Source organism: Eucalyptus grandis, chromosome 11, assembly GCF_016545825.1.
Source record: "Eucalyptus grandis isolate ANBG69807.140 chromosome 11, ASM1654582v1, whole genome shotgun sequence".
Taxonomy (NCBI): Eukaryota; Viridiplantae; Streptophyta; class Magnoliopsida; order Myrtales; family Myrtaceae; genus Eucalyptus; species Eucalyptus grandis.
In genome coordinates this window covers 6,527,734-6,596,151 of record NC_052622.1, presented here as the reverse complement: position 1 = coordinate 6,596,151, position 68,418 = coordinate 6,527,734, and the positions used below count along the sequence as shown (strand labels likewise).

The 68,418-nt window shown below is 39.0% G+C and overlaps 7 protein-coding genes and 1 non-coding gene across 12 annotated transcripts in view; 5 read left to right on the top strand and 3 right to left on the bottom strand.

The window, feature by feature from the left end:
• Positions 1–3,731: 3,731 nt before the first annotated feature.
• Positions 3,732–5,838, bottom strand: LOC104424642 (ubiquitin carboxyl-terminal hydrolase 12-like). Of its 3 annotated transcripts, XM_018865248.2 has the most exons (7): positions 5,741–5,838; positions 5,405–5,534; positions 4,830–4,999; positions 4,648–4,735; positions 4,462–4,524; positions 4,202–4,362; positions 3,732–3,939 (listed from the first exon to the last, which is right to left on the bottom strand). In XM_018865248.2, exons 1-7 carry the CDS (start codon positions 5,775–5,777, stop codon positions 3,791–3,793), a joined length of 798 nt encoding a protein of 265 aa, XP_018720793.2. In that variant the 5' UTR covers positions 5,778–5,838; the 3' UTR covers positions 3,732–3,790. The 3 variants fall into 3 exon arrangements, with proteins under 3 accessions (XP_018720793.2, XP_010035415.2, XP_018720794.2); XM_010037113.3 differs by having other exon boundaries at positions 4,462–4,735; XM_018865249.2 differs by lacking the exon at positions 5,405–5,534 and having other exon boundaries at positions 4,462–4,735; positions 5,741–5,827.
• A 3,827-nt stretch (positions 5,839–9,665) lies between these two features.
• LOC104424640 (BTB/POZ and MATH domain-containing protein 3) lies at positions 9,666–16,149 on the bottom strand. 2 transcript variants are annotated; one of them, XM_039305717.1, is made up of 6 exons: positions 16,070–16,149; positions 15,743–15,872; positions 10,692–10,861; positions 10,324–10,597; positions 10,058–10,221; positions 9,666–9,900 (listed from the first exon to the last, which is right to left on the bottom strand). In XM_039305717.1, the coding sequence occupies exons 1-6, from the start codon at positions 16,104–16,106 to the stop codon at positions 9,752–9,754; spliced, it is 924 nt and encodes a 307-aa protein (XP_039161651.1). In that variant the 5' UTR covers positions 16,107–16,149; the 3' UTR covers positions 9,666–9,751. The 2 variants fall into 2 exon arrangements, with proteins under 2 accessions (XP_039161651.1, XP_010035412.2); XM_010037110.3 differs by lacking the exons at positions 15,743–15,872; positions 16,070–16,149 and adding exons at positions 11,230–11,359; positions 11,575–11,665.
• Positions 16,150–20,042: 3,893 nt separating this feature from the next.
• Positions 20,043–24,867, top strand: LOC104424638 (E3 ubiquitin-protein ligase ZNF598). Its single transcript, XM_010037108.3, has 7 exons — positions 20,043–20,464; positions 21,409–21,711; positions 21,831–22,039; positions 22,127–22,175; positions 22,277–22,366; positions 22,533–22,595; positions 22,787–24,867. Exons 1-7 carry the CDS (start codon positions 20,297–20,299, stop codon positions 24,365–24,367), a joined length of 2,463 nt encoding a protein of 820 aa, XP_010035410.2. The 5' UTR covers positions 20,043–20,296; the 3' UTR covers positions 24,368–24,867.
• A 2,893-nt stretch (positions 24,868–27,760) lies between these two features.
• LOC104424637 (autophagy-related protein 8i) lies at positions 27,761–29,467 on the bottom strand. The gene is made up of 5 exons (XM_010037106.3): positions 29,349–29,467; positions 29,178–29,233; positions 28,870–28,922; positions 28,144–28,262; positions 27,761–28,052 (listed from the first exon to the last, which is right to left on the bottom strand). Exons 1-5 carry the CDS (start codon positions 29,377–29,379, stop codon positions 27,952–27,954), a joined length of 360 nt encoding a protein of 119 aa, XP_010035408.1. The 5' UTR covers positions 29,380–29,467; the 3' UTR covers positions 27,761–27,951.
• Positions 29,468–29,574: 107 nt separating this feature from the next.
• On the top strand, positions 29,575–29,647 carry TRNAF-GAA. Its single transcript has one exon. It is a non-coding gene; the product is annotated as a tRNA-Phe (tRNA).
• Positions 29,648–29,779: 132 nt separating this feature from the next.
• Positions 29,780–41,281, top strand: LOC104424636 (WD repeat-containing protein 6). 2 transcript variants are annotated; one of them, XM_039305418.1, is made up of 20 exons: positions 29,780–30,058; positions 30,135–30,451; positions 30,569–30,686; positions 30,950–31,035; positions 31,417–31,637; positions 31,730–31,841; positions 32,603–32,685; positions 33,092–33,301; positions 34,088–34,447; positions 35,084–35,255; positions 35,769–35,960; positions 36,077–36,286; positions 36,413–36,505; positions 37,346–37,542; positions 38,421–38,990; positions 39,077–39,157; positions 39,251–39,336; positions 39,519–40,214; positions 40,736–40,889; positions 40,982–41,281. In XM_039305418.1, exons 1-20 carry the CDS (start codon positions 29,893–29,895, stop codon positions 41,058–41,060), a joined length of 4,203 nt encoding a protein of 1,400 aa, XP_039161352.1. In that variant the 5' UTR covers positions 29,780–29,892; the 3' UTR covers positions 41,061–41,281. The 2 variants fall into 2 exon arrangements, with proteins under 2 accessions (XP_039161352.1, XP_039161351.1); XM_039305417.1 differs by lacking the exon at positions 29,780–30,058 and having other exon boundaries at positions 30,329–30,451; positions 30,563–30,688; positions 30,953–31,035.
• A 9,156-nt stretch (positions 41,282–50,437) lies between these two features.
• Positions 50,438–53,037, top strand: LOC104424635 (S-adenosylmethionine synthase 1). The gene is made up of 2 exons (XM_010037104.3): positions 50,438–50,586; positions 51,491–53,037. The coding sequence occupies exon 2, from the start codon at positions 51,500–51,502 to the stop codon at positions 52,679–52,681; it is 1,182 nt and encodes a 393-aa protein (XP_010035406.1). The 5' UTR covers positions 50,438–50,586; positions 51,491–51,499; the 3' UTR covers positions 52,682–53,037.
• An 11,418-nt stretch (positions 53,038–64,455) lies between these two features.
• The window catches only part of LOC104427089 (pleiotropic drug resistance protein 3), a 6,335-nt gene continuing 2,372 nt past the window's right edge, over positions 64,456–68,418 (top strand). Inside the window, exons 1-14 of the mRNA XM_039305759.1 lie at positions 64,456–64,563; positions 64,703–64,862; positions 64,947–65,023; positions 65,117–65,173; positions 65,265–65,355; positions 65,461–65,762; positions 65,846–66,127; positions 66,223–66,536; positions 66,608–66,768; positions 66,847–66,950; positions 67,045–67,201; positions 67,568–67,638; positions 67,728–68,060; positions 68,372–68,418. The exon at positions 68,372–68,418 is cut by the window's right edge and continues 244 nt beyond it. Of these exons, the coding sequence (XP_039161693.1) occupies positions 64,480–64,563; positions 64,703–64,862; positions 64,947–65,023; positions 65,117–65,173; positions 65,265–65,355; positions 65,461–65,762; positions 65,846–66,127; positions 66,223–66,536; positions 66,608–66,768; positions 66,847–66,950; positions 67,045–67,201; positions 67,568–67,638; positions 67,728–68,060; positions 68,372–68,418 (2,240 nt within the window). The 5' untranslated portion in view covers positions 64,456–64,479. The remainder of the gene's footprint in view (positions 64,564–64,702; positions 64,863–64,946; positions 65,024–65,116; positions 65,174–65,264; positions 65,356–65,460; positions 65,763–65,845; positions 66,128–66,222; positions 66,537–66,607; positions 66,769–66,846; positions 66,951–67,044; positions 67,202–67,567; positions 67,639–67,727; positions 68,061–68,371) is intronic.

Below are 68,418 nucleotides of genomic sequence, written 5' to 3'. Positions count from 1 at the left end.
GATTAGCTGTATTCATCTCAAACTCGAGAATAATGGTGGCAAACCAAATAAATCAGATTAAATACTGGGTATATAGTGTGCTTATGCCACGACGAGAAAGAGGGATAAGAATTATAACATGTTCATAATAATGACATTGCAGTTATCTTTCCATTCATTTAGATATAATCAAGCTTAGCTAAAGATTTTGTGCTCGCCATTCATTTTAGATCGGCAGTTACCTCCTGTCGACTGATGCGTCTTGCCAGCTTTGCCTTTTAGCCGAATGGTATAAGTGGCTTTGACTTTCTGATCACCTGAATCTACTGAACAAAGATACTTCGACATATTTTTGTCCCTGTTATGCTCGTCACCCCTTGGACATAGATGCAACTTCCTGAACATAAGGAGAAACGCAACCAATCATTGATACGAAATCAAGAAAAAGGAATATGCAAAAGCAAAAAACAAAAAAACAAAAACAAAACAAAACAAAACAAAACAAAATAAAAGCTACGGGGCAATATAAGAGCTACCACTCGTGACTCCCCGCAGTGAATACTTCAGAGTAGCAATCATTCACCAAAGTAGAGAACTTTGATATCTTCCATTCGTGACTAACAGACTTTGGACTCGCTTTTAGTGTCAAGCATTCACCCAGACCTAAACTTTTTTCGACAAAGACCTCCACTCTAAACACACAATTGTAATCAACAAGGTAGCCATTTGGTGGATTGATGAAAGCTTTGAGTGGCATAAATCTTGGAATACCCCATTTGGACTTCATTGCGTGAAACCTCCAGTTTTTCCCGGCAATATACGAAGCAAGAGTTCTCCAAGCTACCAAAGGGTTGATCACTTTTTCTTTAACAAATTTAGGGAACAAAAGTACCATCTTTTGCCAAGCATTCATCACGAATTTGATCAAACACAAAGAACCTAACAGTTGCATTTATCTCCCAGCCAACTTTCAGAGGATTGGCCTCAGAAACAGCCAGATATGGGAACATGTGATCCTCTCCCTTCCTGCTCCTGTCTCCATTAGGATACAGAATCAATTGCCTACACAATGACAAGACATCAGACTCAAGAAACATATACCATGAAGAGTTTCTGTTGTTAGCTGAATAACGACAGATTTGCCCATGAAAGATCTTCAATTTTCAGACCTTTGAACAGACTTTCTATCCTCACCGAACACTACTGGAGCCTTTGTTTCCTTTAATGAAGGACCGCATCCCTATGCATAATTAGCTATTTACCAATAGTCGGAAGAAGCAACCCACCTTAACCACATCTTTACTTGGATACTCACATTCACCAGATTCATCTGAGCCTCCTAAAATGTCGATTCAATCAGAAAGAACATTGCAACCTAAAAGACATCCTTAAGCCTTTTTTATGACGATATATATACCGCAATCTTGTCTGTCAATGTTGAGAAACAATAAAACCTAGAAGACAGCGAGCATGGAGTAACCCGAATATTTGTGCTTGCAAAGAGAGATCATAGATATACCACTTCTGGTCACCGACTTCGAACTCGTTTGTCTCATACATGGTGATGTCATTCGTTGATGATAGAGAGAAATACTCGAACTTGAACGCATAATGCGCTGGCGGGATCTTTCTAGTCTCCGTAGTTCTCTCTGCTCAGTTAAAACCCCCCAGAATCACCAACAGGGAAACAACAACAAACCCAGAAAGGGAAAAAGAGATCAACTGAAGAAGATCAATAGACACATCGTCACGCCATAAAATTGCACAAGTTCATTTTCATTTCTTGCTTTTGGGAGAAACTCAAAGAGGAAAATGGTACCTTCACGCTCGTTGCCCGCTTCAGCAGCATTTGAATCCTTTGCTTCTCTCGTTCTCTTCGGCATTATATGATTCTTCAAGTGGCTACACTACAGATGATGCTTGATGACTGTGATGGTCTCTAGTGGTGTGAGAGAAATGGAAGAAAAAAGACTGCCTTTTTTTTCCCCCCAAAATTAAGTCGCTTCGTTCCGAGAAAATCACTGTTGAGGGGGCAGAGAGGTAGGAGCTGAAACTGTAGTTTGGATCGATTCATATTCGAAGTTCTTTTCTTTTCTCCGTGCGGATTCTTGATTGTCTTTAAGTCGCACAGTGTCTCTCAACCGGCATAAATGTATAACATATATTATATATTTAGAAAAACTAAATGCAAAACTACGTACCCTCATCAGTTGGGTCGTCCATTTCACTATTTTAAAAAAATGAAAAAGTATTATCACATAAAACTTCAAATTGATATTTTTATCATAAAATTAACCCAAATTAATTTTTTATCGAGTAGAGCTTGTTGTTGTGAGAATTCTTAATTCATGAACTATCAAGAGTGATTTAGGTCATCATAAACACAAATCTTAAATCGGTACACCAGTAACAAATTTATATTTTCATTAGTTTTCGTTAAATTGTACCTTCAAGTTACTGAGTTGAATACAGATGTACCGATTTAAGATTTTACCATCCGTTTATCATAAATGTATCAATTCGTAATTTTTCGTGATATCAATCCAATTTAACGGTTGAATGAAAGATAAATTTATTACAAATATACTAACTTAGGGTTTTTGGTGATCAAAAAATTAATTTGGAGTAAATTTATTATACATATATTAGTTTGAAGTTTTTCGTGATATTAATTTAATAAAAAATTCATTTTATTGTTTTAATTTTTCTTTTTTACTCTATTTCTGGGATTTCAAATTTTGATAATTCTTGATGGTTTTTGGCCAGCGGCGTTATGCATTCGATGGAAGAAGAAATATCTAAAGAGGTTTCTTCTTCTTCTTTTTCCAAGAAGCAGTCGCTTCATTTTTGGGAAAAGAAATGTAGTGATGAAATTAGGAAGAGAAGGGTTGTGGCGATCCAAATTCCTTTTCCTTTCATGTGCTTACGCGACAATGCATTGATACCACTTCTTGACTGGAAAAATATAATGAAAATTACTGTACCAATGTAAACTTTATGTGTTGCGTTTGGGCTTATGTTTTTTTGCACCATGATCTTGAGATGTCGCAATAGTTTATAGATTTACTATTCATAATAAGATATTATTGCCCCATGGACACTTGTTAAACATCCAAAATATAGAAAAAAATTTCATTACCAAAGCACCAACTTTCTCATGTCATTCACAATCACTACATTAGAAAATGAAAATATCTCATTACTAGTTATGATTAATCAGTACCCTCAAGACACTCGTTATCAAGATCATTTTTATAACTCGTCACATGCAATCTAATCAATTTTACTTTTTATTTAACATTACAAGAAATTCAAGTCTCTCAACTACACGCATTTGCTAATTTGATTGGCTCTTCATTAAGTTTTAGAGTTGGAATACATGCAAGGATTTGGAATTATGCCCTTACAATTCGGAAGGATGCTTGTGAAAATTTTTGCCTTGTTGGGTTCAAAAAAAATTCCTTGGACAACGATCTGTCATCCGCGAATTTTTTCAAAAGTCAATCGTTTTGTCTCTTGGATTCTCGTTGTTTCACTGAATAACGAGTCCCTCTGACTCGTCTTAGACGGCTTGTTTCGGTCGGGCTTGATTCTACTTGGTATACAAAGAACATTTACCCCCATTAATCCTTGTATTCTTTGATAAGCTGATGACATCTCACGATTTAAATGGATCGAGTTGTTAACACATGCACTTTCAGCTCTACAAAAATCTGACCAGAAGCAGAGATGCCTGTGGAGAACTTATCGCATGATCACATCCAATCCATGTATTATTGTTTATAAACTCATCTAGTTACATATATTGCTGTCATGGCAATTTGCTAGTTGTGCCGAGCACCTTGACTTTGGTCTCAATGACCCATGAATGATCCGTTTGGCATTTCGGGACTGTTTTCAATGGCATGAAAGACGGCCAACCCCATTCGCTTGCGGAGCTACTGAACCAACTGGTAGCATCTGCAAAGCAGCAAAGACAGGAGAGAAGAACATTGAAGGCGGGAAATATGAGGGATTTGAGCAGTTTCTAACTATACGGACTACATGAAGAAATCGAATCTGGTCCTCACTAACAGGTGCAATTTAAATCGTCATGTACAGTGGTGAGAAAGTAGGTCATCGTGTGATTGACTTTGGAATTACTCTGGACTTTCAGTTTGGGCTACTAATTACACTGGCCTTGAAGTGTAGCGCTCATCCACTTAAGAGGACAGACAGTTACCTTTTGACTGCACCTCTTTGCATTGGCGTTTTAAACGAATGCCGTATTCCACGTTCACTTTCTGACCAGAAGCCAATTTGTCCGAATCAACTAAAGAGAGAAACACCGAAAGGTTTTCACCCCTGCAAGCCGAATCACCCCTTGGGTATAGCAACACCTTCCTGCGAAGAGATTGAAAAATAGATATAATAGATAGGACAAATAGTAAATCAACAAAAACAAATGTTATCACTGAAAGGAAGTTTGTAAATAGGAGCAACCATTTATAGTCTCCAGAAGTGAATGCATCAGAGTATAAACATGTATCCCCCAAGCTTGACAACCTACATATGCTCCATTCATGAGTACACGGTGTGCTCTCCTTTAGCGTCAGACATTCGGCAACGCCCGAATTCTTGATAATGAAAACCTCCACACCAAAGACACAAGCGTCGTCTACAAGGTACCCTTTGGATTTGTCGGTGAAAGTTTCCAATGGCATGTATCTCGGAATTCCCCATTCGGCTTTCAATGCGTGCACCCTCATGACTCTTCCTTCAAATTCACAAGCGAAGATTCGTCGATTCGATGTTAGCATTTAAAAAGGTGACGAATACCATGTTTTTTGCTGTCGTTACTAAGCTTTTACCTTGTTCAGTGAAATATTTATTGTGGAATTGATCACGCAAAGAGAACCTGACAGCCACGTGAATTGGCCCACCGTGTTGGGGGGGACTCATCCCCAAAACCGCCAGATACACAGAGATGTGATCTTTTCCTTCTTGGCTCTTGTCTCCTTGGGGATAGATGATCAGTTTCCTGCATGATGAAGATGCTTCCGTGAATTCGAGCACGGGATGTACATGTAAAGTTTCCAGCTATGAATTGACGCTAATTATTATTAGAATTTGTGAAGTGCTACAGCTTCTGATTGCTGAATCAACGTGAATTTTCAAAACAATCTCTTCATCCTAAAAAAGATTACTTTATTCTGTATGAATTTTCAAAACTACACAGGGTTCAAACTTCAAACATCGGATTCTTAAGTAATAATAAAAATTGTATGCCTGTAAAGTATTTAAACCATCTTCTGGAAGAAAGGCCTAAATTCGGACCAAAGCCTGTATAAGGAACAGTCTCTTCAAAGATTAATTGACTGCTTGGCTAGCTATGACGAATCTGAATGTGAGTGCGGGGAGGAGACTAGAGAGAAGAGAAATGAACCATTTATAGCCTCCCACTTCGAACTCGTCCGATTCATGCTTCTCTATGTTGTTCTTTGCGAACGAAGAGAAAGACTTAATCGTGAGCACATAATCTGCCGGTGCAACATCTCTAATCTCCTTTGTCACTACTGCATCGACCAAAACCAGAAAAAGAACCAATCAACCCACGAGCTCTAATAGTCTCTTCAAGCCCGAGTGCAAATTATATCCAAGACTTAAGTTATTCATGTAGCAATTGAAAATTTCTATGTACACGGACGTTCTTTTTACCAGAGATAAGAGAAAAACTCCCGCAACACATGAGCTATATGGGGTTAGATTTGAGGGGACGTACCAGGGTTGGCTTCATTGCATGTCTCGAGAGAAGTCATTCTTAATGTTGGAGGTTCGCAACCTTGACCCGTGGCCTTGAGGGTTGATTGAATGATGGTTGTATAGTCAATCAATGAAGATTATTTATAATGACAGCTTTTGTTCTTGGTTTTTAAGGTGCAGTTGCTTCATTCTCTTGCTTTTTGCAGGTTGCTTTATTCTGAAATTGTACCATTTGGGAGCCTCATAAGGGCAAGGAGAAGAACGGTCGATTATATCCAAATTCTTTGCTTTTCCATCTTTCTCAATTCTTCTCTAGATTCTCTTATTCTTCCCTGGCCAGACAAACATAGAAGGATTTCGGGAAAAGTACCAAAAAAGTTCTAAACCTATTGCATTAGTATTCAGTCCTAAACTTTTAAATTGAACCAATTCAGTCCTAAACCTTTTAATATTAGTACCAATCCAGTCCATCCGGCCAATTTTGGCCGGCCGGCGCTGACGTGGCAATTTTTATGATTTTTTCGAATTTTTTTATGATTTTTTCCTTTTTCTTTTCTTTTCTTTTATGCTTTCTTCTTCATGGTAGCCGGCGAGCCTCGGTGAGGCTCGCCGGTCACTGGGCGAGGGCCGCAAAGCCCTCGCCCGGCCTCTCCCAGAGCCGTCGGCGAGGTGGCTTCGCTCGGATCTGGGCGAGGCCAGCCTCGCCCGCGGTTGGCGAGGCCATGGCGGCCATCGCCAGGGCGGAGGCGAGGGCCGCGAAGCCCTCGACAGCCGCCGGCGAGGGTCGCGACCCTCGCTCGGCCTCGCCCGGCCTTGCCATTGAGTTCCCGGTGCCTCCTCCGCTATCGACCCCGGAGCTTCTCAACCTCGTCACCGCCGCCCTCACCTCCACGAGATCCCAATTCAAGGCCCCGGGTCCCCCACCTCGCGACTCATGCCGCCGCTCCTCCGCCCGATCTTCGCCTCCGAAACCCTAGCCCGCCGCCCCAACACCCTCCTCTCCTTCTTCCGAGGCTAGCCTCGCTCGTGGCCCTGGGCGAGGCCGAGCGAGGGTCGCGACCCTCGCCGGCGACTAGCGAGGGCTTCATGCCCTCGCCTCCGCCCCGGCGATGGCCGCCATGGCCTCGCCGGCGCGGGTGGCCGGCCTCGCCCGGATCCGGCGAAGCCGCCTCTTGGGAGAGGCCGGGCGAGGGCCGCGACCCTTGCCGGCGGCAGGCGAGGGTTTCGCGGCCCTCACCCAGTGGCCAGCGAGCCTCACCGGAGGCTCGCCGGTAACCACGAAGAAGAAAGCAGAAAAAAAAAAAAAAAAAAAAAAAGAAAAAAAATTAATAAAAATTAATAAAAAAATTCGAAAAAATCATAAAAATTGCCACGTCAGCGTCCGGCCACCGGCTGACATCCACGTCAGCGCCGGCCGGCCAAAATTGGCCGGATGGACTGAATTTGTACAAATATTAAAAGGTTTAGGACTGAATTGGTCCAATTGAAAAATTTAGGACTGAATTGGTACCAATGCAATAGGTTTATGACTTTTTTGGTACTTTTCCCGAAGGATTTCCAACCAAGATAGGATTTGAGAGGCTAAAATATAAAATTCATGAGTTTTTTTATATTATATATATTGTTTCACGATTGAAATAATAAAGTCAGATATATTCATATCATATTATATGTATTGTTTGGTATAAATGTCTATATGAATCATAATTTTTTATATGGAGATGATAAAATTCTCTTGCGACCCTCTTGTGTACTTTTTTTTTTTTCTTTTTTATTTATTTATTCCCCTTCCATTATTCTCTAATAAAACTTTATTAATTAGAAAATTATACTAATATACCTAAAATACTAAAACACCTAAAATATGTAATAAACATATATTTACATATTGAATTTATATTATAAGATAGAATTAAATTAGAATATATAAATAAAAATAAGATTAAATTAAAAACTAAATTTATATTTTTTGTTATTTTGAATTTCTTATATTAGAAATCGAATATTATATATAATGAAATATAATTTTAATTTTTTAATTTAAACAATTTATTATCTAAGAATAAATTCTATTATTATGGATAATAGAAATCACTTTCACCTTTATCTCACTTTCTTCACGGGATAATTTTATCCAGTCTATATTTCATTTATATCCGACTTTATCCTATATTGAGTAAGCACTAATCGTATGATAAGATAAATTTTATTATATCTTGAATTTTATCATGATCACCAAACGCAGGGTTTTAGTTTGTGTCTTTCAATATTTATTTGATTAAATGGCAAATATATACGAGTAAAGTTTGATGTATGCATTCAGGGAAATTCTATGGTCCAATATAGAAAAGCAAGGCAACGGTCCCATTCAATCTTAGCCGATAAATTAAGAGAGAATTAATTTCAACGGACTAGTGATTTTTAGGAAAAAAAAATGGGAACTCATTCACATTAAAGGAAAACGATCAATTATAAGATCGTTGATTTCACTATCGATTAAAGAAAATTATGATATATGAGGATGATTATTCATTGACGGTGCCCCAAAATTTAATCACGAGACTAGGGAAAAAAATTTAAGCTACTTGTTATGCTTTTTACTATCAATTTCTATGATCTACTGCTGTAATTTCCCTTCTTATTTTCCATGGCAATTTTTTCCACTAACGTTTTTGTCAATCCAACCCAATGAGCAATCAACCCTTTTCTTCGTACCGTGATCAGCAAGAGCGAACTCAAATTCAATAACAATAATAATACTTTTCATATTTCATACCTATATTAAAGATGGAGATAAACAAACTAACCCCGGGAAATAAACCTGACATAAAACCATTGAGATATATATATATATATATATATATATATATATATATATATATATTAATACTTTTATCAAAGTTTATTTACCCTACTATCTATTTCAGCTAGAGTTACACTATCTAAAATCCAAATTGCCTTAATAATCATGAAATGCAATTTCCTAAACTATATGAACACCAACGGAATGAAACTCAACTAAATCTACTCCTAAGAACTAACTAGGCTCGCATTTTTCCTATCTTTCGATATTATTTCTCTGTTATTACTTTTTTCCGTAGTTGAATATTATTTTTAATTTTTATTTTCATATTTACTTTATTTATCTATTTTTCTTCTTTCTTCTTCGGTCTCCTTTCCCTGAATCCACAAGCCTTCTCAACTTTCGAACTCCTGTTATGCTTTGCCTTCACTGAATGCCTCCATGAAAGCATCGAACAACATCCAAACACAATCTAGTCAAAACTGCACCATTTTATTTGGACAATTCACAGGCCAGCCTTCCCTTTCACTGTCTTCAACCCATCGACATGCAGACAGCACGTGCACTCTGCTTTCCATGGATTTTTCCGGTGACCGGAGAACTACAGTTCTCCAATTTTTCTTGCCAGAGACCATCCCCGATCACCTCAAATAAGCACGTAGCATAAACACAAGAAACCTGTATGTTGAGTGACCCTCTTGCTAACTACTCTTCTCGGTTTTTTTTTTTTTTTTTTTTTTTTTTTTTTTTTTTTTGAGGTGCAAACAACAATCACAAATTTCAATCTAGCAAAAATACCCAAAAACTCATTTGGTTACACGAAATAACTCTATGACAGAGATTCGTGCTTTATACATCGATCTATACGCGGCAAAGAAGGCAACAAAGTGAATCAGGATCAAAGACTACATATACGCATGAGATCATATGAAAATGTGGCTGTCATAGCATTTGGAGGTTCCAGCCATAGTCTAAACCGCAGAGACCGGAGATAGAAATGGATGAAATCACCATGTACATCATGATTTAAGCAGGTTCGGGCTCAGGAAGGTGCTTCTTAGTTGTGTATGCATTTTCATTGGCGTATTTTCAAGAACACTTGAAAGAAATGTAGGCTCGATTTGTCAGACTATAATTCAAGTGTTAACAAACACATCCAATCCATGTATTATTGTTATGAGGAAAGAACTGCCAGTTTATGAATACATCCAGTGCATAAATTTGCCATTATGGCAATTTGCTAATTGTGCCAAGCACCGTGACTTCGGTCTCGATAAAACATGGATCATTTGTCAAGCATTCCTGAACCGTTTTCAGCGGCATGAAAGACGGCCAACCCCCCCACATAGTGGAGCTACTGAACGATGTAGTCCGAGCTGCAAAGTATCAATGACAAAGCAAGAGAGCAGAAAATTACAGTTGTGAAAAATGAGGGATTCCGACAGTTTCTAACCATACGGACTACATGAACAAATCATACAATGGCCTTGAAGTGGGGCATTCATCAACTTGTGACGACAACCAAACACTTACCTTCCGGCTGATGTACAAAGTTTTTTGGGCCTTTTAACCGAATGACATATCTCGCGTTCACTTTCTGACCAGAAGCCAATTTATCCGCCTCCACTAAACCGAGAGAAATGGAAAGGCTTTGGCCCCTGTTATAATAGTCGCCCCTCGGGCATAGCCACACCTTCCTGCGAGAACATTTGAAAATAGCGATAAATAGATTGGACAAATAATAGATCAACAAAAACAACAGTTCATCACTGAAAAGGAAGTTTGTAAATAAGGGCTACCATTTATGATCTCCAACAGTGAATACATCAGAGTATAGATAATCCTCCCCCAAGCTTGGGAGCCTCGATATCTTCCATTGGTGAGTATACGATGCACTCGCCTTCAGCGTCAAACATTCGCCGACTCCCGAACTCTTGATGACGAAAACCTCCACACCGAAGATGCAGGTGTCGTCCACAAGGTACCCATTCGATGGGTCGGCAAAAATTTTCAATGGCATGTATCTCGGAACTCCCCATTCGGCTTTCAACGCGTGAAACCTTGTGACTCTTTCTTCAAATTCACAAGAGAAGATTCGCCGATCCAATATTAGTGTTCAGAAAGGCGGCAAATATCATGCTTTTTGCTATCGTTACCGAGCTTTTACCTTGTTCAGTCAAATATCTATCACAAATTTGATCATACAGAGAGAACCTGACGGCCACGTGAATCGGCCCACCAAGTTGGAGAGGATTCGTCCCTGAAATCGCCAGATATATGGAGATGTGATTTTCTCCGTTTCGGCTCTTGTCTCCATTGGGATAGAGGATCAGTTTCCTGCATAATCAAGATGCTTCTGTGAATTCGAGCACGGATGTACGTGTAAAGTTCCCAGTTATGAATTGACGCTAATTCTTCTTAGAATTTGTGAAGTGCTACAGCTTCTGATTGCTGAATCAACATTAATTATTCTGTATGAATTTTCAGAAACTGCAGAGGGTTCAAATGTCAGATTCTTAACCAGTAACAGAAATTATATGCCTCTCAAGTATTTAAACCATCTTCTAGAAGAAGGGCCTAAATTTGGAGCATAGCCCAAATAAGGAACAGTCCCTTCAAAGATTAATTGACTGAGGTTTTTGGCCAGCCATGTCGAATCTGAATGCGAGAGTGTGAGGAGGAGACTAGAGAGAAGAGAAGTGAACCATTTATAGCCTCCTGCTTCGAACTCGCCCGATTCATACTTCCCCATGTTGTTCTTCGCAAACAAAGAGAAGGACTTAATCTTGAGCACATAATGCGCCGGTACGACATCCCTAATCTCCTTCGACATTACTGCATCGACCAAAACCAGAAGAAACCAATCAACCAACGAGTTCTAATAATTACCTCAAGCCCAATTGCAAATTTGCAAATTATAATTATTGCTGAGAAGTTATTCATGTAGCATTTGAAAATTTCTATGCACACAGACGTTTTTTTACCACAAATAAGAGAGAAACTCCTACAACACATGAACTATTAAGGGTTTTATATTTGAGGGGACATACCGGGATCGGCTTCTCTGTATATCTCGGATGAAGCCATTCTCAACGTTGAAGATTTAACTTGATCCGAAGTCTCAAGGGCTTGATCTAATGATGGTTGTAGAGGTAATCAATGACGGTTATTTATCATGGCAGCTTTTGTTCTTCGTTTCGAAGGTGCAGTTGCTTCATTCTCTTGCTTTTCGCAGGTTGCTTTATCCTGAAATTATACCATTTGAGAAGGGCGAGGGGAAGAATGGTTTGACTCTATCCAAATTCTTTGCTTTTCCATCTCTGTCAATTCTTCACTAGATTCTCGAGTTCTTGCCTGGCCAGACAAACGTAGGAGGACGAAACTTCGGGCTTTAGCTTGTGACTTTCAATATACATTTGACAATACGGCAAGTATATACGAGTAAAGTTCGATATATAAGTTCAAGGAATTTCTATGGTCCAATATAGAAAAAGCATGGCAGCAGTCCCGTTCAATCTTAGCCGTTAAATTAAGAGAGAATTAATTTCGATGGACAAATGATTGTTAGAGAAGATGGGAACTCATTCATGTCAAAGGAAAATTATTAATTATAAGATCATCAATTTCACTATCGATTAAAGAAAATCACGATATATGAGGATGATTATTCATTGACAAGGCCCCAAAATTTAATCACGAAACTAGCTGCTTGCCATGCTTTTTACTATCAATTTCTATGGCCATACTGCTATAATATCCCTTTTTTTATTTTCCATGGCAATTTTTCCACTAAAGTTTTTCGTCAGTCCAACCTAAAAAGCAATCAACCCTTTTCTTCTTACCGAGATCTGCAAGAGTGCACTCAAATTTAATAACAATAATGATATTTTTCATCTTTTGTACCTATATTAAAGACGGAGATAAACGAACTAACCCGTTGAAATAAACTCCACTGAGATATTTTTAATCTTTCTTACTTTTATCATTTTTTTGATACTTTTATCAAATTTCCTTTATCTTGCTACCTATTTCATCAAGAGAAAAACTATCTAAAATCCAAATTGCCTTAATAATCACGAAATGCAATTTCCTAAACTATACGAACACCAATTGAATGAAACTCAACTAAATCAAATCCTCAGACCTAACTAGGCTTGCATTTTCCTATCTTTCATTATTATTTTTCTGTTATTACTTCTTTCCGTCGTTAAATATTATTTTTTATCTTTTATTTTTTTTATTTGTCTATTTTTCTTCTTTCTTCTTCGGTCCTTCTTTCCCAGAATCCACAAGGCCTCACGACTCTCTTACCTATCTTATGCTTTTCCTTCGCTGAATACCTCTCTGAAAGCATCGAACGACATACGGGCAAAAAACACAAGAAACATGTATGTTTATTGACCCTCTCGGTAACTACTCAGTTTTTTTATTTATTTTTTGGCGATGCAAACAACAATCACAAATTTTAATCTAACAAAAACACTCAAAAACTCATTTGGTTACACAACATTTCTCATGATAGAAATTTGTGCTTTATACATTGATCTATATACAATAGATAAGGTAATGAAGTGAATCGGGATCAAAGACTAAATGTATGCATGAGATCAGAAGAAAACAAGGCGGGCATAGCATTTGGAGGTTTCGGCCATAGTCTAAACCACTTAGACTCAAGATAGAAATGGATGAAATCAACATGTACATCATGATTTAAGCAGGTTATGGTTCAGGAAGATGCTTCTTAGTTATGTCTGCAATTTCATTCAGGCATTTTCACAAACACTTGGTGATCAATTTGAACACACTACACATGGGGTCAGAGGTTTGTGGACCGCATCACTTCACCTCACCAAATTCTTGCTTCCCTCATCCCACACTCGTCCATGCGACGTCGTGCGTGCGAGCTTGAGTCGTAGCTTTTCAAAAGGTGATAGGGAGAGGGTTGGGCTAGTGGATTTTTCTCTTGGGGGCTTGGGCCCTAGACCAAATTGAGTAACAGTAGGCTTGAATTTCATTTGTTTCGCAAAAAATTAATATTTAAAAATAATTACTTATATTGTTTATAAAAATAAATGAATAAATAAATGGAAAATATTTTTGTCATCCATAAGATGTTTAGATATAAATTATTATTGATGAAAAACATTTTCCATTAACTAATATTTCAAACAATGATCGTTTTTAGAAAAACGTTTTCAAATTATTTATTTTTTGTGAAACAAATAGAGTCTTACATTTATTTTAAATTCAATGGGCCTGGGCAATGTCGGAACAAATCAAAACCGGGCTATGTGAATCGGGCTGCACGATGGATATTTCAATGAGTTGAAATTGATGATTTGGTGGATATAGGCTGCGATTAGACCGAAGGCTGCTCTTGGGACCCAAACTAAATTAAGCCTTTGTTCTTTTTACTTGTTATTTATTTATTTATTTATACAGAAATGTACACTATTTGTCCACTAAAAATTCATGTGTCAACAAATACATCCAATTCATGTATTATTTGTCATGAGGATAGAACTAACAATCATTGTCTATTTATGAACACATCCAGAACATGGCATTGTTGTCATGACAATTTGCTAATTGTGCCGAGCACCGTGACTTCGGCTTCAATGACACAGGAATCATCCTTCAGGCATTCCTGAACAGTTTTCAGTGACGCGAAAGCAGGCCAACCCCAGTTTGTGATGGAGCTACTCAACCATACTGTACAAGCTGCAAAGTAGCAAAGACAAGGGCCAAAGTGCAGAAAAATTGGAGTCTAGAAACATCGAGAGATTTCAGCAGTTTCTAATTATACGGACCATATGAACAAACTGAATTTGCCACTTATTAATGGGTGCGATTTATTTAGCGGGGTACTGTGGCGAGAGCAAAGCTTGTCGTGTGATTGAAATTGTGGATCGCTCTGGACTTTCTGTTTGCGCCACCAATTACAATGGCCTTAAAGTGGAGCGCTCATCCCACTTCTGAGAACAAACACTTACCTGCCTGAAGGTGTACAACGTTGTTTCGGTCTTTTAATCGAAAGGTGAATCTGGTGTTCACTTTCTGACCAGAAGCCAGTTTGTCCGCATCAACTAGGACGAGAAATATCGAAAGGCTTTGGCCCCTGTTAGCCCAATCACCCCTCGGGTACAGCAGCACCTTCCTGGGGAAGAAATTGAAGATAATAGCATTGCATAGGAAAAGAGTATATATCCGCAAGAGAAGAGTTGTCATTGAAAGGAAGTTTGTAATTGGAAGCTACCATTTGTGGTCTCCAACAGTGAAGACGTCAGAGAAAGATTCATCCCCAAGAACGACAGCCTCGATATCTTCCATTCGTGAGTATAGGATGCGCTCTCTTTCAGTGTCAAACATTCGCCAACTCCCGAGCTCTTGATGACGAAAACCTCTACTCCGAAGACACAGGTGTCGTCCACAAGGTACCCGTTTGACGGGTCAGTGAAAGTTTTCAACAGCATGTATCTTGGAACTCCCCATTCGGTTTTCAACTCGTGAAACCTCGCGACTCTCCCTTCAATTCACGAGCCAAGTTTTGTCGATTCCTTATTAGTATTCGGAAGGTGACAATGTCTTTGCTTTTTGGCTGCAATTCTAGAGCTTTTACCTTGTTCAATGAAGTATCTATCGTGAATTTGATCATACACAGAGAACCTAACGGTCGCGTGGATCTCCCCACCAAGTTGAAAAGGACTCGTCCCAAATGCCGCCAGATATATGGAGACATAATCTTCTCCGTTTCGCCTCTTGTCTCCATTGGGATAGAGGATCAGTTTCCTGTAGAATCAAGATGCTTTCGATCATGGAATGTGCATGAAAAGTCTGGTTGTAAATTGACCATAATTATTCTTCGAATCTTTGAAGTGCTTCAACTTCCAATTACTGAAGCAACATATATTCTCACAACGATGTCTTTGTCTTAGAAAAAGGTTACCTTATTTTGGATAAATATACAAAACTAAAAATGATCCAAACCTCAGACTCTTCACAGTAACAGAAATTAATGCTTGTAAAGTATATAAATAATCCTCTGAAAGAAAGGCCCAAATTTGGGGCACAGCCATAGGACTACATATGATGGACAATCTCTTCAAAAGTTAATCGACCGATGTTTCTTGGCAAGCAATGTCAAACCACTGCAAATAGTTCTTTTATGCAATCGAATGTGAGAGTGCGAGGTGGCGACTAAAGAGTACAGAAACGAACCATTTATATCCTCCTGCTTCGAACTCACCCGATTCATACTTCTCCATGTTGTTCTTCTCGAACAAAGAGAAGGACTTAATCTTGAGCACAAAATGTGCTGGCGCAACATCTCTGAACCCTGTCGACATTACTGCATAAAGAAAAAACCAGAAGAAACCAATCAACCAACAACCTCTTCCTTCAATCGTGAGTGCGAATTATATCTGAGACTCCAAGTTATTCATGCAACGATTTTAAAATCCTAGAACATTGACAATCTTTTTTACCACCAGGAAAAGAGACTTATGCAGCACATGAACTATGTTGTTAATACTTGAGGGGACATACCAGGGTTGGCTTCTGTGTATACGTCGGAAGGAGTCATTTTCAAAAGTTGGAGATTTTCAACTTGACCGAAATTTGAGGGTTGATTGAATGATGGTTGTAGAGCGGATCGATAGAGATTATATATCATGACAGCTTTTTTTACTTCGTTTCCAAGATACAGTTGCTTTATTCTCTTGCTCTGCAAGTTGCTTTGTTCTGGAACCATGTCATTTTGAGATTTGAGAGGGGCAAGGGGAAGAACAGCTTGATCTTTCCAAATTCTTTGCTTTTTCCATCTTTATCAATTCACAAGATTCTTGGATTCTTGCCTGACCAGGGAAATGTGGAAAGGAGGACACTTTGTGTTTTAGTTTGTGACTTTTAAGATTTTTTTATAAAAAGTAAAAGTAAAGTTCAATGTAATAATTCAGGAAAAATTCTATGGTCTTGTATAGAAAATCACGGCAATGGTCCCATTCAATCCGTACCGTTAGATCAAGAGAGAATAAATTTCGATAATGATTTTAGCAAGATAGTAACTTTCGACTTTGCATGGGAAATGGTTCTAATTACAACAATTTCATTATTACTACTGGTAAAAGAAAATTACAATAAACAAGGACAATTATTCATTAATGGGGCTCCAAATATAGGACCATAATAAAAAGAATGTTACAAATACAATCATTGACAAGGTTATGCAGAATAAGGAAAAATTTACAACAAACTCCGGGTGCTCACTAACTTTACAAATATTAGGAATTCAACTTTACGAGACTTTTGATTTGCGATAAAGAGAATGATTAAAAACTTGCTATCTCCCAAATAGAAAGCAATTTTCAAAAGTTCAATTATGATTTTGATGTATTTGAAGAATGACTATCAAAATATAAAGCACTTTGTAAAATTCACTTTTCAAAATATTTGGGAGTAATCAAAAAGAACTTTTAGCAATAAAATGAATATCATACACAATTTTTGACACTTCTAATATCCTTCTTTCATGGTTACTAACTTGCTAGCTCCCAAATAGAAAGTGATTTTCGAAAGGTCAATTTTGACTATCTTTCAGTACAAAATGAAGTTTACTAAAAAATCAAAAGAACAAGTCATTAGTTCTTTGGTTCAACTCAACTTGCACATGATAGAAATGAAAGGAAAAATTACAAATAATGGCTTAAAGTGTCATCATTTTTTCAAAAAGAGACTTGAAATTAATATTTTTTTCAAATAAGGGTTAGAAGTGCACTCATTTTTTTATTATTTTTTTCAAAAAATGGTTTGAAATGAATCTTGTTTCAAATAAAGGCTCGAAATAGCTATGACACTTTCAAAGAGGGCCTAACTACTCAGCTGATCAAGAGCATTTTCATTATTTACCCTTTTTTTGAATTTTTCCATTTTTCTTTCCTTTTTTCCTTTTTCTTATTTTCTCTTTCTTTGCAATGCCAAGAGAGGCGAGGGTTGCCCTCATTAGATCTAGGTGAGGGTTATGGCCCTCGCTCATGGCAACAACCAGTGATAGTTGCAGGCTCTTGCCAAAAAAAAAGAAAAAAGAAATAAGAGAAAAGAGGGAAAAAATAATTTATAATTTATAATTAAAAATAACTTTGGACGAAAAATGCCCTTTGATTGGCCATAATATTTAACCGGTCAGTGATTGGTGAAATTAGATACTTATTTAAAATTATTATAGCCACTTCAAGCCCATTTTAAACACTAACATGGTCATATCGGGTTTTAATTTGAAATAAAGATCATTTTGGATTTTTATATAAGAAAATGAGGATATTTTAAATTGTTATTTGAAATTTTCCCTAAATGAAATGATTTCGTTAATAAGCATTTTATAAGTCATTTTTAATGTGCCGTGTTTCTCATTTTGCGTTTAGCTGGTGCATAGAAAGATGGGAAAATTTCAATTAAAGGCCCAAAATGGAACCGTTTTTTCAAAAAATGACCCAAAATGGACATTATCTCAAACAAGAACCTAAAGTGACCAACTTAGTTTCAAATAAGGGCCTCAACTTAAAAGTCAATCAAATTTTATTTACATCTAGGGGTATTTTCGTCTAAAGACTTTTTTCTCCTTCTTTTCTTAATTTATTTTCTCCTTCTCTTTCCTTTCTTCATCATCATTGAGCCTTCACCTTTTTCACTCTTTAGATCGCGTTCTCCAAAGTCCATCTCTATCTTCCTTGCCAAATTAGCCATCAACACCCTCAACCTCATTTGTCATTGCCCTCAACAACAATTCTAGTACCTTTGTTGAAAGATGGAGGTCAATCCAAGCCCTAGATTGAGCACGAGTGGACCAAGATGTGACGCTCAGCTTGATTCAATCCCCACATCTTGTGGTTGTCGTTAAGCATGAAGCATGATGAGATGTAAGCCATTAGCTTGCTACCCCCGTTGTCATCGATGCTTGAATTCAAATCGGTGCTCACGCAAGCTATGATCGATCTTAGCAAGGAAAGCCGGATTGAAGTGTCTAAGCCAAATTTATTAGAGGTTTTTGAGGAATCTCTGTGATACTCATGTGCATTGATTTGTTTAGTGAAATACATGGTTTTGGGAATTTTTGAGCAATTTTACACTTTTTTCATCTTGTTATTCTCTCTCAAATCTATTTAGATAATATTTCAGAGTCAAAGAAGCAAATTTATTTGAACATGTGTAGACCAAAGTCATTTGTTTTTTAGATTGAGTGTTGTCTGATTCAAATTGCCACCAAAGGCGAGTATTTTCAATCACGGGTCAAAATGATTCAACAACTTTTGAAAATAACCAGCATGCATGACACAATTGGACTCTCTCAAGAAGCCACATATTTCACCTCAATGCAAACTATGTCTATGAATGTTATGAATAATCCAACCTGGACCCAATAAAACATTCCCAAGAAGTTATGAGTGAAAGTTATTGTGGCATAGGCAATTTCATTGACGGGGAGAGCATAAAATTGTTACTTTAATTGCCATAATAAGTTTTTACAAGCAAATTGAATAAAAACAAAACCCACTTATGGATATTACTTGATTCTCAAGTTCATTATCGTCATTGGAAAAGGTGAGTGGTGGCGAATAACTTAAAAACCGGCTCATGTCGAATTCAATGAGTTCTTGGGTGAGGATGCAAAATTGCATAATGTAGAGCAAGCGCTTTGAAGTTTGCTGATGGGGAGGCTGTAGAATTGAAGCACACAATTTGCAGTTTTGCAAAACTGCATAACTTCTCGAATATCTTTTTGTTTTCTTGTTTTTCTAAATTTTTTCAAATTGTTTTGCACCTGTGCAAGTTCGTGCGTCAGGAGTCTGATGCATTTGTCAAGAAGGAGGTGAGCAAGATGAAAAAAGAAAGAAAACAAAAAGTATAAAGAAAAAAAAATCTTTAGATGAAAATACCCCTACCGCAAATAAGAATTGACTGGTTTCCAGGTTGAAATCCTTATTCGAGACTAAATCAATTACTTCAAGCCCTTATTTGATATAATGTACACTTTAGGGTTTTTTTTTAGAAAATAGTTCCACTTCAGGCCCTTTTAAGTGAAATTTTCCCTAGAAAGATGTAAACATTTTCTTGCTCAATATGGTCACCTTGACAATCGGCTCAGCACAGGTTTGAAAGAAGAAGAAGAAAAAGAAGAAGAAGAAGAAGAGGAGAAATTTAAGCCTCTCGCCGTGCTTTTTACCATGAATTTCTATTACCGTACTATTGAATTTGCCCCTTTTATTTTAACAGCAGTTATTTCCACTCAATTTTTTTTCGCCGGTCAAACCTTAAGACCAATTCACACTTTTCCGCGTTACCGTGATCTGCAAGAGTGGACCCAAATTTATTATAAAAAAAAAAAGGAAACAAAACAATTAAAAAATAATAATAAGAAACTTCTCTCTTAGTCCCAAAATAAAATAAGAAAAAAATAAAAAAGGAAAAAATATAAAATACGAAATTCCTTGCAAACTCCAATTTTTTTTTCTTTTTTTAAAATCAAACCTTTCGCCTCTTCACCCACTTTCCATCGCCGAAGCCGAGCTCCCTAGGAAAACCGAACCTTCAAGGCTTCAATCCAAACCGTAAAATCGCTTCGTCATCCGCGATCTCCCCGTCTCCGCCCGATCCCGCGCGCCGATTCGACTCCGCCCTGCATTCCCCGCCCGGTCGCCCCGCCTCCTCCGATTTCGCCGACGCCCGGAAAACCCTAGGCGCCCCCGCCCCGCCCCCGCCCCCACCTTCGATCGCCGGGAGATGGACGATTCCTGCGCCGTGTGCGCCGAGGCGCTGGAGTGGGTGGCCTACGGTGCCTGCGGCCACCGCGAGGTCTGCTCCACCTGCGTCGCCCGCCTCCGCTTCATCTGCGACGACCGGCGGTGCTGCATCTGCAAGGCCGACTGCGACGTCGTCTTCGTCACCAAGGTGAGGGGGCCTCGGGAGAATGACGATGATCCCGGTCTGTGGATCGAAGTGAGGAATTGGATTTTTGGTGGTCATGTTGGGCATCTTTTTTTTTTTTTTTTGGCGTTAGTATGATTGTATGTGGTTAGCCAGTGTGATCCTTATGTGGAGCTGAGTCTGTAATGCGTCGGCGTGGGCGCCACTCGGATCAATGATGATGATGATGCACCGCTGCAGGGTTGTGCGATAAGTTCACGACCCGTGACTTTAGTCGAAATTGATCGGCTTGTGATAGTGTCGGGAAAGTCCTATGATATGCTTTTGCCCTCGCTTAGGCTAATTATGCGATTCGGCTTACTTTGGGTTGATCGTAAAGACAAAACGTGATCTTTGATTGGCTATGGTTTCGTGTCACCTGCATTCCTCTAAAGGCGTGAATTCTGCGGAGTTGAAATTCTCTCTGTAATCGATTGAGAGACTTCATTGGCTATGGTGTTCTTATTAGTATAGAGCCGGATGGATACTGCTCACGAACAAGTTTAACTTAGCTAAACGGCTAGATATATGCTGCACGACAATGAGATACCTTCTAATTCACATAGTTCCAGACTTCAGTTGGAGGTTCTATCGCTAGATGCTTATTCTTTTTGGTGTGAAGTCCTAATTAATCTGCTGGGGTATTATCTGATTTTCGATAATCTGTATCACATCTTATATGAATTGTTAGATCAATTGCAATGGATTCCCATAAGATCTGCTGATTTTTGCAAATTGATATGCTGATATTTGATAAGAGTTCTTTGATTTTAGATTTGACTTTGGTCGTTAGAACTTGCTATTTTCCAAATTTGTGCCTTCACTATTTCAGTTTGCCATAGCAGTGATATCCTCTTCCTGGTTCAGGGTCTTGTTAGTCAATTTGATTACTCCATTTTCAATAGTCCTTATGCTGCTGCTGTTTCCAGGCTTTAGGAGATTATACGAGGACACTCAATGATTTTTCAGTACTGCCTTCTGAACCAAAAGAAGGTCGTGTTGGGTCATATTGGTTCCATGAAGATACCCAGGCATTTTTTGATGACGTTGACCATTATAGGATGGTCAAGGCAATGTGCAAGCTTTCATGTAGCATTTGTGATAAATTGGAGGAGAAAACCAATGATGCCTCTAAACGTCGGGGGAGGTTTAGGAATATCGAACAGCTGAAGGGTCATTTGTTTCATCAGCATAAAGTACTCATGTGCAGCTTGTGCTTGGAAGGGCGGAAGGTGTGGATATTAGTGGAATCTAACATGATACGAATATATTCTAGATGGAATTCTTACCATAGGGCTTGCCTCCTCGACTTTGTTTGTGCTTGATGTTCCATTGATTTTTGGTGATGCAGGTATTCATTTGTGAGCAGAAATTATATACTCGCTCACAGTTGAATCAGCATATAAACACAGGAGATTCTGAGGTGGATGGAAGTGAGAGTGAAAGAGGTGGCTTTACAGGTCATCCTATGTGTGAGTTCTGCAGAACACCTTTTTATGGGGATAATGAACTGTACACTCATATGTCGACAGAACACTATACGTGTTTTATTTGCCAAAGGTAAAATTTTGCGGTATTACTAAGACATATGGTACCATTTGAAATTCCAAATCTTTAGGAGTGCTGATCTGTACTGCTGATCTGCAGGCAGCACCCAGGACAATATGAATACTTTAAGGACTATGATGATTTAGAAGTAAGATATCAATGTTCATATATCTTACCTACAGTCTCACACTCTTTTTGGCCAAGGAACATCTCTTACATTTATGTATTATTGAAACTTGTTTCTCACAGATTCACTTCCGTCAAGAGCACTTCCTGTGTGAGGATGAGGCTTGCCTTGCCAAAAAGTTTATTGTCTTTCAATCTGACGGAGAAATGAAGGTCTGTGATCACGGCTTTTGAAATAGTCTGAAATGGACACTTGTTAGATGTTTTAAATGTTAGATTAAGAAAATAATTGCAATCGTTTGTGTTTTGGTTAGTCATCATTCATATATTATATATGCTTGGCAGTCCCTATAAAGTTTTGTGTATCTGATTATTTCAGCGGCATAATACCTTGGAACATGGTGGTCGTATGTCTCGTTCTAAGCGGAATGCTGCACTCCAGGTATATATAATTTATTGATTTGAGTAATTCTGAGGGAAGATTATCGTGTGTCCTAATGTTTTGCAGTTAGTGACCCTACTGATGATCACTTGTTATTTTGAATATGCGTATTGGCATGTCGACTCTGTGTTATATATCCTTGGCATTCTTCCCTTTCTTGATGCTTTGGCGAAATGTTGTTCTACTTCTAGATACCCACCAGTTTTCGATACCATCGGGGTAATGAACAAGATCGTCGCCGTGGAAGGGGTAGGACATTTCATCGTGATTTTGCTGAAGAGCAGATTTCAATGGCCATTCAAGCCAGTCTAGATTCTGCAAACTTTGATCGCCCTCCGCCTGATCCATCCTTATCGATCAATGCACATAGAAGTACTGATCCTGGAGATTTGGATGATATAGATCAAATAGTCCAGCCGTTTGAGTCTTTGAACGCAACTGATTCTGAACCTTCTTCAAGATATCTCCAAGCTTTGGGGCAAAATTCTCGGAGTGGACCTCTACAAGAAACTGCCTTTCCTCCTCTCCCCATGGCTGCAAACTCCAGTCAACAAGCAAACAAACAGGACACAGAAGGTTTGCCAAAAAACACAATGGCTGCTCGTCTTCGACGCAAGAATGTTACAAGTCGAGCTCAGGCTTGGCCAGCTGCAAGTCGTTCCTCACTCCCATCAACTTCTTCATCTGCACATGCAGCAAATGTTGCATCTGTGGCAACCCCAAGTATGAGTAATGGACCTACTTTATCAAGCTATGCTAGTTTGGCTAAGGGTCAGAGTCGGGCAGCTACAGCTCATGCAGTTATGTCAGTTGGCTCTTCCAAGCATGCTGAAAGCAGTAGCACCAATAAGATGACCCATTCTTCATCAGCACCTAATCTTGCTGCAAGGGCATCTATGGAGCCTTCAGAATTCCCGCCGGTCTCTGCTAGCCAGGTGCGCAAAATGGCTCCCACGAGCCAGGTTTTGCCAAAGGTGGAAGATGTCCATTCTGCCAACAGATCGCTGGTAGAAAAGATACGGGCTGCTTTAGATGGTGACCAAGAGAAGTTCACTGTTTTCAAAGAGATTTCTGCTCACTATCGTCAGGGTTCAATTGACACAGAAATATACCTTGATTATGTGCAGAATTTTGGATTGTCACATTTGATTCTTGATTTGGCTAGACTATGCCCTGACATTGAGAAACAAAGAGAACTTATTGAAGCACATAATGCTAGAATGCGAAGGAGTGGTGTTGGGGAAAGTGGTTGGAGTCGGGACATCTTAGGGAATGGTGGTGGTAACAGGAAAGGTAAGGGTAAGTCTACTGGTGCTGTTGATGGCAACCGGAAGAATAAGTTGGCAGATAGCATTATGAGCACTGTTCAGGAGATGCAGTCAAAGTACAAGCCGCCAGAAGAAGAGGTGGAGGTTTTATTGAAGGATGGATACCGATCTGTCAATGGGAAATCAAAAGTAGTGACCAATGGTGATAAGCAATTATCACTGAGTTCTAGTAATAAAACAAAATCGGAGGCATCTGCTGGGGGTGGTGGAACTGGTAACAGTGTTGGTGATGGAGGTGGAGGGGGTAAGCAACGGAAGAAAATGTCTAAATTTCACAGAGTTCGTTTGGGGGAGGACTCAAAGGCTGCAATTCTAGACCTGAAGAATTCTGATTCCGATCCTGATCCAGTGGATAACAGATCAAAAGGCAGGGAAGATCCTAATGGTGCATTGCCTGTGCGTGGGGTTTGGAAGAACGGCGGTGGTCAGAAGCTCTTCTCTTAGAAGCACTAAGTGGTTCTGCTATAGGAGTATGGACTATGAAGCTCTTTGGGGATTCCAGAGATTATGACTGAACTCGAGACATGTGAAAATGTCTACTTCTCTGAGCTCATCTTGTGTGTAAGCACCATTTAGGTGCTCAGCAAACTATCCTTTGGCATCAAGGCTGATGGCTGAAGGCATGATGGTCGATACTTGGCCATTTTTTATGCACATGGGTTGCCTGGTCCACAGCAAGGTGTGGTATACACAAAGGTCACTTTTCATATGAGAATTACAGCGCTAGGCTCGTTGATTGTAGTTTGGTTTAGTTTTTGTTTCCGGTGCAATGGCCCTCTGGCGTTATACTTCTTTTGTTAAAATATTTTGCGCCCCTCATCAGCCGCTTCTTTAATTGCTGTTGATTTGGGTGTTGTTGACAAACTATATATAAATGTCCGGTTTTGGTTGAAATACAGAGTTGTGCGACATTACCTTTATAACTGATTCGACAATGTTTGTCCAGAGCATTGGCTTAATTTTTGCTGAAATGTTGGTTGTGGATTCTCTCTCTTGCCAACCTAAGTGTTGACACTTAAATTTTGACGACCCGATCATTCATTTATTGCATTTGCATTGGATTGTGACATATGGGTTTAAATTGATAGTTCTGAGCTTTAATTTGACGAGTTGGATTAGGGCCACGGGGAGAGCAAATTGGCTCAAGCTCAATGACCAAAAATTGACTTATGAAAAATGGCAATTTGATATTTTCGGAAAAGATTCATATGGAGGATGTTTTATTCTTTGAGCAATATATCTTTGTTTTGAAACAAGAATGAATATCTCCACGAAATATTTTGGTCGGCATCTTCACATACCCATGATCAGAAAGGAAGGTGGGTTAATGTATGGGATTAGTCAATAGAAAGAAGAAATATTCGGTTGAAGAAGAAAAGGAAGAATACATATTCGTCCAAGGAAAAAATCCGCAATTAGAAGAAAACAAAATCGTGTCCTCGGCCGCGCCATGTGATTTCTTTCTTTGATGGGCATTGTTACTTTGCATATAAAAGGGGGGCTACACAAGTTAGAGGAGGCGGTGGCACATCATGAGAGCACGTCGGCTCATGAGGGAAGAGAGGAGGAGAAAACTAGGTCAAAGGTCAACAAAGAAGCTGATCTCCTTCCTGGGCAAGTCGTGTCCTTTGCCTAAAATTCTGGACGCTTTCCGCAGCTTCCCCGACGCCCCCATCCGTAGTTCGGCGCAGCAAGCATCTCGGGCACCTTGAAAGAGGGAGCCCAACGACGTCCAGCGACTCGCGCCGCTACTTAGCCACGTTTCCGACAATGCCAACCACGACCAAGCCGTTGTCCCGTTGGTCCGAGCTGCTGTCCAATGTGTCCATGACGTCTCCTACTCTTCACTTGCTATGCTGCCGAGCCCAGCCACAACCCTGACGACGAGTTGTGGTGCTGATCATCGGTTTCCCACAAGCGGCTAAGACTGTTAGAGCATCCGAAAGTTGCCGCGTGTTATTCAAGCGTCCGTTGCTACCCTCATCACGTCCAAAACTCCTGGTGTTTGTGGAGTCTCCAGTGAATTGCTCTTAACAGTTTTTAATCCCAACCTTGTGCACATCACCAAGAATTGTCTCATTGTGCTAAGAAGCATCAACGCAAATTGCTATCCGCAAGCCTCGCCGGCCTGCGCCACTCGTCTAACAGCCCTTGGTGTTGTAGCACCACCTCTTCACCATGTCGAGTCTCAGCTGTGAGCCACCACCGGTCATCCGTTAAGAGGATTCCATTTGCTTCAAATTTGGCAATATTATTTACGGAATTAGGTAATTATCTTATCTAAATTTGATTTGTGTATTTTATTGCCTAATTTATGCTTTTCAATATTTTATGTGCATATTTGAATGATAGGTTTTTTAATAAAATTGACATTTTGATTTTTAGGGCTTAAGATCAATTTATTGATTTTATTAGCAAAATAATCAAGATGATTAGATATTGTTTCCTAATTCGAACAATGGATGATATCTTTGATGACTATGACTATGAATGATTTGGTGTTTATCTTGCCTTAATTGCATTATTTATTCCAAAAAATACAAAAAAAAGATTGCATTTGCATATCATGTAGATTACAATTGATTTCCTAGATCGAATTGCATCATAGAATAGTTAGATAAATTTCTAATTATATTAGAATGCATGTTTAGATATATCTAGGTTAGATAATATCTTGGAATTAATTGCATGTCGAGATAAATTTCTAAGTTAATATAGGATTTAGATTAGTCTATTTCCTAACTTAAAATAGCTCACTTCAATTAGATTTTTATTGTTAGTAATTTTTAACTATGAATTTTTATAAAAAAAAAAATACAAAAATATCATGCACATGTTATATAGAATTAGGTTCATGTCATTTAATAATTGTTGCTAGATCCATTTGATTAGAAATTGTCCGTTATTAGAATTAAGCCATTTACTTAAATTGCAAGACATATAACTTAGATTTCATTAAACGAGAGAAAATCCAAAAAATTTAAGTAACTACGTGTTAATTAGAAATTACATATAGGGTTGTTAATATGAATTTTGACCTAACATATACTTTCATTGCTACGAAATAAGTCCTGTAATTTGTTAAATTGGTGGATTGTGCACTCCATCACCTCATATGTTTGAAAAGTTAATTAAAATCAATCTAGATTACCTATAAAGATATTTTTCTTGAAAATAAAAAAGTACCGAAAGGGCATTAGCTTTTCCCATTACTTTATTTGGATTTTTAATCGACCCATTAAAAAATGCTAAATACTCGAACTCGAACTTAAGTTGTGAATTGTCCGAGATAAGTTTAGGCTTACCAGTCCATTAGCCAAACCTTGTACTTAAGGCAATGTATGAGCGCCGCTATTTGTGATAATTTGGTACAGCCTGCATTTTTGTCGAAGCTGCATAAAATGCCAAAATTTTTATACATAAACTGTATATTTAAATCTCTGGCTCTATCTCAATCTTGAGTACAAGCTCAACTTGCTTTTGACTTTATATTCAATGATCGAGCCTAGTCCAGCTCAAAAAGACATGACCCTCTACATTGAGTTTAACCCGAATATTCAATATCATACAAGAGCCAGTGGCTAAATGTTAGGAAACATGTCAAAAGATAACTCTTGCCATTAGAAAAGTCAGAAACCGTGGGATGTAGTGATCGTTCTCAAGTGTTTCTAGGAGAAAACATCATCTGAAGGTTAAGAAAACTACGCAGAACATTTTTCCGCTGAACAAAGGCACTCCCAAGGCATGAGCATGTCAATTAGAAAAAGAGACTGACTGCCCGACGACTTCACTCTGAATACTCAGAAAAAATGCAATTGAAAGCAGTGCGAACATGCAAGAAGAGAAAGAACGTAAACAATTACTTGTGTATATTGAGGCTTGAGCAGAGATTGAGTGAGCCTCACAAAGGCAAAAAAGGAAATTACACCAAATAGACATTGAATATCTAGCAATGCAACATGTGGTGTACAATGTAATTTAAATGAATTGACACATTTCAAGTTCACAAGATGCCGTTATCCACACATCTACATTATTTGCGAGCCAAAGGTTTTCTCACTACTGTAACACATGTACAGAAATCCGTCCTCGTCCTTATATGATTCATATACAGAGTCCATCAAACTGGCTGCAGCAAACAATCAAAAGAAGTGGCGATAAATGCAAAGCTTCCACGCCTTTCATTCATATAGTTAAAAAATCGAAAAGGCAAAATTTACCTGTCTGCGGCAGTGTGTTCTTTACAAAGACGAACAGAGCTTTTCCAGGAGGCACGCGAAGCCTGCTGCTCAAGATGTAGATGAACTGTCCGACGGACATGTCTCGAGGAACCAAAAATCTGTCAAAGCAAAAACAAAGCACTGCAGTTAAGGACAAAGCTGCATTAGTTTTGATGTCCTCTCTCACTGCTGCGCTTGGAGTGCTGGTTAATGTGGTAATGGACAATACATCGCCACTTTTCCCTAATATTTTTCATCAGAACACGCCAACAACCATCACAACAATACTCGTTAAATGGTTTTGCTCATCAACTGGGTCGACAAGAAGCTTTAAAGAACATGACTTTTTCAACAGCAGCTCTCATTTCTCAAAGGACGCAGCGAGCACTGAAGTTGATAGATACAAGAGACGCTCAAGATAGCTGCCAAGACCATTTGTCATCCGAGACAGCGGCTATCCTGTTTGCACATCCCATTGGGGGCCTCGAATGTCCACATAACAAGTACCCATCTACGCCACAACTTAACGTAGCAAACCCTCGGTGCATACAGGAAGAAACCGTACTATTTCGCACAAGCCAGAAAGAACCACAGAGCTTGATAATTACAATCAACAGCAAGAACGCAAGAGTGGGCTAACGAAACATTCATAGCTTCCGCTTGTACATCGCGGGCACACTGCTCGAGTGATGCTAATGTAAAGCAAAACTACCCTTTTCGACTTACTTCTTTTTCTCCATGTCAGGAAGTTTCGTTCTCGAATATCTCTCCACAACTACCTGCAAGGAATCGGTGGATCGCGTCAAGCAAACAGCTCCGCTCAAAAAGGCTAAAGAAAAAACAAAACATCATGCGCCGAAAACGAACAGAACACCTTCTATGGACAAAACAAAATGCCAGAATCGTTGGGGCAACACAATCAGAAACCAGACCCACATCCCAATATCACCGCTGTCGGGCTAATAAGGGGGAAAGGGAAAACGGGGAAAGGGGGGGATTTTGAGGAGGAGAAGATGTTGGAGGGGACTACTCACGGGGACGCGGTTGGGGTACTTGGCGATGATGTCGCGCGACTCGTCCAACCTTTCCTCTGTCAGTGGCAGCAGAAGGAAGAAATTGGGGTGGATTAGTCTCGAGCATTTCGATCGAACATACGACAGAGTGCGTAGAATCGATCGATCGAGAGAGAGATAGAAGGTACGAACCGAATGTGAACTCGTCCTTGAAGGAGGTCATCTTCCCGATCCTCTGCGCAGAAACTAGAGAGAGAGAGAGATAGGTAGGGAGAAGGAAGAAGAGTCTGGAAAGGTGGGAAGGAAGTAGAATGGATACGGCAACTTAAATTCGATTGGTCCACGGTATTAAGTTAAGACTATTAACCATATTAGAAACTCTATATATCCATCTTAAGAAGCAATCAAGGACAGCAAGGCGGGGATAGCTCAGTCGGGAGAGCGTCAGACTGAAGATCTGAAGGTCGCGTGTTCGATCCACGCTCACCGCATTTTCCCCCCTCTTTCTCATTTTAATTTTTTCGCTCTTCTTTTTCCCTTCTTCTTTCTTATTTTTTTTTTTAAAATTATATAAATATATATTTATATTTATTTTTTTAACCCTTCTTCTTCTTCCTTTTCGGGGCACGGCAAAAACCTCTCATGAACCTCACGAAGCGCGCGCACACCAGCAGCTCCGCGAGCACGAGCGGCGAGCACCACGGCAAGAGCCAGAGCTCCGCATTTCGCAGCGCAAATGGCGGACCCCGTAGAGCACCAGCACCAGCAGCACCAGCAGCACCAGCTTCAGCAGCAGCGGCGGCGCGGATGGCGGATTCAGGGCGGGCAGTACCTCGGGGAAATCTCCGCTCTCTGCTTCCTCCACCTCCCTCCTCCCTCCCCTCTCCCTCTCCTCCTCGCCGGTACTCTCTCTCTCTTCTGGACTCGACTCGGAATCGCGAGACCGACCGGCGTGCTCCTTCCGTTTCCCGTCTGCAGGTTCCGGCTCGCAGGTGTCGCTGTTCGACCTGGCGTCCGGGGCCATGGTGCGGACGTTCTACGTCTTCCGGGGGATCCGCGTACACGGTATCGTCCTCGGCGGCGCCGATTTCCCCGGCGGATCGTCCTCGTCTTCTTCGACGCTCGATTACGTCATCGCCGTGTACGGTGAGAGGAGAGTGAAGCTGTTCCGCCTGTCCGTGCGGCTCGGAAGGGGAGCTGGCGAGGGGAGCGGAACTGTGCTGTCCGCGGATTTGGAGCTGGTTTCCGCGGCGCCGAGGTTGAGCCACTGGGTTATGGATGTTCGCTTCTTGAAGGTGAGAGGCTTCGGCCGTCTTCTTGGTTCGGGACAAATCTACTGTTCGAGCTTTGATTGTTTTTGTTTTTTTTTTTCGCGGTGTTTTGATTGAGTCGAGAATTTCGGTTAGTAGGAGAATGGAACTTCTGAGGATGAGCTGCAGAGGTGTCTTACCGTTGCTATAGGATGCAGTGACAACTCCATACGCCTTTGGGACGTCGATAAATGTAGCTTTGTTCTTGCAGTTTCTTCCCTGGTTAGTCATCGATTTTTATCGCTCTTTTCCGCTCTTCAAATTGTATTATAGTAGTATGAGGGTATTGCAGTTTCGTTAGTTGATACAGTGACAACTCTGTATACCTATTTATTCTTCTTCTTTTTTTTCTTTTTTTTTCCGGATATATAATCTGCAAGCCACGTCCCCTTGTCCCAATTCCCTGCAAAAACAAAAATCAATATAAAAGGGAAAAAGATTTGATAGTTTCCTCTTTTTTTAACTTTGGGTTGATTGTAAATGCAGAGAGATGCCTTCTGTACTCCATGCGGTTGTGGGGTGACAATCTTCAAGATCTCCAAGTTGCATCTGGAACAATTTACAATGAGGTGGCGAATCATTCAATCTTTATATATTGTGAATTTGTATTGCACACGTTCTGATTTCAGTCCTTTTTGTGAACATGTGATCATTTTACCCCTTTAACATTTGAGATTTAGTGTGAAACTCGACTTTTCTGCATCAGTTCTCCTTGTTCAATTGTTGCAAGGGGTGCATCTTTTCTTGCCCGTGAATTTCTTTTTTTCATGTCATTCTTTGATTTGTTCCTTTTGAAATATTTAAATTAGAAAATGGCTTTCTTTGATTATCTGGTATTTGCTCCTGAAATTTTACTAAAAGTCTGAGTCGGACAGTTTTGCTAGCTATTGCCCTGCATCTTTTTTGCTTCTGGGTGAAACTTAAGCAAATTGCATGAATGTATTGGACAGATTTTGATCTGGAAAGTGGTTCCCAATCATGATGCTCCATCTTCAAATGAGCTCACAGAAGAAGGCCTGACAAACTCTTGTGCTGGCAACAGTCTCCTCCACGAATGTCTTCGCTATGAAGCCTATCACATCTGTAGACTTGTTGGTCATGAAGGTTCAATATTTAGAATTGCATGGTCCTCTGATGGCTCCAAACTCGTCTCTGTATCTGATGATCGTAGGTTGATCTTTTAAACCCTGCAGCGCCAGTGTAATTTTTCCAAATGGCTTTCACGATGGAAAAATTGCTGATTCACTTTTCTTATTCATGCAGTGCACGTATTTGGGAAGTTCATTGCAAGGTGCAATATTCTGAAGATGCGGGGGAGGTTGGATTGCTTTTTGGACACAGTGCTCGAGTTTGGGATTGCTATATATCTGATAATGTAAGATTCGTTAACAGAGTGATATAAGACCGCTGAGAAGGCAATGGCATGGAAATATTTCGACAATGCCAATTATCTATTTTAAGCTGTGTGTAAGTGTTCTTTTGAGTTGAGTGACATTGATGTTCCTGTTGTTATTTGCCTGTGGAATGCTACTTTGACAAGAGCTATAAAGTAGTTGCTTTGGACTTTTAGTTGCTGCGATGGTTTATACGCAAGTTGGTGTAACATGAGCCATATTGGATTCATCAAATGCAAATGGAAGGCTCTTTTGTGTTTAATGAACTGGACCTTCATTCCTGGAGAACTAGTAATTTAAAAATTTAATCTTGGGCAATAATGTAAACTAAACGGTTGTTGTATTTCTTTTTGCTTGTGTGTCTGAAGTTGTCTCTCACATTGTATTTTTTTTACTAGCATTTTGGAACATGTTTTTCTTTCCTAAATAAATTAGTCGTCGGGCTGGTTCTTATGAAAAAGCCTTGAACTTGCATTGAAGTATAAAAAAGGCACAATAGGAACCGCATTGTAAGATCAAAGTAAAGCAATTGGTACTAGAGATTTGGTATTTGGTATAGATTAGTTCAAATGTCACCCCATAGGCATTTCATGTATTTTGTTTCATATTCAAATACTGAGAGTGCTCACTCGATGTTATGACCATCTTTTTAAGAGTTTCCGTGGAATTAAGTCCTCATTATTCTTATGGGCGTCTTTTCTGAGTGATGTGACTAACTTTTATTTCTTGTGATTTTACTTAGTTGATTGTTACTGCTGGCGAGGATTGCTCATGTCGTGTGTGGGGACTGGATGGACAACAGCATGATGTCATCAAAGAGCATATGTAAGTTATTAGAGTTGTTTTCTTTTTTCCATTGATGTTGATTCAAATGCACACCACATGTGATGGTGGTGCTTGCCCTTTTTCAATTTTAGAGAAGATTTCACTGTGTACATTGTTGACACCTTGCTTGCGAAGGAGAATGCTAGGAAGCTGGCATAAAGCAAATCTAAATTCTCAACCCCCATTGGATTTTTTGTGCCTTCATTTTTGGATAATGCTGCCTCTAGGATTTATTTGTTTCATTGAAAAAACAAATTCCAATTGTCTGCATCCCAATGAATTATTTATTTTATAATTTTCTTTTTTGGTAGAAGTATATATTTTCAGTCTATGACTGTCCTCAATGAATATCATTGGTATCAATACAATGATGAGTTGCTATTGGCATGCCACTATTGTGTTTCAGTGGAAGGGGTATATGGCGGTGTCTCTATGATCCATGGTCTTCACTCCTTGTCACTGGTGGTTTTGACTCTGCAATTAAAGTGCATAAACTGGATGCTTCTTTAGCTGAGGCTTCCGCAAAACAGTCCAACATAAAAGACTTGAGTGACGGAACTGAGCTATTTACTTCACATCTTCCGAATTCATCAGGTCATAGCGGACACATGGACAGGTAATGTTAGCTTACTTTAGATTTGAAAAATCTAGATTCCGTTGTACTGAAAAATAGGAAAAGACTAAATATCTTGATGTTGAATCATGTTGTTAAATGGGAAGTACTCAATAATGGTGGATGCATCCCCCCCCCAAAAAAAAAAAAAAAAAAAAAACTTCATGCATTTCTTCAAGGTCCAGGAAAGAAAAGGAACTTGCTTTAGCTGGCCAACTGTCAAGAAATGATATGATTGAAGATTATTCTCCTGGGGTTTCTAGTGAATCTGTTGTGATGCCATTGCTTCGTCACATTGATGAGCAGGGTAAATGAGCTGTGACTTGAGAGTGAATTAAGATTTGACGTGGACATTTTTCTGTGTTTGAAATGGCATTTAAGAAGTTCATATTTCTTTTTCTGTCGGTATTTTCACTTTATTTTATCATTTCCTTATTTCCTGCACTGTTGTTGGTTTTGTTAGAAAGTCTAACCTAAATGATCAAGTAATTAGGTGGAGGGAGACCCAATGTATATAAAGGCATATTAACCTAATGGACAAGTGATGTGGGATATTTTAACTCCCTTTTCGCATTCAAACGAGACTTAAGACGTTCTTGGAAATGACAAATAGGGAGCCTCACAATGGAAATGAATCTGATGCGACAGACCTTAAGTAACATGTTAGAAAGTCCAATGTAAAAGCTTAAGCTATGAGGTGGAGAAAGATCACATGTATAGAAAGATCATATAAGCTGCGTAGACAAGTAATGTGCGATGCTTTAACAGATTTTTCATGACTTGTTGCAGCAAAAGTGAGTATGTCCGATGCTTGAGCTTCTCATGTGAAGATGTGATGTATATTGCCACTAATCACGGTTATCTCTATCATGCTAAATTATGCAATGATGGCGATCTAAGGTGGACTGAACTTGCTCAAGTAAGTAATGAGGTGCAAGTTATTTGTATGGAACTGTTGCCCTCAAATCCATATGATCCTCGGATTGATGCTGATGATTGGGTTGCTGTTGGAGACGGTAAAGGATGGACAACAGTTGTCAGAGTTGTGAAGAATTCTGATTCTCCTAAAGTGAGCACCAGCTTCTCTTGGGCAGCTGAAATGGATCGACAGCTCTTGGGAATCCATTGGTGCAAATCACTAGGACATAGGTAAACTCTCTTCTTGAACATTGCAACATGTCGATGAACTGCTGATAATTAAATTCTCAAAGGAATGACCAAACATTGTTGGAACCTCATCATAAGTTAGTATTAATTCATTGTATAACTTCCTTGTGGCCAACACTGTAGAGGAAAACATGAGTTTGGTTGTAGGGGATGAACGAGGAGAAAGGGACTGGCCTGGTAACACAACAAGTAGACCTTGTTTGTTTAGGAAAGAAATGCTTTCATCAAAACCTTGTTAGGCAGGTCGCTTTGGGGTATTGGGAACAAAAGGAAATGCTTAATGTAGGAGAACTATTGTTGTAATTGTAAGGGCGTTAAAGTCTGAGGATAGCAATGTATCTGATGGTTTTTACTTATGGAAGTGGAGTGGACTCAGGATCTGGTATGTTTTTCCCTGGCACACTTAATTTGAAGTGCACTATGGTGATCCTAAGGGTTTTGTGTCATATCAATGTAGTAAAAGCTTGAAGTCAAGTTTCTGAAACTATTGTCTACTGATGTGCACAAGAGCTTTCTAGTCTCTGAAAAGCTAGCCTTTGCTATTTGTTTGTTGCTCAAATTTATGGTGTTTGTTTTTTTCTAGGTCCTTATAATCATCTTTGGTTTCCATACTTCTAGGTTCATTTTCACTGCTGACCCTAGAGGAGCCTTGAAACTTTGGAGATTCTTCGAGGTTTCACAATCTAGTTCTCTTTATCCAGAAAACAGTCCACAGATTTCCTTGATTGCAGAGTTCAAATCAGATTTGGGTGCTCGAATTATGTGCTTGGATGTGGCATTTGAGAGCGAGGTATATGCTTGTGATCATTGTTATCACACTTCCTTTTTGGCATTATCAACTGTAAGAAAACCTATAATAAAATGTATCTATAAGAAAGCTAAATGTTTGTTATACTATAAAGGAGATACAAATGCTAAATTCTTGAAAACAGTGTTATTTTGTTTGTCGTAACTCACATTATCTGTTGCACTATATTGACCACATCTTGAGGTTAACATTTAAGATATCATGGATGCCCATTTCAACGGTCACAGGTTAGAAAAATCCTTTTGTAGCAAGTGCATGATTATCTACTGTGTCCAACCTTGGCCATTGCTGATAGCCATTGGGGCTATGAAAAAAAGGAAAATCATCTCCCTTCCAACATAGCCAGCGATCTTCATTTTATCAATTTTCCAAAACATGTAATTTCTGCACCAAATATTTGATTAAACACTACTTTTAGGAAACCCAACCTTATTATCAACAAGTCTGTGTTGTGCAGGGTCCAGATGGACCTGATCATCTTGCTTGATGTTGCAGCTGCTGATCTGTGGGGATCTACGGGGTAATCTGGTTCTGTTCCCTTTATTGAAGGACCTGTTGCTGGATACCTTTGTCGTGTCAGCAGCTAAAATCTCTCCAGTAAACCATTTTAAAGGAGCCCATGGCATCTCAGCAGTTTCCAGCATTTCAGTGGCTCACATGAGTTTCAATCACATTGAATTACGTTCTGTAAGACCTTTACTATGTGCATCTCTCTTGAGGCAAACATGTTTAAATTATACCATGGGAATGGTGTCTGCCAGGACATTTTTACATTAAATGACACACAGTCTTTGTGGTTTCAGACTGGAGCTGATGGATGCATATGCTACATGGAATATGACAAAGGTCTGCAATCTTTAAATTTTGTAGGGATGAAGCAGGTGAAAGAATTAAGCATGATTGAATCTGTTTCCACTGAAAATGAATCTACCGGTTACAGAACAAGTGGCAGTTATGCATCTGGTTTTGCCTCCACAGATTTTATAATATGGAACCTAGTAACTGAGGCTAAGGTTCTCTTGCTTTTCTTCTCTTCATTTATTTGTTTAATTTGTTATTTGTATTTTTTTTCTTTTCTTCTCTTGTTCGTGTCATGGGATAGACATTTGTTGTAATTTCTTACATTACCACTGGAACAGGTCCTGCAAGTTTCATGTGGTGGTTGGCGGCGTCCACATTCTTATTATCTGGGTGATGTACCAGAGATGAAGAACTGCTTTGCTTATGTCAAGGTTTGTTTGTGTTATCATACGGAAGTGAGATCACATTGGAGATAGAATTAGTGAATCCCATCAGAAATCTATTTCTATAATTACCTGACATCATTTAGTTGATCGTTGGAATTTATCTGTGGAAAAATCTGACATCATTTTATTTGATTGTCTGAGACACTTTTGCCACTAGTTGGTTGTCTCCAGTAACTGAATAGCAGGACTAGCGGTGCGTCTCACCTCATAAATGGGCCTACTGAAGATGAAATAATTCGGCAGAACAAATTCAATTGACCTTTTATTAATTGAGTCCTAGGAGAAAGCCCTTCCAAAGTTTGTAAATTTTGGCTTATGATCTAATCATTCAGGCTGATAATATCCTCACTCTTTTCCAATGCCACGGCTCTTGAAGAAATTGGCATGCAGAACAGATTCTTATTCTCCTAACTGGGGTTGGCTACATGATTCATCTTACGCTATTTTGTCAAGTTTTAGTATGATCCAAGGGTTATGCGTCATCTTATGCCTTATCTCATTCAAGTACATGGGGTTGGCTACATTAACCATTTTATGCCTTTATTCTGTCTTGTATCAAGTTTCTTTATCCAAGGCTCAAGATCTTATTTCAAGTCTTTATTCACATCTTTTTAAAGTCTTCTCCTATCCTTTTTTAACATCTTGCCCACTCTCTGCTGTAAGATTTGTGTTTAGTAGTCAGATTAAACTGTGCATTGACGCACTTTATAAGGAAACAGGCTCTCTTTTCGTATATGCATGTTTTTCTGGTCAAGCATACTTTGGGAAAATAACATATAGTTTCCACTTTGAAATATTGCTTTTGTTCTAACTTGTCCATTCCAGGATGATATTATTTACATCCGTAGACACTGGATAAAGGACTCAAAGGACAAGATACTCCCTCAAAATCTACGTTTGCAGTTCCATGGAAGGGAGGTGCATTCTTTATGCTTTGTCACTGGAGATTTCCAGCTCCGAAAAAATAAACAATCAAGTTGGATTGTGACTGGTTGTGAGGATGGGACAGTGAGGCTGACTAGGTATTGTAATGACTCTCTTTTACAACGGATTGACATAACTCTGCTTTTGTTAACACTCAGTAAGTTTCTTGAAATTTTAAGATAAAGGTTATTCACTTCCACTTGACAATAGCTGGTAATAGACTGGCAGATGCAGTGCAGTGAATCTCTCGATCAATGTACATACATAATATAGCTGGTTTTTGTCAGAATCACCGAACCAAAGTCAGCTTACTAGAGCCTCTTGTGTTGCCAATTCTTCCCTTATATGATATCTCTTTCTAGCTCCCCTGCCATTTCACACGCAATCTTTAGAACCTAGTTGGGCTTTGCGATGCTTAATTGATCTTGTTCTCATTTACCTTTTCTCTGTTCATTCTTTCTCAATTTGTTTCTGTCCCTCCTTTTTCTTTATTTTGATATTTGTTGTTTTCTATAAGAACTTGATACCAATTTAGAAATCCTCAGTAAGACATTTTTTTTAATTAAATCTGGGAAACAAGGTTAAAACAACTGCATAGGTAGTGAAAAGCATTTTGTATCTGGACTTTGAAGCTCCCATCTCAGTTTTTATCCTTGATAACTCTGGATTTTGTTTTTGATATCGTGAAACTAAAAATTGATGATTATTAAACACAAAGAAGGAAATCTCGTTGTCTGCCTGCCATATTGTATGGAGTCACATTATTTTGTTGAACTTATCGATGACTATGCAATGACAAATCCTAGTCTTATGGTGATCTGTCAAACTTCCAACCATCTATTTCTAGGGATCATGCAGATTTAATACTAGTTTCTTAATAATGTGGTTTCATCATCTCATCTAATGAGCAATTAGAGATGCAAATTAAGGAATACCCAACTCACATACTAAGCTAAATTAATTGTGCCTGATTTAGGTATACTCAGTGCACTGACAATTGGTCTTCATCCAAATTACTTGGAGAGCATGTTGGTGGATCAGCTGTCAGATCAATATGTTGTGTTTCGAATATCCATACAACCTCATCAGGTACTAGCGTGTCTGATGTAAAGGGTATAGAGAACCTCCCAAAGGATGTAAAGGGAACACTTATGGAGGATGAATGTAATCCATCATTGCTTATTTCTGTTGGTGCAAAGCGTGTTCTGACTTCTTGGCTGCTGAGAAGAAGAAAACAGGATGGGAAAGAAGATGACGTTACTGATTTACAAGAAGCCGAAAATAGTTCATTGCCTTCATCAGCTGGATCCTCTACATTTTCATTTCAATGGCTTTCCACGGACATGCCAGTTAAGTACTCAGTGCCTTCCAAAAAACCAGGAAGCATTAAAAAGCTAATCGGTGTCTCTGACACCAATGTAAGATGTAAATCACTTCTGCCTGATAGTGAGGCTCTGCAGTCAAAAGTATCTGCAGTTGATAAGAATGAAGATGACTGGAGATACCTAGCTGTCACTGCTTTTCTCGTTAGACATTCTGGTTCTAGGTGGGCATATTTATTTTGGTGTTGTTGTGTAACTTTCTCAAATTCTGATGCATTTTGTCTTATCTTCCTTCTTGTCTTCATTTCAGGTTAATTGTCTGTTTTATTATCGTTGCTTGTTCAGATGCTACACTTGCAATACGAGCTCTTGTCTTACCCTATCGTCTATGGTAATTTCAAGGAGCTTATTAGAATGGTTCCTTGTCTGCGCTCCCTCTTTTTTCTTACTCAAACATAGTCTCTCCTTCTCCACCCTATTGCAGGTTTGATGTTGCTCTGATGGTTCCTCTATCATCACCAGTTCTGTCATTGCAGCATGTCATCATTCGAAGATGTCAATTACCAGATGGTTGGTTATTGACCTTAAAGCATTGTTTAGAATATGTTGACATCATATCCACAATTTTTCGACTCAAATGCTATCGTCTACAGTTATAATCTTTAGAGAGGTCGTGTTTTGGACTTATTCATGCTTGATGTCATGTATTCCTGAAAAAAGTTCTTAATTTGATCTTGCATTTGGAATTACAGAAAATGTGCAGATTGGGAATGTATATGTCGTGATTAGCGGAGCCACTGATGGGAGCATTGCTTTCTGGGATCTGACTGAAAGTGTTGAAGCCTTTATGAGGCGGTTGTCAAATATCCATCTAGAAAAGTTCATGGATTTTCAGAAACGGCCACGGACTGGGAGAGGAAGCCAGGGTGGAAGATGGTGGAGATCGCTGAGCAAAATTGCTTGTAAGGAACAACCAATCAATGATCCTTTTACTGCGAAAGCTATAAAGGAACTAAACAGGAAATTGACTGGCGGTGTTGCCTGCGGGTCTTCATCTTCTATGCTAGATGCCTCCCCTGAGTTAGATAGCAATGCAGCTAATTCCTCATTTGAAATTATTGAAGTAAATCCTTTCCATGTTCTTAATGGTGTTCACCAATCTGGCGTGAATTGCCTCCACGTTTGTGAAACAAAACAAGGCCAAAGTTCCGATGGTCGTTTTCTGTACCAGTTAGTCAGTGGTGGTGATGATCAAGCACTTCATCTTCTTAAATTTGAGGTGTTGGTGCAGCCCCCAGTCCAAGTTCCAGATGTTCCAAATTCAGACATCAGAAATTCTATACTCGTTGAGGAATTTCTTCTTGATGAGCAGAACCAGAAAACCAAGTGTACAATTGAATTCATTTCTCAGGAAAAAATTGCTTCTGCTCACAACTCTGCTGTAAAAGGTAGAGGTTACATCAAATCTTTTTATTTTCGTTACATGTGATTAAAGTTAATTGCCTTATCTTGGAATTGAACATGTAAATAAGTGGTGGATATTTTGGTTCTTGATTCTATCTGTCAAAGTTGCATGTCGTCTGCAATTATTTCTTCTACTTTTGACCTTTACATCCCCTCGCTCTGAACTTTCTGAGGTCAGTCATTGGGATTTGTCAATTTTTCCTCAAGAGAGTATCGTTTCCTACAAACTACATATTTTGTGCGCATCTTTAATGATATTTGCTTTGTTCCATAGTTTTGAATCTTATCCACTTTGTCCTTGACGTTGTTTGCACATCGTCAACTCCAAATTGTTTTTTTCTTATTACCATTAGGGATGCCACTCATTTGTAAAACATCTTTTCCACTTCTAGAGAGTTACTGGTTGAATTTTCTGCAAGTTTTAACTTCTTTAAATGAAATACACAATCCCTTTGAATGCCTTCCTCTTCTTTGAGTTCTGACTGTGGTCATCATTGTTATGAAGGCGTTTGGACAGACGGCACTTGGGTTTTCTCGACTGGTCTTGATCAGCGTGTCAGGTGCTGGATTAGCAAGGAACGTGGTACACCAACGGAGCTTGCTCATTTTATCATTAGTGTGCCAGAGCCGGAAGCATTGGATGCAAGATCCATTTGCTGGTTAGTGATGCATATTCCCCCATTAAACCTGAGCAGCACAAAATTCTCCTCTGGCAGTTTCTAAAGCTCCTTTCATTTTAATCCCATTTCAGGGACCAGTACCAAATAGCAGTAGCTGGAAGAGGGATGCAGATGATCGAATTTCATGTGCCTTCTTCTGAGATTCGGTAACGACGATCAAAGGTTTTCCCTTTTTTTCTTTCTTTTCCCACTAAAAGTTCTTCAAGCAAGGCCAAAGGTTTATCCTCATTGGATTTGATATATAAACTGAGAGTGTCTTGCACACCATTAAAATGGCCCATCAACAGTGAGTTGCATCTACTTGTCATCTCATTTTTACTGGGTATTTCAACACGTACCTGTCAAAATCTGTGGTTTTCTGTTCAATCTCCTGGATCTTTTTTTTTTTTTTTGGTAAAGTTCAATCTCCTGGATCTTATTGCTAGGAAAACGTTAAAAACAGAGATGCTCAAGGAAGAAGCAAATCACTAGGTCTTCCAATTGATATGCAATAAATTATCTTCTCATGTGATGTGCCGGCATGGGTTGCGACTTCCCCCAGAAGGGAGCTTTCGTTAGTTGTTCTCCAGTCCTTATCACCTTTACCTTAATTCGCTATCACGTATTTATTATTATCTAAGTGAACCTCTAGTTTAGTTCCCTGAGGGTGTCGGCCGAGATAAAGGCGAAGGACCATGAAGTGATGAAATATCGTCTCATTCAAGCTGGGGGCCTCTTCTGCTCGTATAGGACCAAGAGCTGCCTTGTAAACGAAGAAGACAAAAAACCGTGGCTCGTCGCCATTAAAAGCTCCTGTAAATGAAGAAAACGAAATTTGAAGGTGTCGGTCCATAAGGAAAACAAAAACAAAATGAAAAGGAAAGGAAAGATTTGGGATCTGAAAGTTGCAGTAAAGGGCTAACCGACACACCGGGATTTAAGTGCTGAACAGCGTAAACGGCCGTGGTTCCTACCGCCCGTCCTCATTTATCTCTCTCCATGTGGGGCTCAGAGTTCGCATTTATATAACCTCACGTTCTCCTTGTATCTAGCAATTGAAAGAATAAGACGAACGGTAAACCCATGTTCTCAATACCTTGTGTTTATGTTTGTCTTTTGAGTCCCGTTAACGAGTGTCTTGGGGATTGATATAGGTCACATATGTTGCGTAAGAAGTCCGTGAGTGCCTTGGAAATTGAAATCTCACGGTCAGCTTGTGCTCAATAACACGACTCAAGTGGCTTGCGAGCATGATTAATTAGCCAGAGTTATGTTTAATTAGGATGACTTATCATACTTTTGGAACACGGTATGTTAACTTATGAATCTTTTATGTCTTTTCTAAAAACTTGTTCATATGAACTCAACTCGAGCATTGACGATACGGTATCAAGACAGTCTTGTGCTTCAGAAATTGAGCTTTATTTAATTAGAGTGCGATTATGAATGATTGATTTGGAGTCGAGTCGTGTTCAAGTAGTTAGTAAATTACCACCCGCACTCGACTTAGTTGACTTTTAACCTCTAATTAAGGTACTCTTTCATTCCCATCGCTCTTCAGATTAGTCACTAGTCTAAAAGACTAAAACAGTGGAAAATGTGGGAGTTGTGGGGAGCACATATCGTGTGGAATTGTGGCGACCAACAATTTGAGCATTGCCTTTTTTTTGCTTTTCCTGTTCTAAGTTCTATTGAAAACAGGATATTGAAATGTTCGTCTTGAAGTCGGGTTTGGTGGCGTCTGAAGTGTTCTTACATGGGAAGTCAATTTCTGTTTAAAATTGTTTCTGGAAACATAAATAAAAAACAGTATTTATGCTTCAGAAACAATTTTTGAACAAAAAACGTGTTTAGTAAATCTATTTCAGAAATATAAAAAGAATAAAAACACGTTTGGTAAATTTGTATAATTTTTTTATTTCTTTTAAATTTTTAATATTTTTATTTTATTTTTTCTATTTGTTTTCTTATTTTTATTATTTATTTTCCTTTTTTTCTTATTATTATTATTTTCTTTTTTTTTCTTCTTTTGGCCGGTCGCTAGCGACCGGCCGACGAGGGCGATGGCCTCGCCTAGCTGGGCGCGAGGCCCCAATGAGGCCGAACTCACCCGACCGGCGAGGCTTGGCGTCGCCGGCCACCACCAGCGACGGCGACTGGCGGTGGCCCGGCAAGGCCGAGCCTTGCCGGGCCGGGCGAGCTTGGCCTCACCGGATCTAGGTGAGATCGAGCTCGCCCGGCCTTTGGGGCCCGGCGAGGCCGAGCCTCGCCGGGGGCCGGCGACGATCGGCCTCGACGGGGGCGGCGACGATCGGCCTCGACACGGGCCGGCGTTGCTCGATGAGGTCGCCGGCCCTCGATAGCCGCCGCTAGCCATGGCCGAGGCCGGCACCGACCAAAGAAAAATAAAGAAAAAGAAGATAGAAGAAAATGGAAAAGAGAGAAAAATTGTTCCTAAATTTTGTTCCAAAAACAAGAAATACAATTTTTTTTTTTTTGTTTCTTGTTTATGTGATAGATGTGTTTCTGAGAACAAAAAAATAGATTTGAAATAAAAATACAAACAAACGCGTTTTTATTCCTTTTTTGTTCCAAGGAACAAAAAAAATTGTTTTTAAACAGAAAAAGGAAGTGAAAACAAACAGGCTCATAGGGTCAATTCTCCATTAAGACAAGTTGCTTATAAATGACCTTTCTCCCTTTCTTTTTGGTGCTGGGTTGTGGTTGAATTGGAAGCAAGATTTGTAGAGTGAATCTGCCCGGTTATGACCTTCACTATACGAGTAGAAGTATCTTACAAGTACTAGGAGATCTAAGATCGAAGGCAAAGCGCAACTTTTGTGCAGAACAAGAAACGGTCGTAAATATTTCTCTTTCTTCTCCTCGGAATAGGTAAAACCTGGTACTCGAAATTTCTTAGTGATCCAGCTATGTACATCTCCCTCTCTCTCTCTCTCTCTCTCTCTCATATACATTTATATATATGCACACATCATGGGGACCAACAACATGGCTACTATTCTTATTTTTATTTAACTATGGTTCAAGAAAATGAAAGAGATAGCAACATCGCTGCAACAGAGAGACACACCTAACCCGCACGGTTCTCTTTAATTATTTCCCATATTTTATTTGCACGCACTTTACATGCCATAGTCAAAGATGTTTTGCTTGACTTCAGTGAAAACGACGCCATCATAAGAGGGGCATGTCACGGCTCTTGGGCGTAATGATCGATCAGATGCCACTACAGTAGATCCGGTCCACGCGTCCATCTTGTCCGGACGAAAGCCTTGCGGGTTAAAACTTGGCCTCTAATCGGCTAAAATAGTTAACAGGGTAGGGAGTATTATGCAAACGTAATTGGCGTGCGGGAGAGAGAGATGATCGCGATGGCGAATTACCAGCGCGGTCGATTCCCGTTTCTCTCGTGCGATTCAGCGTGTGAAACATGGAGAAAGATCAAAGTCGTGAAGCTTGAAATTTCAACCTTCCGAGTTGGTAGGTCGATCTTTTTCCACGGATGTTTGCCCTCGAGCAATAATCTCTCGACACAAATTTCGATAATTACATCACTAATTTGTCATCAGTCACTACGCGACACGATTTTCCTAATCTCCCACTTTATTTTAATTTATTTTATTTTGGACCCGGTCAATTTGCTCACGTGGTTGACATGTCATCTTTCGGGGGTTGGCGGCTCTAAGCCATGGCTCACTTCTTCAACGGCTCGAGCTTAGCTCCGATGGCTCTAAAATCTCTTGATTGAATTCACAAACGAACGAGACAAAAATCTGGTTTATGAGGAAAATGGTAAATTCGGTAGGTGACCAAACTCCACGATCTCTGATTTTGACTGACTAGCACGATATGAAAATATCTCAATTTTCTAAGCACTACTTAATGCCACGTCATTGAATTATATAGAAAAATAAAATGTTTAATGCCAAAGGTGGACCAAGTTTTGCATTTTCCGTCCTTCTATATAAATCCACGTAATTGGAGTGCTTTTCACGAAATTATTGCATTCATTGAAAGTCTGCCGGTTGTTTTCTGTTTATTTATTGGCCTAGGCAAATTCCAAGATTTGTGCAATAGTATAATGGCCAAAAACTGTTGGGAATCTGAGAATCTAATAAATGGTCTCGTGCGATGTATTGGGAAATGGAGAATGAGCTAATTATATAAACTGTGGATAGAGTAGAAAACACTAATGTATTCCAATGGGCAAAAGTTAGCTTACTTGCGAGACGTGGATTTTTTTTTTCTTTCAAATTCTAAGTATTTGCTTATTTGAAGATTTATATTTTCTTTTTGTTGATATGTTAAGCCTCTTGTGGTCAAAGAACAATCGCAAACCTACAAAATAAAATAAAAAAATGACGGAACAATGTGGTGTTTTCCTTGAATATTTACCGTGAAAAAGGTTTAATAAATAAGTGCATTCACGTTTTTCATTTGAAATTTAAATTCTCGAGGTACTACTTTTTCTTGGGGCTAGTACAGTAATATGTACTTATTTACCACTGTATAATCATGTAATATTTGTGAGATAGAAAACTTCATATGCTAGGCGAAGTTTAATTGATTATCAATCAGTACTAGGCATTATCTGACATTATGAAAAAAAAAAAAAGGGAAATTTCAAAAAGCCCTAAAGTGGGGTGGTTTTTGAAAAGTAACCCTAGAGTAGTGCCTATCTCAAAGAAACTCTTGTACATGGCCTTAAAAATAACACATGAGACGTACGTGGCTCTTAGGCAGCGAAGATTTGAGACGCCAAAGAGCTAGGGTTCACTTGAGATTAAGAGCGTGCATAGCAAAATTTCTGTTATTCTGTTCACTGGAATAGATTTGGAATAGAAATCTGTTTGATAACGCAATTTCATTTTTCTATTTCTAAAACAGATTTCTATTTCTGAAATAGATTTTGAGCAGAAATCAGAAATTAAAAATTTTAACTTTTCTATTTCTGGAACAGAAATGAGAAATCAAATTTTTTTTTTATCGTTTACTCTTGTCATCGCCCGTCGCTCACTTGCCGCTTGTGGGATGTTGGACGCTTGCCATCGGTTGTCGGCCGCCCACCACCGGCCCCAGCCACTAGCTGCCGACCGCCAGCCATCGCACTCTGGCTACCCACCGCCAATTGTTGGTCGCCGGATGTCGGATGCCCATCGATCATTGGCTGCTCATCACTAATCATTGGATGCCAAAGGCTTATCACCAACCACCGGATGTTTGCCGGCGACCATCTGCCGCTCGCCACGCCCGTCGAATGTCGATTGTTAGCCACGCCGCCGGCCTCTTGTTGCTGGACTCCGGATGTCGACGTCGACGTTGGACTCCGGACATTGGACGCCGGTTGCTGGTCGTCGGACTCCGGACTTTGGCTACTCGTCGTCAATCACCGAACGCCGAATACTGGTCGTCGAATGTTGAACTCCAGCCACCTGATGCCGGTTGTTGTTGCTCCTAGAAATAAAAATTGTATTCTATTATCAAACGAATTTTTATTTCAAAAGAGAAATTTGAATTATTATCAAACAAGTTTCTTTACTCAGAAACTCGTCCATGGAATAGAAATTGAGAAATTAATTTCTGGTAAGAAATTAATTTATGTTCTAGAAATTTTGTCATGTGTGCTCTAAGTCACCAATTTCTAGGACTTCATCAGACAACCACCACTTGGGGAGTTACTTCGCGAAAATGGTCCCACCTTTTTTAAATTTTTTCCTAGAAAAAAAAGAATGATGTCTATGTTGTGATGTCTTTGATTGGCCAAAAAAAATCTCCAATTTGTTAGCTCGTAGTCAAAGACATTATACGTACGTACAAATACATATAATATATAATATATCCAGCCACAAATTGAGTTATGTCCTACCTAACGTTCACATCTTGCCCTCACAAGATAAAGGAGGCAAAGAAAATGGAGAAGTACCATATTATCCAATGTCATAGTATATCATATCATATTATCGTGATTTAGTTTTTGGTGGTAGTCAAAGTAAATTGTCAGCTGTGGAGATGTCTGCTGATTGGTTTCTATCTGAAAGATCTCTTAAGCACGAGCAGATCAAAATTCTAGCACAGGATCAATCAAAACTGAATAGGGACTAGGGTTATGATACTTAGGATTTGATTTTTGAACTCATGCTAGAATCCATGTATGTAGCACTGAAATCCCTTCCTTTCTTCTCATAACAAAAGCCAACAGAGTAAAAAGAAAATTTGTTTACTTCACAATATGCTCTTTTTTGTGTCAATACTTATATTGAAGTTGCAAATTGTTAAATGTGTATGGTAACTTCCTCTTTGTTTTCTCGTTTTAATCATGCTATCGAGTCATCTTCAACATTATAATTCAGTTTGAACTGCTCTTTTACTCCTATACTTCAAATTCCAAGAGAACGGTATTTGAACTAATATTGGCAAACAAAAATTTGTTGGAATCAAGATTGTTGATGAAGTCGCCATCAATGGTTGTGATGAATTGGTGGTTCTTTCTTTTTCAGAAAATTTTGATAATTTCCTATAGTTATCAACCTAGTTAAGGAGGGCATAACTTTTATAATAGTTCAGAGACGCTTGTTTACACTTTAGTTTAAGTAAAACGTTTTTTTTTTTTCCATCAAAATCTAAAATCTTAGTCAAATTTTAAGGAATTAAGAATAAATAAATAAATGTAAAATTACGTGCCAATATTTCTGTACAGTGAAAGTTTCAAGTGTTTTGGATTAAGAAAATGTCTAGATACATTCGTTGCATTATTTATATTAAGTCAAAATAAAAGGTAAAATGGATGGCGACCCTATTAACTGTTGGTGGTCACGCCTTATAGGGAAGAACTGGTGCATCTGTGCCTATGCACTAAAATCGATTCTTGAAAGGGACATCACCTTAAGTTAAGAAAGATTCGGAAAATCCGATGTGAGTTTGTTTATTCAACTTTTGGGCCAATGCTCTGTGCTCCCGTTACATCCCTCCCAACAGTCAGTACCATTCTAAACGTGCACTTAATTTATACTTGCTATCATCCGAGATCGATTAGCAAAATCTATACTATTCATAAAAAAGATTCGTGAATCTTATAGCCTTATATCGTTACCTAAAACATTCTCGAAAGCCTTTTGCCTATTAAAAAGATATATTGATGATTTTATGTTGCTTCCAGAAGGACAATATTGTAGTTATTGCTCAATCTTGAATATTCCATAATGGGTACATGACCTATATGTTGGCACCTAGAGAGATCAATTCAATTGGTGCCCCTTCTTCTTCTTCTTCTTCTTTTTATTTATTTATTAAATCAGTGCCCTTTTAATTATTAAAAATGGCACAGTAACGTTTTTTTTTTCTTTTTTACAGTCAACATACCTTCCATGCAATTCCCAAATGAAAAGTTTTCTTTTCCATTTTTATGAATAAATGTGGCCGCTTTTTGATCCCGTGAAAATCAAATCTTTCTTATGGGACTCTCATTAAATTCATCCCTAACATTCAAGTAGCTGTGTACTTTAGTTCTTCACAGATTAATAATTTTTTTCAAATGTTCTGGGCCCAGCCTAATTATGTGCAGTAGATCATATTTTCAATTATTTAGCGACAAACTATATAGTTGTGTTTTCATTAAATTGATTTGCTTGAAAGAGCAATATATGCAATTTGCACGTGTCTCCCATCGATTAATCTTAGTTAACTGAAAACCCTTACAATGAAAGAGTTAACGCGACAGAAAAAATCGTTTTTAAATTGTCGAAATTGTAATGGATCTAATATATTTTATGTGGAAATTTAAAAATGGAAGGTGAAGAAAACCTAAAAATCGAATGCCAATTCACAACACATAACCAACCAAAATAAAAAATAATAATAATTAACTCTAATTGTCAAATAAAACCTTGATCAAACGATTTTACCTCGTAATCGGAATATCAAAATTTGGATATTCACTAAAAGTGATGCAAAAAAAATCAAGAAAGCATTTCAACGTTCGTACTATTCAGATTCGGGGGTACAAAAGTAGCTTCCAATTGCGGCTATTAAACATTATCCCCCGGCTCAAGTCTAGCCTGTAGCCGCCAAGCTGCACAAAACCGGCAAGGGTTGGTGAGGAACCGGCTGTAGCCTGTAATCTCCTAGCACTTCACCCAAAAAAAGCAGCAGCCTATGAGAGAGAGGTCCCCTACTTTTCAAAACAAGCAGACGTCCTTCTCTCCCACCAACCCCCCAACCAATCTGAATCTCACCAATCCCTGACAAATCCAACGGCTACATTTCTTGGCCAAACCCAATTCGAACCCCCCTCTTTCACATTAAACTTTGGTGCAACAAATTGTGACTATGACACCTAATTCCATTTAATATGTTGAGATAATTATGTTTTTTATTTGGAGCATGAGAAGGAAATGCTCCCCGCGTCATGCTAAATCGGGCGTAATTGTTTATTCGTGTACTCATGAAAGCGCAACACCCGCTGTGCGTGGATGACGATAAAAATATAAATTGCTGAAGATTTAGTTTGGTTTGAAATGATGTATTTCTTATTATGTAAGATGAAAAATACCAAAGTCAAATTGATTTCGATGAGTGAGAAAATTAAGAAATCAAACTCCAGTTGCCAGGACTATCTTTGGATTGCCATTTCACCTCTTGTTTATATAAAATGGAGATTTAATAGGAGAAATTTAAAAAGCGCACTTATTAAAGGCTCATCATATATGCTTTGCTAAAATAGAAAGATGATATTTTTCAAATATAAATATGCATATATGGTGTAAGAGTTTCCATTCTCAAAGAACGGCAATTGCTCAAAATTCCTTTCTCAAGAGTGTTAGCAAGATTCTTTCAAGAGCGTCATGGCGAATTGGTGACATGGATGCCAAGTTAAATAATCCGAGAGATTCTTTTTATCTAATTAGTAATTAATGTTGGTGAATTTTGTAGTTTTTTTTTTTGTCAGTTCTACTTTATTTCTACACTATACTCACTCTCAGACTTTTGCTCTGCCTCTTGCAGGGCATGGGAGTCAAAACACACTTCTGAAACTTACGCGTCCCCATCTCATTCCTCCTAACCCCTCACATTCCTCTTCCATATTGGAAGAATGGCCACTGGGGCGAATCCCAGTGGTTGGTGACTTTTATAGTTGAATTTGTAACTTTCTAAACCAATGAAATTTTAATGAAAACAAAATTGATTCTTCCCAACTAAAAAAAAAAGAAGAAGAAGAAAAAGAATGAAAGCTTGACTACATAAAAAGAGAAAACCACACAGAAAATAAAACAAAATGATCAAAGATAAGGACGCTAAGTCAAATGATACGAGATATTCTTCCGATCTAATTAGTCATTAGTGTTGGCGGGGTTGGTGGTTGAGTTTGTAACTTGTTAAGCCAATCAAATATTACTGAAAACAAAACCAATTCTTCCCAGCCAAAAAAGGAAAAAAAAAGAAAAAGAAAAGAAAGAACGAAAGCTTGACTACTTATAGAAGAAAAAAATCCACAGAAAATGGGAAAAAGAAAAAAAAGAAAAAGGAAGGAGTCTCAACCGATTCAACCGGTTCACGGTAAGAGTGCATATCGGCTATAAATGGGCGAGGGAGGCTACGGTATTCAGCGCATTCTATTCTGCTAGCATCTCGGGGGTTGGTCCTTAAGCACGAACAAAGAGGCATTCTCAATTCGATTCAGGTACTCCCCCCTTTTGCTTCTTCGTCTTCGTCCTGGTCGAAAGCCTCCGTCTTTTGCCCGTTGTGGTCACGCTCGCTCGCTTTCGTTTTCTGGGTGTTATTGCTCTGTGCTCCCGTCTGATTCGTTTGAAGTGTCAAAGGAGGCGGCTTTTGCTTCTTCTTGCGGATAAGTCGCTGGATCTGGTCGGCCGTGGTGTTTCCTGGGCCTTTTCGGGATTTGGGTCGGTGGGTTTTTGGCGAATCGAGTCGAGGTGGGTGTAGATCTGGAGTTTCGGGTGGTGGGTGTCGGGAAATGCCGAGGATCTGAGAGTCTTTTGAGCGGAGTGAGTTCTTGGTCGTTTCCCGCGTGGGGTTCTGTTGAATGTGCCGACTTTCTGTTGGATCTGGAGAGGGTGCTGGTTCTAGTGAGATGGAATCTGTGAGATCTGAGTGTTTTATTCTCTGTTTTTGTCTTATCTTGTCCGGTCTTCTGTTTGTCTACTTGCTCGGAGGAGCGAAGGTTTTTTTTGAGTTTTCGAATGGAGTAATTTGTTGAGGGAAGTTGCCGAGTTGAACGTGTGCGTGTCAATATGTGGGCATTGTTGATACTTACGACACAGAAGATGAGTGTTTTGTGAAGTACTATCAGATCGAGACTAGCCCATAATTTTTTCATTCCATAGAAAGGAAGTCCAAAGGGTTAGGACTTTTTGTAGATCCTTGCTTAACTTAACCTCTTGGATTTGGCTTGAACATTGTTAAAGAGAATCGGCAACTTCATTTAAAATTTTTGATCTTTATGTATATATAGTTGATGTTTTTCTTTACTTCAAATTGGTTGAGCTTCTTGAAAGTTAGTTTGTTGCAAGTTTGCATTTTGAGTAGTTTCTTTGATTGATCTGGTGTATGATTCTGTTGTAATGCAGTTTGAAAGAATGGAGACCTTTTTGTTCACCTCTGAATCTGTGAACGAGGGCCACCCCGACAAGCTGTGTGACCAGATCTCCGATGCTGTCCTTGATGCCTGCCTCGAGCAGGACCCTGACAGCAAGGTTGCTTGCGAAACATGCACAAAGACCAACATGGTCATGGTGTTCGGAGAAATTACCACCAAGGCCAATGTAGACTATGAGAAAATTGTCCGCGACACTTGCAGGTCTATTGGATTTGTCTCTGATGACGTTGGTCTTGATGCTGACCACTGCAAGGTTCTGGTCAACATTGAGCAGCAGAGTCCCGATATTGCCCAGGGAGTCCACGGTCATCTCACCAAGCGCCCAGAAGAGATTGGTGCCGGTGATCAGGGCCACATGTTTGGATATGCCACCGATGAAACCCCTGAATTGATGCCTTTGAGTCATGTCCTTGCAACCAAGCTTGGTGCCCGCCTCACTGAGGTTAGAAAGAATGGAACTTGCGCTTGGCTAAGACCTGATGGGAAGACCCAAGTCACTGTTGAGTACTACAACGACAATGGCGCAATGGTCCCAGTCAGGGTCCACACCGTCCTGATCTCCACCCAGCACGATGAGACTGTGACCAATGACGAAATTGCAGCTGATCTCAAGGAGCATGTCATCAAGCCTGTCATTCCTGAGAAGTACCTTGACGAGAGAACCATCTTCCACCTTAACCCATCAGGCCGATTCGTCATTGGTGGCCCCCATGGTGATGCTGGTCTCACTGGAAGGAAGATCATTATTGACACTTATGGTGGATGGGGAGCCCACGGTGGTGGTGCTTTCTCAGGCAAGGACCCCACCAAGGTCGACAGGAGTGGTGCCTACATTGTCAGGCAGGCTGCAAAGAGCATCGTGGCCAGTGGTCTAGCGCGCAGGTGCATTGTGCAGGTCTCGTACGCCATTGGAGTGCCTGAGCCTCTTTCTGTTTTCGTTGACACTTACAAGACTGGAAAGATTCCTGACAAGGAAATCCTCAAGATTGTTAAGGAGAGCTTTGACTTCAGGCCTGGAATGATTTCCATCAACCTGGATCTCAAAAGAGGTGGCAGTGGCAGATTCTTGAAGACCGCAGCATATGGTCACTTTGGAAGGGATGACCCTGACTTCACCTGGGAGGTCGTGAAGCCACTCAAGTGGGAGAAGCCTCAATCTTAAGATAAACTCCCATTTTCCAACCCACTTTATGCCTGCTTCATTAGTATTGATCTACTGGATGAATAAGTTGAATGTTTCCTTCTGCAACACTTTTATCGATGAGCTTAACCAATGATGTCCTTTTTTAAAAGAATGATTCTGCTTTCATTTTTTACTTTCATTTTTCCCCTTTAAATTTGTACTTTCCTCATATTGTTTTAGCATTGATCATTATAATGAATGTCTGGAATTTTGTGAGGATTAATTTGGGCTAGATCTCCACACTTATGCATTGAAGTATAGCAGTAGGCAAGTGTAGCCACTCTTGCTTGTCCTGTGAAATGATAATTCTAAATAAAGTGCACCTTATTGTTTCTTGGCATGATGTCCTGCATCTAGAGTTGAAAAACAGATGTGCATTTCATTAATCACTGAGCCATAATGTATCTCATCAAATGAGTCGACCGCTTGTGGCGATGGATGTTTCATCTAGCGTAAGCTTTGTTTGTAGTGTGGTAATGAGAATCCCCTGCCAAGTTTCCCTTATAGTGCATGGTTTGTAGTAGAGATTTCAGGGTTTGAAGTGTTCTGTAACAATAATATGCTCGCAGCAAGAATTATCAGTCTTGCATGTGCTGAGAACTACGGTTTCCTGGTAAGTGGCGAATAGATGTGCATAGAGCGTGACCTTTGGTAATCACTCGTGCAATCTTGTGAGGCTGCACTTTTATGTATGGTCGGGAGCTGGCCAATTCTCGAATTATCTGCAACACATTATTTCCCAGTTACTACTTGGGTACACTTCACTAGTGCACTGACATAGATATGAGAATCTTGTTCAACACAAATTCCTGCCATGGGGATGAACATTTCTCCTGCATATTGCTGAATAAACCAGTATTGTGATTTGCTCAGTGATTGCCGGAAGATGCGACTTCCCTACTCATGGCCAAGAAAATTGTCATGGTTGATGCGTGTTGATGGTGAAGTAAGATGATTCGTAAGGAGATACCAATAATAGAGAACGTCTGTTCTGGGAAATGTGCTCCTTTTCTACCTTTTGGTTGTGATTAATAGTTGTCCTTCATGTGGCTTGCGGTGAGGCTCCATCGGTGCTACCGAGCATTGGAAGGTCGTGTTAAAAAAATGAAGGGTGATCACTGGAAGGTTGTGTGAAAAAACCGAAAGGTGATCTCTGGCCGTCCTTAGTCAAAAAAAAAAAAAAACAAAAAATAGTTGTCCTTCATGGCTTTTGCGCCATATCATGTCAATCTCAATCATTGAGATTGCGACGGATTACCTTCTCTTGACTTGGCAAGAAAAATGCTGTGTGAAGTGAATCTGAACCTCACTTTCTAAGGTGTAAGGTCTGGCCAATTCTATCAACTTGGATTATTTGGTAAGGTCTGGCCAATTCTATATTATTTGGTAGATCCGATGGAACTAGCTATGAAAATTTTAAGGAAGTGGGTTCAACGTTGTTAAATATGTCTGAACTAAATCTTAAACCAGCTAAATGATGAATAGGGCATGTCAATACATCTTTATATGGTCCGGCCAGCATCGGCAAAGCCATCGGGCTAAAGTCATTGAAATCAAAGAGGGGAATTGGTACATATTCATCGAGCATAGTGGGTCATTTGAGAGAGTCGGTGCTCTTCAAAGCCGGGCTCACTGCAGAGGCTAAACTTATTGCCATTCAATAATTAAGTACCATACTTGTTATTTATGATTACTTATAAAGGTTCCAATTTTTTTTTTTTTTTTTTTCACTAATTGCTGGTTGGAGATATTGTTAGAATTTTTTGGTTTGTTCTATTTCTATCCCCTTATCAGCTCCTGACACCTTTTATTATATTATATTAGCTACATTAACCCTTACAGATTTTACTCTTAATTTAAGATTTTTTCTTACTCTTTTCACCCTTATTATTGGCTCTTGATACTTTCCTATCGTATTGAATTAACTACATTATCCTTTGCGTGTCTTACCCTCCTCTATTTAATATTATTTATTACCTCTTCTTTCTTTTCTTCTTCTTTTTGTTTTTTCAATTTTACTAAAAGAAAATTTTACCCACATCATTTTCAAACAACTTTTTTTCACCCTAACCAATTCTTCATACTTGTTATATTTCAATGTTTTGTTCATATTTGTTTTCTTCAGAACTTACTCTCCATTATCATAACTTGAGCAGGCACTAATCATTTATTGGAGTAAAGAAGTGTTAATTTTTTTGGGTAAAGAAAGAAATGTTAATTTTATCTGCAAATAGTTTACTTTATTTCCGTAGATTATCCTTATGATTGTGAATTTTTCAACTTCGACTTTGGTACAAAAATTAAGAGAATTTACTTTAAAATTGAATATCTTGATTGTTGTATGCATTATAAACAATTTATCCAAAGATTATTCTCTTATTTGTGCTTAAATTACTTTTTGAATAATTGTTTCCTAATATAATAAAGAAATATAAAAATCGTTAACAAATAATAATTATTTTTTTTGCCAGCACCAAAATAATTAGGTAGTTATCTATAAAATAAACTATTTTCTAAAAAGAGGTGCACCAATTTTGTTCCAAATTGAGAAAAAAATGAAGAAATGAAGGCAAGTGGTAGTCTTAAATCAAGAGTAGGCCCCACATCTAATATTAATAAATATTATTTGAGATGGGCATGGGTAGTTTGTCTCTAGTAAAAAAGTAACAAATGGAAAAAAGAAAAAAGAAATGTAAGAAATAATTTTAAATCTAGAGTGGGGTTGGAAGGGTTAGTGTAGTAGATTCAATATGAACAGAGGTTTTAGGAGTTAATGAGAGGATGGAAATAGCACTTTGGTTTGCAAGAAATCGTGTGTTTATATCTAGGTGTGTTATTTTTTTAGTGCGTTCATGTCCAATCGCGAACCCAACTTCACAAAGTACCTCTACACTTGACTTTTCTGGAATGACCCATATAGGCTGACCGTGGTGTGTGCGCACCACGGCTGGCTGCATTTTTATTGGCTAGCCTTTGGGGTGAATTGATACACATCCACCAACTATGAAGGGTCATTTGAGAAAATTCAAGTATAGTAGTACTTTGCAAAATTGGGCTCATTTCAAGAGGCTAAATTTATTCCCAATCTCTAACGATGTAGATGTACTTGTTATTTGATGATACTGGCCCAATTATCTTTTTCCAACAATTGCGAGGCGGAGATCTTGTTAGAATGTTTTTTCTTCGATTCACCTGAAAATCATCTTTCATCGTGGTGCATTTCTATTTCCTCAAACCCAAATGCCCATCTCGAGAGAACTTGTGCTGTGAATGAATTTCAAACTTTGAGATATCCAAGATCTCAAACCGTCTTCCTAATTGAGCTGAACTTTTTCCTTGTTATAGGATCAAATTACCTGTTGCTTGCCGAGTCTCGTGTGCAGAAGTCAAAATTTGGAAATCTAAATTGACTAGCGCACGAAACCCTTTAATCCCTGTTCCCGGAGGAATGCATTGATTTTAGAGCACGAAACCTTTAGGCTCCATTTGGAAACTACTTTCTCAAGGGTTTCTGGGGCTAAAGGCCTTTGGGATAAATATTTAATGTTTGATAATCTTTTTTTCATTTATCTTTGTCAAAGGTAAGCATTCCCAAGGCTGAAAGCCTAAGGCAGGTTGGGGGTTGCCTTGGGCATTTTCAGCATGCTGGCTTTGAAGGTAATAAAATTTTTCTTCCGAAATTGTCATCGTTAATTTTTCGTTTTTCTGACTTTACCTCGACAACTGTTCATTATCTTCGCCCTTCCCTTCTCTCTATTGAGAACACGGCCATCATCTACGTGCAGTCCTTGGCGAAAGGTAGGTGGTCCGACAAAGGGCAGGCGATGCGACGAAGGACAAGTGGTTTGGCTAGGGTCCCATGACCCTCTGACGAAGGTCGCTACGCAGAGGACACTAGCAACCCAGATCGTGCGCAGATCTGGGTTGCGGTGAGAAGATCGCGGGCGTTGGCAACCTCCGTGGCGCGGTGGGTTGCATGACTCAGCGAGGGTTGCGGCGACTGGGATCTCGCGATCTGGGTCACCGCGACCAGATCGAGCGGCACCGGCGACCTTTGCACGGAGGTCGTGGTGCAGCGGGTCGTGTGACCTTTTGGCAAGGGTCACACGACCCACCGCGTGCGACCTCCGTGCGGAGGTCGCCGGTGCCGCTTGATCTGGTTGTGGTGATTGAAATTGCGAGATCCTGGGCACCGTGACCCTTGTCACGCCGTGTCCTCCGCATGGTGACCCTAGTTGGACGCTACCCCTCGTCGCGCCACCTCCCCCTTGCCGGACCGCCTACTCTTTGCCGCGCCACCTCCCCCTCGCCAGACCGCCTACCCTTCGTTGGCGATAACCAGTGAAGCCCTTGGCCGGCCAACTCTCCCTTTTTCCTTTTTTTTAATAACAAAAGCCTTTTGCAAATTTTATTTATCAAAATACTATTTTGCTCAAAGATATTTCACAATCGACTTTCACAAGTACGATTTACCAAACACAATTTGCATTTTGAAAAACTCTTTTCTCAAGGACCTTTACATTTTCTCAAGGACTTTCCTCAAACGTATTCCTAAATGCATCCTTAATCCCTTCTTCACAAAGAAGAAGAAGAAGAAAGAAGAAGAAGAAGAAGAAGAAGAAGAAGAAGAAGGCTAAATTGACGCGCACCGTGAACCATGATCCACCTATTCGCTGGCGTGGAGATGGGGCACTTCGCGGCATGACATCCTCCTCACACTGTACAAAAAAGTCAAATCCTTCATCCGCATTTTCATTTATTGCAGTATTTTCCCACGTCGTGACAACGGATACCAAATATTATTTATATTTATGTAGTATATTTTACCAATCAATTTAAATTTTTTAGTTGAGCTTTCTATTAACCCTTTCATGAATGTCCGTGCATGCAGGTTAAGTGTTGTCCCTGATTAGAATTTTTTATACTCAATATGCTAGTTAAGTAAATAAAATAGCTATTTTTTTTTCGTGTTACAAGCTATAAGTGTTTTAGAATTCGACACTTTCTTTATTTAGCCTGCTTAAACAGTACTTAAGATGTTACGGTTTGGATCGTGCTCAAGTTCTTGGAGATCTTGTTAACATGAAATAGTTTAATTTCGAAAGTATTGATGGTACATAGCACCGGAAATATAATTCATTGCAAATTGTAAAATATCAGTGGCTGCCAAATAAGTGCCGTGGATAATGGACACTTGTTAAATAAGTTTTTTTTTTTTTTTTTTTTTGGTTTTGCTTTTATTACATCAATTAGTGGCGTAAAAAAGAGTTTACATATTCTCGCATGTGAAAGAATTGGGTTATAAAGTTTACTCTAAACGGACCGGTCAATTGTTCCGCGGTCAATGTGCAAGGATATTTTTACAGAAGAAATAAGCCTCGAATATTTAAGACTCACATGATTTGTTGAATGCAAATAAATATGTCAAAGTGTTTAACAATCTAGTTATTTCTTCAGGATCTATTGCTAAAATCTCATATAAGAATTCTGCGCCGGAAAAGCAGAATGATGCTGCAATGTGAATTTTTCGAATTGGTATCGAGGAGATAGAGTTGTAATAAAATGAATATCTAGCGGATGACTAAGCATGAAATATAATCAAATTTTCCCATACTGTCAAATATAGATAATTTTCTACATTTGGTTCTCTTGTTCCAGCCTTGTCTCAGAACCGACGCATGATATTTCGTGACTCAAAATGTATTTTCTCATTTATTATATTGGAATATTTAAGTAATAAATCACGCTTTTATCTAATGGTTTAAACTTTTGCAGTGGTACCATAAAATCTCATATATCAGAGTTAGAGATCCTAAGTTCAATGTCGCGCGAGATATGGACTTGGGAGAGCCCGCGTCTAAATCATGAGTTATGGACCTATCTTTTAGGCAATACCCCTAACCCTATTCCATTATGAAGTAATAGGGGTTGACCAATTTGAAGATCCACTAACCTATTTTGCTTTGTTTCATATTGTGATCCTACAACCTATGATGAAGCTATACAGAAAGAAAACAAATCAGATTGTAGGATCATGCATTTGTCTAATATCTAAAGCTTTTAAAATAGTCAATAGTAGTCCTACATTTTCATAAAATCTCATATGGTATCAGAATAATAAGTCTTGCGTTTGAATCTTTCTAGATTCCATTTACCTCTCCAATTAAATACGTCAATAATCCTTAGCACTAGATGAAGAGACCAGACCAAGCGTGACGAAAAGCAATAAAATATTTAAAAAATTAAACAATAATTGGCATCCCACAAAATCTCACGACACATATGTAATAGTTCACGATTCTAAATAACCTATCCAAATGGGTTTCCTCATTATTAATTTTTTTTTTTTAAATGGCTGAGCTTAGGAGCCAAATTGTAATAGATAAGCACACGTCCTTTTCAGAAGAAATTGAGCCTACGTTGATGCCTACATTGTCATTCAAACATGACCTAAACTGATTTAGAATATAAGTTACTCCACCGTGAGGTCCACTAATTTCTTGTTTATCTTTGTCTTCCCGATAAAGAGGAAATACAGGGGTGATATTGAATTTAATAAATATAATATAATCTCATAAAAACAGACAATGAAACTGATCCGAAAACTTCCAAGCCGAATACAATTTGTCCTCTACATCAGGGATCTTTACTTTCATACTTGTTCGGCGAAGATACTTTCCCTAATTATTCGGCTTGCATTTCTAATGATTGTGATTTACAGACTTTTAAACTCTCGACATACGTCAAATAAGCATGCGTGCTTCCCTTCCTTTTTTTATTTTTCTTTTATTTTCCTAAAAAAAAAGGTTATCGAATTTTAGTAACGTGAGTTTGCAATCAGATAGGATATTAAAGCCGTTGAATGATATTGATCGGTTAAACGCAATGCATGGACCAAGATGGGTTGATTAACAAATTATTTAGGAAAAAAAGAGACTATTATTTATAATCGATTCAAGGTAGGTGCAGAGAAGGCCGGCGGTGTATCGCATGCGGAAAGGAAGATATGATTTTTGGAGATGGTGATTAAACAGAAAATTGGGCAAGCATTTAAGAATTATATAGATTATTACCAAAAACGATGTTATCTAATGGATAAATTACTCCGCGAGAGCCACGGGTTTTCCACTTTCTGCAACGCCAATTGTCTGTTGCGTTTTCAGACCGACATCATTGACCAGACACTGTATTTTTTTCGTCCACGGTATAAACGAATCATCTTGTGCCCAAAAAATCTAATTTTGGCGATCTAAATTGACTAGCACGCATGGCAACGAGGCTTGCTAGCACCAGAAGAAGAACAATGCGTCCACTTTTTGAAAGCATGAAATCTTTTAGCGAACTTATGGAAGTATATTGGACTATGAGTAATTTTCCGAAGCAAATCCAATTATATCTGTTTTCTCGATTATATTTATGGAGATTTCTTTGTTCTGTTGACGACTCTTATCTTTTCTTGCAAGATTGTCAACGATAATGATCTGTTCAAGCATGAGCGGAGAAGCAGATCCAAAGTGCAATTGTTGCATTACATCTTCTTGAATTGTATCATCACTAATCAATCTTGCTGGGTACACGCTTCTCGAGTAGTTTCATTTCATAGAGAAGCGGATCCAAAGTGCGATTGTTGCAGATCATGTTCTTGAAGTGGACACTGCGGTTTTCTAGTTGGATTCCTCGGGGCAGTCTCATTTCATGGAGAAGGCAAGGCGTGATAATTGATCCCAGCGTCCACATGCTGGTATCCTCCTCCATAAAAATAATTATTTGCTTAAGCAAGGAGACTCGATGGAAATTTTCTTAGTCTTATTTAAAGAAACAAATAAAAGCGCGATGATATTCAAACAATAAGAATATATGAAGCAATCGGTTGTAACCTTTTAAATAATAGATATTATCCTCCGGTAAAAGAAAAAGATTACGTGAATATCGTTCCCAAATAGAAAACATAATAACTTTAAAAAAAAAAAAAAAAAAGGAAAAATTGTCTTATATAATTTGAACTTCCGATTCTTGTAGGATTTTGTAATCGAATAAGTTTGTGTAGAAAGGTTCGTTACTCTTTGCTTCTTTGATTACAAAGAAGTAAGAGGTATTCATTGTCGTTGAATTTTAGCTTATATCTATAAATTTGAGAAGCATAATTCATTGTTGTCAAATTTTAGCTCATCGGAGAGTCCTTTTAGAGCAATTTGATTTTAGCGAAAGGAATGAGAAGCCGTTTGAAAAACCAAGGTTTCAAGTGTTTTTTTTTTTTTTTTTTAATCTTTGAAATTTAATAGATCTATATGATGAAATTAACGATATCTTTTAGTAAGTGATTATATTTTTCTACTTGTAATTATTTATATTTCAATATCTAATTTATATTTTCTTCCTTCATATTTAAGTAAATTAATTCTATGGACCCTCTTATGATTTTGTTTGTCAATTAGAGCTTGCAATAAGGAAACATACAAGTCAACAAAAGATGAAGAAAGGAAATATTGAATCAGAAATTGAAACATGTTGAGGAAAGGAAGTTTATCGGCTTCCTCCAAAAAAAAAAAAAAAAAAAAAAAATTTGTGGTAGGCCTTCGACCGTCACATTTCATATTGACTCCGTCCATTGCTGTTCTCTGCGTGCGTTTTGCTTCGAAGGTAGCAGGACCGGGCATACTTAAAACTAAAAGTTTATCTCAATGGTGTCAACACTAGGGGAGCATAATTTTGGGGTAAAATCGAGAATTGGTCTAATTTCAGGTTCTAGAGTATGCATGGTAAGTTCTATATTCTAGAAAAAGGAGGAATCTATTCCACCGAGTAAATTTCTCATTCTAAATGGAACAAGGAATTGTTTACCCTTTTTTGTGGTCTAAGGCTTACCCCTTGTTTACAAATACTTTTTGCTACTTAAACCTAAATTGATTTGTGCTAAAGCCAAGGCAAAGCTATGGATTATCAACAACTATAAATAGTCACTGAGTCCTTGTTTGGTTGTGGCACACTTAAAAAGTCTAGAAAACTAGGCGACTTTAGTCCTTGTTTCTTGTCAAAATTAGGAAAAAAAATCGACAAATTAGGCTTAACTAAAGATGAAAAAGAAATTGGCCGGCATCTGGATGACCTTGGAACTTGCGATAAAATAGATTCCAAATCTCATGGTATCAACATAGATTCTAGATTCTAAATAATAATAAATTTATTTGGACAGATAGGTTCCAGGTCAAACTTGGATGGAATCCAACCGTCATCATTGTCGACAATCCTGGCATGTTTGGTCCCTTGACACTAATTGTCAAGGCGGACTGTGCTTCACGGAGGGTTTTTTGTTGTCAATGGAAGATGGCATTTATGTTAGATATACAATGCTCGCATGATTTGTCCCATGTAAATGAATATTCAAAAGTGTTTAGTAATCTAGTAATTTCTTCAAATCTATTGCTAAAAGCTCATGTTAAAATTCAATGTAGGATAGTAGGAACAACCTGATAGAGTTGCATTATTGTATATCTAAGCAAATAGGTGAAATAGATAACATGATCGATTTTTCTCACCATTAATTATGAATAATTCGGGATTTGGTATTATTCTATCAAAATGTGTTTTCTCAATAATAATAATAATAATAATAATAATAATATTAATATTAATAATATTACTGTTCTATGTGCAGAGCATGAAACTTCTTAATGCACTAATTGGCACCTTGCCGGAATTTAGGAAAGTGATTGTATTTTGATTTGCTCATGCGGCATGCGCCTCTCACTATATATGAAAAGCGTTTGCTTGCATTTGCTCGAAAAAGAGCTAAACTAATTGAAATGGCGCAGCCGTTCATGACAAGCGATGAGCCAGCCTCGTCCATGCGGATCGAGCTCACCCAGATGGAGCAAGGACGAAGCCAGCGCTTCTCCTCATCGCTGCACTGCCTTGCCCAAAGCAGCTTCACGGGCGTCGCTTGTTCGGAGGACCAGACGCTGTCGGCGTTCGGCGAGGAGGGCTGCTGGCGGGAGGATGACGAGCTGGAGCTGCAGTGGGCAGCGATCGAGAGGCTGCCGACGTACCAGCGGCTGAGGGCGGCAGTGCTTGACCGCGAGGTGGTGGACGTGGCGAAGCTTGGGGACTCGGAGAGGCGGGTGTTCGTGGACGGCCTGTTGAAGACGGTCGAAGAGGACAATCTCCGGCTCCTCCAGAAGCTCCGGGAGCGAGTGCAGAGGCAGGCATTTTATACTTTATTCCTGTCCAAACCTTCCAGTTCTAGTAAAAGGCGGACAACTTCGATTATTTCATATGCCAAAGTGCAGCTAATATGATATTAAATTCTCAGGGTGGGTCTTGAATTACCGACCGTGGAAGTGAGATATCGGGATCTGTGCATAGAAGCAGACAGCAAAGCCGTTCATGGGGAATCCGTCCCAACTCTTTGGAACGCCCTCAAAGCCATTTTCTACGTGAGATTTTCTTCTCTATCTTCTTCCCCCTTCTCCAAGCTTTTACAGGTCCTAAAGTTTTGTCGAGGACGACACAATTGAAGTCAAAGAACAAGTTATCTGTTGTAGATACTATGTTTGGCTAACATAGGCTCCTATTTTTGGGACATTAGAGAAGGACAGCAAACTGGCCACGTGATGCAAATGGATCCTCTTGTTAGAAAATTGGCAGTTTCAAATCATCCATGTCTCAATGGGGGCATACATTAAAAACATCTAATTCCAAATCTTTCACTTATCATAAATCGATGGGGTGCGACATACGTGTTGCACTGTTGCTTTATGTAGAAAATTAATTACTAATTTTTGGAAAACAAATTCCTAAGGAAACTCACGAGAAATCTAGGGTTCGGCAACATTTCAAATTTTCAATTCTTTTGTTTCCTAGGATAGAAAAAAGAAGAAATCTATTTGGTAACATCAATTAATTTTTCTATTCCTGGTCATAAAAAAAGTGGTCGGAAATAGATTTGGAATATAAATAAGAAATAAAAAAAGTAGTTTCTTATTTTCAATAACAATTTCTAGAAATAAGTCATTTTTTTTTCTTTTTTGGTTTTTTCTTCTTCTAATTGGTCAGTGGAGACTCGCTGCCTGCCACTACTAGCCAGTTGCTTTTGCCATCTGTGCTAGAGGAGGAAAAAGAAGAGAGGAGAAAAAGAAAAAAAGAAGAAGAAAAAAAAAATATTATTAAAAAATTGAAAGAAATTCTACATCACAAAAGAACCTATGGATCGTATTAAACACATTCTTATTCTTTTTTTTTCTAGAAATAGAAATTTTGTATAATTACCAAATACGTTGTTTTACTCAAAAACTGTTCCAGGGAATAAAAATATAAAAGGATTACCTTTGAAAAAAATTACTCCAATAACAGAAATGTTACCGAACGCAATCCTAATTGCACCCGCTTTACAATCTTAGGAGTTTTATGATGAATTAATATGACTCTTTTTAACTTGATTTTTGTTATCTTTACTAGGCTGATTTGGTAACCAACTTATTAGCTCACGCAACTGCTTCTCTATTCTATCAAGCTATTGCAAACCGTTCTGGTAAAAGTCATAGGACATAAACGTGGGAACCAAGAGCCTTTGTTTTTTTGGTCTCTGAAGCAGGCTCCAACAACTAAGGTTGGCTGCAAGTATAAGGGGAACAAGATAAGAATTCTCAAGAACGTTAGCGGCGTCCTTAAGCCTGCGAGGTTAGTATTAGAGCTTAGCGTATGCACTGTTTTAGAGTCACAAGTTGACGTATATGACGTTACTATGCAGCGTAATTCTTTTCTCTCGAAATTGTTACAGGATGACGCTCTTGTTAGGTCCACCAGAATGCGGAAAGACCACCTTATTACAGGCATTAGCAGGCAAATCGGAGAAATTCCTCAAGGTATTACCTTTTTGTTGTTCTGTCAGTTGTAGATTTTCCATGCTGACAGGAATAGCTTCTATACTTAAACTATATTCGGATGCAAATAATCATGCATATGTGTAAGATCAGCGGAATTGACCAACGATGTATGATGCAGGTCAAGGGTGAAACTTCATACAATGGCTACAAGCTGAATGAGTTTGCTCCTCAGAAGACTTTAGCCTATATAAGCCAATATGATACACATATTTCCGAGATGACCGTGAGGGAGACGCTCGACTTCTCTGCACGATGTCAGGGCATAGGAGGAAGGGCAGGTACTAGTTTGTTCTCCAACCTTGAAGTTACTATTAGTTGCGGTGGTCATTGCTGATGCTCTTTATGTCTGCTTTTCATTGAAGACATGTTGAAAGAAGTTAGCAAAAGGGAGAAGCAAGCAGGAATTAATCCAGAGCCAAGCTTAGACACTTACATGAAGGTTAATCTTTCCAAAAAGTTGGATTCATTACAATATTTTAATTACAGTAACGACTGGCGACAATGGCTTCTGATGACGTTATGACTACATGAGCGGGCAATTTCTATAGGAGGAATGAAAAGAACACTTCAAACAGACTACATTTTGAAGGTAATGTTTCCAATGGGAAAAGGAGTTACCAAGTTTATTTTTCAGACAATTCTACTTTTGCTACAATTGCTGCGATTTTACGCCTTTTCAGGTTCTTGGACTCGACATCTGCGCAGATACAATCGTTGGGGATGCGATGAACAGAGGAATTTCTGGTGGTCAAAAGAGAAGGCTGACGGCCGGTTAGTTTTACGTGAACATGCCGCAAATGATGAGAAACTTATAGGAACAGTTTCTATGTCACACTGTAAAATTTAGGATTACAATTTTGATGTTCTCTTTTCCAGGGGAAATGATAATTGGTCCAGCGAGAGTTCTATTTATGGATGAGATATCAACAGGCTTGGACAGCTCCACTACCTTTCAGATCATAACATGGTTGCAGCAACTGGCGCACATAACAGAGTCCACAATTTTGGTTTCGCTTCTTCAGCCAGCACCGGAGACTTTTGATCTCTTTGATGACATAATTCTAATGGCACAGGGGCATGTAGTGTACCATGGACCTCGGACGGATGTTCTCAGCTTCTTTGAACACTCTGGTTTCAAGTGCCCATTGAGAAAAGGCATTGCTGACTTTCTCCAAGAAGTATGCACTCTTGCTTAATAAAGAACTGTTCGAACTGTGGAAGGATAGCACTGACGTATGCTGTTTTTGGGAATTCTTGGCAGGTGGTTTCCGAAAAGGACCAGGCAGGATACTGGCATCACAAAGACCGGCCCTATAATTTCATATCTCCTAGCATGTTTGCACGAATGTTTAAAGAGCATCTAACGGGAAAGACACTGGACGAGGAACTCGCCAGGCCTTTTGAGAAAACTGAGCTACGCAGAAGTGCTTTATCTTTCGAAATTTACTCGTTAAAAAAGTGGGAGTTGTTCAAAGCGTGCCTTTCGAGAGAATGGCTCCTCATGAAGCGCAACTGGTTTGTTCATGTCTTCACATCAGCACAGGTAATTGCTCAGTTGGACTCAGAATGTGCAGTCACAATACATGGTTAATAAGAAATGCACGCAAAATTCATTGATTTGGTGGTTACTCTTTGCAGCTCGTGGTCGTTGCAGTTATTATAGTGACCGTCTTCTTGCGCACAAGGATGAAAGTCGACTTGGTGCATGCGGATCTTTTCATGGGTTCCCTATTTTATTCTCTCATCCGGCTCATGGTTAATGGTCTTCCGGAACTGGCAATGACTGTTTCTAGACTTGGTGTCTTTTACAATCAACGAGATAATTTCTTCTTCCCTGCATGGGCTTATACCATTCCAGCGGCCATACTGAAAATCCCATTTTCTTTACTTGATGCGTTTCTTTGGACAGCTATTACCTATTATGGAGTTAATTATAGTCCTGAACCACAAAGGTAATTCCGAAATTCAATATATCAGAGAGATGATATGACTTTTAGCCACTCACTTTTTTCATGACTGTCAGGTTCTTTAATCAATTCTTCCTGCTCTTCCTATTGCATCAAGTATCGATATCAATGTTCCGATTGATAGCTTCTGTGGTTCGAAATCCGCCTGTTGCAGCAATTTGCGGTCTATTCTCTTTATTTGTTTTGTTTTTATTTGGTGGCTTCGCCATCCCGAAACGTAAGTTTAATTTTATCGATTCTAATTATACGGACTTTAGCAAAGTGATAGGAACTTAGCAGCCTTGTCTCTCTGCAGCTTCTTTACCCGGTTGGTTGAGGTGGGGATTCTGGTTCTCTCCAGTGTCATATGCCGAATTAGGTGTTTCGGTGAATGAGTTTCTCGCTCCAAGGTGGCAAAAGGTGACATCCTGGAGAACAAACCAATCTCACACGAATGGATTTCCCATGACAATGGTGGCGTCTAGTATTTAACAGGCTTAATGATCCTCTGCAGGTTTCATCTCTTAACGGCACTCTGGGGCAACAAGTGCTCAAACGGTATGGTCTAGATTATAGTTACCACTTTTACTGGATATCAGTTGGGGCATTGATTGGATTTTGGATGGCTTTCAACGTTGGGTTTACCTGTGCTCTGAGTTTTTCAAAAGGTAATTGAACATGCTGGCTAGGAATTCTCTCTGACGGTTAACACTATTTCACTGAATGACATGTATTTATCGGCTAATCACAGCTCCAAGCAGATCTCGAGCTGTTGTCTCCAGTAAGAAGATCTCCCAGCTGGACAAAGACAGAGACATTGATCATCCCACTCCAGGAGAACAAGCGGCTAACAAAAGTACCACTGAGCCAAAAATTAGAGGTTAGAAGTTTCATAAGAGTTAGTCAATTATCATCTATTGAAAAAATCAGCAAAACTGCAAAAGAAAGGTTGATATCATGCATTTGTGAGTACTGGTCGATGCTTTAAATCAGTTTATATTGCCTTGTGACGCCAGTGCAATTTTGAAATTGTATAGAGATGGTTTTACCATTTGAACCAACAACTCTAACATTCGAAAACGTGCAGTACTTCGTTGAAACAACCAAGGTGAGGCATTTGAGTTGTTGAAAATAAGTGTTTGTTTTGCATATCATATCAATAAAAGATTGGCATAATGGAATTTCAAATGCTTCCAGAAATTAAGAGAGCAAGGTTTCCCAGAAAGGAGACTACAGCTTCTTCGAGATGTTACTGGAGCCTTCAGACCTGGAGTCCTAACAGCTTTGATGGGCATCAGTGGCGCAGGGAAAACAACATTAATGGATGTTCTTTCAGGAAGAAAAACCGGCGGTTTTATTGAAGGAGACATAAAGGTTGGGGGATATCCTAAAGTTCAAGCCGCATATGCCAGAATATCTGGCTACTGTGAGCAAATCGACATACATTCTCCACAGCTTACAATTGAGGAATCAGTGGCATACTCAGCTTGGTTAAGGTTGCCGGCTCACATTGACAAAAATACAAGAGCGGTAGGATTTTTTCATCACAGGAAGTAGTTTGTACATCACGCTTTGAGATGCAAATGTCACTTTGTTTGCTAATTGTTGGATAAATCTTGCCAACAGTTTTCCTAGGATAGGTGCCAACAAACGGCTAAATCTTGTGCCCAACTGGAAAGATTTTAGCATATCAATTGCACACTAGATATTCTCATGTTGATCAAATCCAGCGGGTAGAGAGAAACCATATTAGGTCTCTCGTATCACATATCGAGTGATAACATTTTGCACTAATTAGTAGTTAAATCTGCATTGCAACTGAATTATATGTTGTCAATCAGGAATTTATGGCTACAGTACTTCAAATGATTGAGCTGGATGACATAAA

Excerpts from the sequence above, each read along its gene's own strand:
- LOC104424642 (XM_010037113.3), bottom strand. The coding sequence starts at position 5,777 with ATGACTTCTCTCGAGACATGCAATGAAGCCAACCCTG. Across the intron at positions 5,000-5,404 it reads GAAGTGGGAGGCTATAAATG|GAAACTGATCATCTATCCCC; the intron begins GTTCATTTCTCT and ends TTCATCATGCAG. Across the intron at positions 4,363-4,461 it reads ACTTCTGGAGACTATAAATG|GAAGGTGTTGCTATACCCAA; the intron begins GTTGCTCCTATT and ends ATCTCTTCGCAG.
- LOC104424640 (XM_039305717.1), bottom strand. The coding sequence starts at position 16,106 with ATGACTCCTTCCGACGTATACACAGAAGCCAACCCTG. Across the intron at positions 15,873-16,069 it reads ATACACAGAAGCCAACCCTG|TAATGTCGACAGGGTTCAGA; the intron begins GTATGTCCCCTC and ends TTCTTTATGCAG. Across the intron at positions 10,862-15,742 it reads GAAGCAGGAGGATATAAATG|GAAACTGATCCTCTATCCCA; the intron begins GTTCGTTTCTGT and ends TTGATTATGCAG.
- LOC104424638 (XM_010037108.3), top strand. The coding sequence starts at position 20,297 with ATGGACGATTCCTGCGCCGTGTGCGCCGAGGCGCTGGAGTGGGTGGCC. Across the intron at positions 20,465-21,408 it reads ACGTCGTCTTCGTCACCAAG|GCTTTAGGAGATTATACGAG; the intron begins GTGAGGGGGCCT and ends TGCTGTTTCCAG. Across the intron at positions 22,367-22,532 it reads AATCTGACGGAGAAATGAAG|CGGCATAATACCTTGGAACA; the intron begins GTCTGTGATCAC and ends TGATTATTTCAG.
- LOC104424637 (XM_010037106.3), bottom strand. The coding sequence starts at position 29,379 with ATGACCTCCTTCAAGGACGAGTTCACATTCG. Across the intron at positions 28,923-29,177 it reads AGTACCCCAACCGCGTCCCC|GTAGTTGTGGAGAGATATTC; the intron begins GTGAGTAGTCCC and ends GATTCCTTGCAG. Across the intron at positions 28,263-28,869 it reads CCTGACATGGAGAAAAAGAA|ATTTTTGGTTCCTCGAGACA; the intron begins GTAAGTCGAAAA and ends TTGCTTTGACAG.
- LOC104424636 (XM_039305418.1), top strand. The coding sequence starts at position 29,893 with ATGGCGGACCCCGTAGAGCACCAGCACCAGCAGCACCAGCAGCACCAG. Across the intron at positions 30,452-30,568 it reads TGGATGTTCGCTTCTTGAAG|AATGGAACTTCTGAGGATGA; the intron begins GTGAGAGGCTTC and ends GGTTAGTAGGAG. Across the intron at positions 40,215-40,735 it reads TCACAACTCTGCTGTAAAAG|GCGTTTGGACAGACGGCACT; the intron begins GTAGAGGTTACA and ends ATTGTTATGAAG.
- LOC104424635 (XM_010037104.3), top strand. The coding sequence starts at position 51,500 with ATGGAGACCTTTTTGTTCACCTCTGAATCTGTGAACGAGGGCCACCCC.